The sequence below is a fragment of the Lolium rigidum genome, chromosome 6, assembly GCF_022539505.1.
Source record: "Lolium rigidum isolate FL_2022 chromosome 6, APGP_CSIRO_Lrig_0.1, whole genome shotgun sequence".
Lineage (NCBI taxonomy): Eukaryota > Viridiplantae > Streptophyta > Magnoliopsida > Poales > Poaceae > Lolium > Lolium rigidum.
Window position 1 is genome coordinate 63,807,320 of NC_061513.1, and position 71,042 is coordinate 63,878,361.

General features: G+C 45.2%; 5 protein-coding genes and 1 long non-coding RNA gene across 10 annotated transcripts; 3 read left to right on the plus strand and 3 right to left on the minus strand.

Annotated features, from left to right (window-relative positions):
- Window positions 1–15,320: 15,320 nt before the first annotated feature.
- Window positions 15,321–15,996, minus strand: LOC124665829 (histone H3.3-like). The gene is made up of 2 exons (XM_047203197.1): window positions 15,875–15,996; window positions 15,321–15,783 (listed from the first exon to the last, which is right to left on the minus strand). The coding sequence occupies exons 1-2, from the start codon at window positions 15,944–15,946 to the stop codon at window positions 15,445–15,447; spliced, it is 411 nt and encodes a 136-aa protein (XP_047059153.1). The 5' UTR covers window positions 15,947–15,996; the 3' UTR covers window positions 15,321–15,444.
- An 8,192-nt stretch (window positions 15,997–24,188) lies between these two features.
- LOC124660809 (ribonuclease 2-like) lies at window positions 24,189–27,011 on the minus strand. Its single transcript, XM_047198646.1, has 9 exons — window positions 26,780–27,011; window positions 26,584–26,612; window positions 26,417–26,490; window positions 26,145–26,246; window positions 25,997–26,000; window positions 25,702–25,793; window positions 25,327–25,488; window positions 24,634–24,727; window positions 24,189–24,537 (listed from the first exon to the last, which is right to left on the minus strand). Exons 1-9 carry the CDS (start codon window positions 26,977–26,979, stop codon window positions 24,467–24,469), a joined length of 828 nt encoding a protein of 275 aa, XP_047054602.1. The 5' UTR covers window positions 26,980–27,011; the 3' UTR covers window positions 24,189–24,466.
- Window positions 27,012–30,217: 3,206 nt separating this feature from the next.
- On the minus strand, window positions 30,218–32,708 carry LOC124668225 (ribonuclease 2-like). The gene is made up of 9 exons (XM_047205402.1): window positions 32,503–32,708; window positions 32,376–32,404; window positions 32,039–32,115; window positions 31,795–31,896; window positions 31,663–31,666; window positions 31,329–31,420; window positions 30,847–31,008; window positions 30,657–30,753; window positions 30,218–30,385 (listed from the first exon to the last, which is right to left on the minus strand). Exons 1-9 carry the CDS (start codon window positions 32,706–32,708, stop codon window positions 30,312–30,314), a joined length of 843 nt encoding a protein of 280 aa, XP_047061358.1. The 3' UTR covers window positions 30,218–30,311.
- Window positions 32,709–38,186: 5,478 nt separating this feature from the next.
- LOC124666294 lies at window positions 38,187–42,092 on the plus strand. Of its 5 annotated transcripts, none has more exons than XR_006990853.1 (7): window positions 38,187–38,543; window positions 39,271–39,654; window positions 40,174–40,321; window positions 40,437–40,767; window positions 40,875–40,949; window positions 41,578–41,712; window positions 41,782–42,092. It is a non-coding gene; the product is annotated as an uncharacterized LOC124666294 (long non-coding RNA). The 5 variants fall into 5 exon arrangements; XR_006990851.1 differs by having other exon boundaries at window positions 40,437–40,634; window positions 40,702–40,767; window positions 41,578–42,092; XR_006990854.1 differs by having other exon boundaries at window positions 40,437–40,634; window positions 40,717–40,767; window positions 41,578–42,092.
- Window positions 42,093–45,269: 3,177 nt separating this feature from the next.
- On the plus strand, window positions 45,270–47,133 carry LOC124665658 (pentatricopeptide repeat-containing protein At3g02650, mitochondrial-like). The gene has a single exon (XM_047203052.1). It carries the CDS (start codon window positions 45,271–45,273, stop codon window positions 46,960–46,962), a length of 1,692 nt encoding a protein of 563 aa, XP_047059008.1. The 5' UTR covers window position 45,270; the 3' UTR covers window positions 46,963–47,133.
- Window positions 47,134–53,088: 5,955 nt separating this feature from the next.
- On the plus strand, window positions 53,089–54,195 carry LOC124662713 (probable serine/threonine-protein kinase PBL7). The gene has a single exon (XM_047200519.1). It carries the CDS (start codon window positions 53,089–53,091, stop codon window positions 54,193–54,195), a length of 1,107 nt encoding a protein of 368 aa, XP_047056475.1.
- Window positions 54,196–71,042: the final 16,847 nt, after the last annotated feature.

Below are 71,042 nucleotides of genomic sequence, written 5' to 3' on the forward strand. Positions count from 1 at the left end.
CGCCGGTGGGTTTCGACCGCAACACATTCGGCACGCCCGGTGGGACAATCTTCGACATCAACCGCATCGCCATCTACATCCGAGATGGCTGAAGGCACTCCGGTCAAGTACGAGGATCGGCCGAAGAGCTCAAAAGAAGCATGACGAGATCAAGGCAGTCCTCGAAGCCGACCTCATCGGCTCTTTTCACGAGAACCCGCTCACATGGCATCGGGTGGAAAGGGTTCTCACCTGGCGCGCTCGATGGAGTGGACCTGTCCGCCCCGTCGGAAGAACGCACCGAGTCGGCTGCGTTAGGAGATCAACTTCATGGTGGCTCATTCGCTGCACCGCCACTCTGAGAGCCTGGTGAACACTTTGGAACGTGTCGCTCTGCGCGTGATCCAGGAAATCATGAGCCATCGGTATTCTCCGTTAGGACCAGCTCTGGGGACTTACCAAGGAGAGATGTGATACGTCTCCGACGTATCGATAATTTCTTATGTTCCATGCCATATTATTGATGATACCTACATGTTTTATGCACACTTTATGTCATATTCGTGCATTTTCTGGAACTAACCTATTAACAAGATGCCGAAGTGCCGATTCTGTGTTTTTCGCTGTTTTTGGTTTCGAAATCCTAGTAACGAAATATTCTCGGAATTGGACGAAATCAAGACCCGGGGGCCTATTTTGCCACGAACCTTCCAGAAGACCGAAGAGCATACGAAGTGGGGCCACGAGGTGGCGACACCACAAGGCGGCGCGGCCAAGGAGGGGCCGCGCCGCCCGTGGTGTGGGCCCCTCGTCGGCCCTCCGACTCTGCCCTTCCGCCTACTTAAAGCCTCCGTCGCGAAACCCCCGATGCGAAAAACCACGATACGGAAAACCTTCCGAGACGCCGCCGCCGCCAATCCCATCTCGGGGGATTCGGAGATCTCCTCCGGCACCCTGCCGGAGAGGGGATTCATCTCCCGGAGGACTCTACACCGCCATGGTCGCCTCCGGAGTGATGAGTGAGTAGTTCACCCCTGGACTATGGGTCCATAGCAGTAGCTAGATGGTTGTCTTCTCCTCATTGTGCTTCATTGTTGGATCTTCTGAGCTGCCTAACATGATCAAGATCATCTATCTGTAATACTCTATGTTGTGTTTGTCGGGATCCGATGGATAGAGAATACCATGTTATGTTAATTATCAAGTTATTGCATATGTGTTGTTTATGATCTTGCATGCTCTCCGTTATTAGTAGAGGCTCTGGCCAAGTTGATGCTAGTAACTCCAAGAGGGAGTATTTATGCTCGATAGTGGGTTCATGCCTGCATTGACACCTGGGACAGTGACAGAAAGTTCTAAGGTTGTGTTGTGCTTGTTGCCACTAGGGATAAAACATTGATGCTATGTCCGAGGATGTAGTTATTGATTACATTACGCACCATACTTAATGCAATTGTCTATTGCTTTGCAACTTAATACCGGAGGGGGTTCGGACGATAACCTGAAGGTGGACTTTTTAGGCATAGATGCAGTTGGATGGCGGTCTATGTACTTTGTCGTAATGCCCAATTAAATCTCACTATACTTATCATGACATGTATGTGCATTGTTATTCCCTCTCTATTTGTCAATTGCCCGACTGTAATTTGTTCACCCAACATGCTTTTATCTTATGGGAGAGACACCTCTAGTGAACTGTGGACCCCGGTCCATTGTTTTAATACTGAAATACAAATCTGCTGCAATACTTGTTTTTACTGTTTTCTCTGCAAACAATCATCTTCCACACAATTCGGTTAATCCTTTGTTACAGCAAGCCGGTGAGATTGACAACCTCACTGTTTCGTTGGGGCAAAGTACTTTGGTTGTGTTGTGCGGGTTCCACGTTGGCGCCGGAATCTCCGGTGTTGCGCCGCACTACATCCCGCCGCCATCAACCTTCAACGTGCTTCTTGGCTCCTCCTGGTTCGATAAACCTTGGTTTCTTTCTGAGGGAAAACTTGCTGCTGTGCGCATCATACCTTCCTCTTGGGGTTCCCCAACGAACGTGTGAAATACACGTCATCAAGCATATTTTATGGCGCCGTTGCCGGGGAGATCAAGACACTGTTGCAAGGGGAGTCTCCACTTCCCAATCTCTTTACTTTGTTTTTGTCTTGCTTTATTTTATTTACTACTTTGTTTGCTGCATTATATCAAAACACAAAAAAATTAGTTGCTAGTTTTACTTTATTTACTATCTTGTTTGCTATATCAAAAACACAAAAAAAATTAGTTTACTTGCATTTACTTTATCTAGTTTGCTTTATTTACTACTCGCTAAAATGAGTAATCCTGAAGTTGAAGTTCGTTCATTTAAGCAACAAGGAGGAGAATGTTTAAAAGATGCTTGGTATAGAATTAGTGATGCCCATAATAGGTGCACTAAGAAACACTCCACCACTATCCTACTCGGGAATTTTTATGTTGGTATCTCTAGCTGGAATAGATATGTTCTTGATTGTCTCGCGGGAGGTAACTTCCTAGGTGCTCCCGCTTTAGAAGCTAGTTGCATTATTGAGAGTTTATTTGGAACACCACCTGTTAATGAAATTAAAATTGAAACCTCCCTTGAGGATGTTATGAAAAAATTGGAAACCATAGAGAAAAATTTTAGTGTTGAAACTAAGTTGGAGATGTTACTTGTCAAAACTGATAAACTTGATAAATCCTTAGGAGGAATTGATGAAAGAATTAGTGTCCTAGGAACTTGTGTTGAACATTATAATCAAATTAATAGGATTGGCGAACTTGAAAGAGCTATGGGAACCTTGGGTACAACCTTTTCATCTTTACAGTTTAGAGAGAAAGCTTATGTGGGAAAGGAGCAAAAGTTTATGTATGCCTCTAAAGTGCCTAAACCAAAGAAATATTATTATAGGCCTAAAATTGACAAAGCCCCTAGTACCACTGCAAATGGGGGAGCTTATGATATCAATGCTCCACCCTTTGATAACACTTGAGTTACACTTTCTGCGCCTAGCTGAAAGGCGTTAAAGAAAAGCGCTTATGGGAGACAACCCATGTTTTTACTACAGTATTTTTGTTTTATATTTGAGTCTTGGAAGTTGTTTACTACTGTAGCAACCTCTCCTTATCTTAATTTTGAGTTTTGTTGTGCCAAGTAAAGTCTTTGATAGTAAAGTAAGTACTAGATTTGGATTACTGCGCAGTTCCAGATTTCTTTGCTGTCACGAATCTGGGTCTACCTCCCTGTAGGTAGCTCAGAAAATTAAGCCAATTTACGTGCATGATCCTCAGATACGTACGCAACTTTCATTCAATTTGAGCATTTTCATTTGAGCAAGTCTGGTGGCCTAATAAAATCCATCTTTACGGACTGTTCTGTTTTGACAGATTCTGCCTTTTATTTCGCATTGCCTCTTTCGCTATGTTGGATGAATTTCTTTGATCCATTAATGTCCAGTAGCTTTATGCAATGTCCAGAAGTGTTAAGAATGATTGTGTCACCTCTGAACATGTTAATTTTTATTGTGCACTAACCCTCTAATGAGTTGTTTCGAGTTTGGTGTGGAGGAAGTTTTCAAGGATCAAGAGAGGAGTATGATGCAATATGATCAAGAAGAGTGAAAGCTCTAAGCTTGGGGATGCCCCGGTGGTTCACCCCTGCATATTATAAGAAGACTCAAGCGTCTAAGCTTGGGGATGCCCAAGGCATCCCCTTCTTCATCGACAACATTATCGGGTTCCTCCCCGAAACTATATTTTTATTCCGTCACATCTTATGTGCTTTGCTTGGAGCGTCGGTTTGTTTTTGTTTTTGTTTTTTGTTTTGTTTGAATAAAATGGATCCTAGCATTCACTTTATGGGAGAGAGACACGCTCCGCTGTAGCATATGGACAAGTATGTCCTTAGGCTCTACTCATAGTATTCATGGCGAAGTTTCTTCTTCGTTAAATTGTTATATGGTTGGAATTGGAAAATGCTACATGTAGTAATTCTAAAATGTCTTGGATAATTTGATACTTGGCAATTGTTGTGCTCATGTTTAAGCTCTTGCATCATACACTTTGCACCCATTAATGAAGAAACACTTAGAGCTTGCTAATTTGGTTTGCATATTTGGTTTCTCTAGAGTCTAGATAATATCTAGTATTGAGTTTTGAACAACAAGGAAGACGGTGTAGAGTCTTATGATGTTTACAATATGTCTTTTATGTGAGTTTTGCTGCACCGTTCATCCTTGTGTTTGTTTCAAATAACCTTGCTAGCCTAAACCTTGTATCGAGAGGAAATACTTCTCATGCATCCAAAATCCTTGAGCCAACCACTATGCCATTTGTGTCCACCATACCTACCTACTACATGGTATTTATCCGCCATTCCAAAGTAAATTGCTTGAGTGCTACCTTTAAAATTCCATCATTCACCTTTGCAATATATAGCTCATGGGACAAATAGCTTAAAAACTATTGTGGTATTGAATATGTACTTATGCACTTTATCTCTTATTAAGTTGCTTGTTGTGCGATAACCATGTTTCAGGGGACGCCATCAACTATTCTTTGTTGAATATCATGTGAGTTGCTATGCATGTCCGTCTTGTCCGAAGTAAGAGAGATCTACCACCTTAATGGTTGGAGCATGCATATTGTTAGAGAAGAACATTGGGCCGCTAACTAAAGCCATGAATCATGGTGGAAGTTTCAGTTTTGGACACATATCCTCAATCTCATATGAGAATAATAATTGTTGCCACATGCTTATGCATTAAATAGGAGTCCATTATCTGTTGTCCATGTTGTCCCGGTATGGATGTCTAAGTTGAGAATAATCAAAAGCGAGAAATCCAAAATGCGAGCTTTCTCCTTAGACCTTTGTACGGGCGGCATGGAGGTACCCCATTGTGACACTTGGTTAAAACATGTGCATTGCAAAGATCCGGTAGTCCAAGCTAATTAGGACAAGGTGCGGGCACTATTAGTATACTATGCATGAGGCTTGCAACTTGTAAGATATAATTTACATAACTCATATGCTTTATTACTACCGTTGACAAAATTGTTTCATGTTTTCAAAATAAAAGCTCTAGCACAAATATAGCAATCGATGCTTTCCTCTTTGAAGGACCATTCTTTTTACTTTTATGTTGAGTCGGTTCACCTATCTCTCTCCACCTCAAGAAGCAAACACTTGTGTGAGCTGTGCATTGATTCCTACATACTTGCATATTGCACTTGTTATATTACTCTATGTTGACAATTATCCATGAGATATACATGTTACAAGTTGAAAGCAACCGCTGAAACTTAATCTTCCTTTGTGTTGCTTCAATACCTTTACTTTGATTTATTGCTTTATGAGTTAACTCTTATGCAAGACTTATTAATACTTGTCTTGAAGTACTATTCATGAAAAGTCTTTGCTTTATGATTCACTTGTTTACTCATGTCATTACCATTGTTTTGATCGCTGCATTCATTACATATGTTTACAAATAGTATGATCAAGGTTATGATGGCATGTCACTTCAGAAATTATCTTTGTTATCTTTTTACCTGCTCGGGACGAGCAGAACTAAGCTTGGGGATGCTTGATACGTCTCCGACATATCGATAATTTCTTATGTTCCATGCCATATTATTGATGATACCTACATGTTTTATGCACACTTTATGTCATATTCGTGCATTTTACGGAACTAACCTATTAACAAGATGCCGAAGTGCCGATTCTTTGTTTTCGATGTTTTTGGTTTCAGAAATCCTAGTAACGAAATATTCTCGGAATTGGACGAAATCAAGACCCAGGGGCCTATTTTGCCACGAACCTTCAAGAAGACCGAAGAGCATACGAAGTGGGGCCACGAGGTGGCGACACCACAAGGCGGCGCGGCCAAGGGGGGGCCCGCGCCGCCCTGTGGTGTGGGCCCCTCGTCGGCCCTCCGACTACGCCCTTCCGCCTACTTAAAGCCTCCGTCGCGAAACCCACGATGCGAAAAACCACGATACGGAAAACCTTCCGAGACGCCGCCGCCGCCAATCCCATCTCGGGGGATTATGGAGATCTCCTCCGGCACCCTGCTGGAGAGGGGATTCATCTCCCGGAGGACTCTACACCGCCATGGTCGCCTCCGGAGTGATGAGTGAGTAGTTCACCCCTGGACTATGGGTCCATAGCAGTAGCTAGATGGTTGTCTTCTCCTCATTGTGCTTCATTGTTGGATCTTGTGAGCTGCCTAACATGATCAAGATCATCTATCTGTAATACTCTATGTTGTGTTTGTCGGGATCCGATGGATAGAGAATACCATGTTATGTTAATTATCAAGTTATTGCATATGTGTTGTTTATGATCTTGCATGCTCTCCGTTATTAGTAGAGGCTCGGCCAAGTTGATGCTAGTAACTCCAAGAGGGAGTATTTATGCTCGATAGTGGGTTCATGCCTGCATTGACACACGGACGATGTGAGAAAGTTCTAAGGTTGTGTTGTCTTTGTTGCCACTAGGGATAAAACATTGATGCTATGTCCGAGGATGTAGTTATTGATTACATTACGCACCATACTTAATGCAATTGTACTGTTGCTTTGCAACTTAATACCGGAGGGGGTTCGGACGATAACCTGAAGGTGGACTTTTTAGGCATAGATGCAGTTGGATGGCGGTCTATGTACTTTGTCGTAATGCCCAATTAAATCTCACTATACTTATCATGACATGTATGTGCATTGTTATTCCCTCTCTATTTGTCAATTGCCCGATTGTAATTTGTTCACCCAACATGCTTTTATCTTATGGGAGAGACACCTCTAGTGAACTGTGGACCCCGGTCCATTGTTTTAATACTGAAATACAAATCTGCTGCAATACTTGTTTTTACTGTTTTCTCTGCAAACAATCATCTTCCACACAATTCGGTTAATCCTTTGTTACAGACAAGCCGGTGAGATTGACAACCTCACTCGTTTCGTTGGGGCAAAGTACTTTGGTTGTGTTGTGCGGGTTCCACGTTGGCGCCGGAATCTCCGGTGTTGCGCCGCACTACATCCCGCCGCCATCAACCTTCAACGTGCTTCTTGGCTCCTCCTGGTTCGATAAACCTTGGTTTCTTTCTGAGGGAAAACTTGCTGATGTGCGCATCATACCTTCCTCTTGGGGTTCCCCAACGAACGTGTGAAATACACGCCATCAAGATGCCACTCCAGTCCCGTCCACCGCTGCCGTTCGCGTTGGCAGCACCCGAAGTGCCGAATTCATCGGCATACGTCGTCTACAAGATCGGTGGTGACCCTAGTGACTACCAATTCTTGCATGAGGCGCCTAAGGAGATCCCGCACGGATACACGTGCGCATACGTGCTGGGCTGCGGTAGGCTGGGCGCTCTCAAACCAGGCCGCAACGGCGGGGACTTCCGGAACGGCGGGGAGGAGTTTCGGGAAGAGATCTTGAGAAGCAGACGTGGCTGGCTAAGTACGCCACTCCGACAAACCTCCAGAGCTCAGCTCCTGCAGTTGGCTCAGAGCTGGAAAAGCAAGCATGGCTGGCTAAGTATGCCACCCCGGCGAACCTCCAGAGTTCGACGCCTGCAGCCATCACCGCGGATCAGATTTGTACAATTCTGAAAGACCAGTTCGGCATGATGCCGAAAAGGAGGACAATCGGCTATACCAAGCCGTACCCCAACGAGTACGAATTGATCCTGCTACCACCCAAATATCGGCTCCCTGACTTCACAAAGTTTAGTGGATCAGATGGTTCCAGCTCCATCGAGCATGTGAGCCGATATTTGGCACAGCTGAGGCACGATCTCGGCATCGGACGAGCTGCGTGTGAGGTTCTTCGCACGGTCCCTCACAGGATCGGCTTTTGGGTGGTACACATCGCTGCCACCAAACTCAATCCGGACTTGGAAGCGGTTGGAAGAACGAGTTCCACATACGGTATCACTCGGAGGCTTCCGAGGCTGGTATTGCCGATCTAGCACAAATACGACGAAGCGCGGGAAACGGTGGCGGAATACGTCCGGCGCTTCGGGACCGTTAGGAACCGATGCTATTCGGTTCATGTAAGTGAAAAGAAGCGATCGAGTTGGCGGTGGTGGGTCTCTCATCATCGATCAAGGACGTGGCCTCCCAAGCGAGACTACCCTTCACTAGCGCACATGGTGCGAAAGCGTCGGCATATGAACGGCGCCACCCGGATGTTTACCGGGATAAATTCAAGCGTGCGGTGGTCCTGGTTGAGGCGGATGGAGATGAAGGTGCTTTGCGGGAGATCAAGAGGTAGCAGTGGCTGAATGGACTCGGGGGCAAGCCCCGTGTCCACGTAAGTGGGTTAAGCCACAAGGTCCTCCAAAAGGGTTTGACTTCGACGTGACCAAAGCTGAGCAGATTTTCGACCTCTTACTCAAGGAGAAGCGGCTAAAGTTACCCGAAGGCCACAAGATCCCCACGGTGCAAGAGCTGAACGGAAAGCCATCTCGCAAATGGCATAACACGTTCACCCACGCCACCAACGATTGCGAGGTGTGGCGTCAACAGGTCCAAATGGCGATAGAACAAGGGCGGCTAATTTTCAGCCAGTACGCCATGAAGGTCGACACACACCCCTTCCCCGCCGTTAACATGGTGGAGTATACTTACCATGGAGGGTGCCGGCCAGATTTCTCGTGCAATATCAACATGGTAGGACCTGGGCACCACTCGCGGTAAGGATGGAGATGAGGGCAGGCTGCTCTCATAGCAAGGACACGAGAGGAAGCCGCTCCACGCGATCGGCTCCGTCACGATGGCAAGCGCTACATCACGAGAGGGAGAAGTGAGGAACGTAAGATATCAGCGACCTCTCTCCGATCACCTCCTCAACAAGTATGTGGGTCAATACGACCAACGCCGGCGATACAACGACGATGATGAAAAAGATCGTACGGCTAGGGACGACGGAGACGTCGTCGGCATGATCGCGACGAGGAGCGATATGAGCGCCACGCCAAGGAAAAGTCGAGGGAGCAAGACGACGTGGATAGGCACTGGGACTGCCCCTTCTTCGGACTACTTGCTGGGATTCAGGAATGAGCCGATTGCCTACAATCGGCAACTGCCGAGAATGTAAACAAAAGAAGAAGGATGCAGCTAACGTGTCCGTGTTCAAACGTCTAGGGCCTCTCCCGCCTCGGAACAAGCATGCTGAGTCCGCTCGGGTGGAAGATCTCGAGGAACTAGAGGACGATGATGAAGAAGAAGACAAGTATCATCGGCCAAGGTGGTGCCTCGATGGGCTCGGCCGTTCCCAAAAGCGAAGGGTTCAGCGTCTACGTGGGTTGGAGGAAGGCTGAAAGGTTATACTGCACACGTTGAGGAAGGCGCGGCCTGATCCGGCCGCTAAAATTCAGCGAACCACGGACGAAGAAGGTCGGCCACAAAGGAAAGAGTGGCGCCCCGGACAAAAGAAAGCCGATGATGAGACATCGGCTGGCACAAACATGGTCTTCATCCTTCCAACGGAGTTTAGTGCTCCGAGGATTAGACGAAGCACACTGTGGCACAACTTGACTGCGGCCCACGGCCGGTCATCTTTGAGAAGCCACGAGAGAGAAGCTACATGCATCCGAAGGCCCTGTACTTACGAGGTTACATCAATGGGCAGCCTGTCAACAAGATGTTGGTGGACACCGGAGCGGCAGTTAACATTATGCCATACTCCATGCTACGTCGGTTGGGACGCTCTAGCTCGGATCTGATCAAGACCAATGTGACGCTGAGAGATTTCAACGGCCAAGCATCTGACGCACAAGGTGTTCTGAACGTGGATCTGACCGTAGGAAGGAAAACCGTCCCTACGATGTTCTTTATTGTCGACAGCAAGAGCTCCTATGCTGTCCTACTAGGGAGAGATTGGATCCACGCCAACTGTTGCATTCCATCCACGATGCACCAATGCCTAATACAGTGGGATGGAGATGAAGTAGAAGTCGTCCACGCAGATGATTCGACCGAGATTTCAACGGCTGGCATGAACGTTTGGGAGACATCAGGCCAAGAGCCACTCTCAGGCATCAATTTGGACGACTGCGAGCGCATCGACGTGACAAAGGACGGGGTTAGGCTGGTTTTATCCACCGGCCTGACCGTATAACAAAAGCAACATCGATGGACGAACGTGGCAATGCCGATCCAGGTGATCGGCCCCAAGGATTTATGGAGGAACATTGCAAAAACCTTCATCGAGCAAGCAACGTGGAGGCCGATTCCAGCAATCGGCCAAAATTATCTTCACCATTCATTCTGCCTGGGTTCAACGTCGATCCAATGGGCAATGGGTTTGCGTCGGCTGATGAGATTGGAAGAAATCCACACTGGTCCTAACAGAGCCGACGTTCACATATAGCGCCTTGGCTAACCACAGAGCCGATTTCAGCAGTTCCCTGGCAGAATCGGCTCGAGGGGCACCTAATCGGATGAACATGTGCGATACATGTGCAGTGAAACATTGGGGGCCGATAGAAAAATTGGGGGCCGATAGAAAAATCGGCCCGTTAAAAAAAAAAATTCATAAGGAACAAAGCCGATGCATGGCCATCGACTCTAGCACAAATTTCATGGGATCTACCAGTGGCATGTGTAAAACACAAGGACCTCCAGCTCTGTGTCAGAGGAGTTCTATTTCAACGGAGGAGGGGTGATCGACTCTGGCTGGCTCTGCATGGTAGTTCTCTCAGACATGATCGAGCCCAGGTCCATTTGTCTGAATTGCGTGTCCTCGTCTCTGTTTCGCCTTGACTGAGACTCGGGGGCAGCTGGCCCGGTGGATGCTCTGTTTTGAAAGCCGACCGGGTGGCCATCGGCTAGTCCTGCGTCGCGATTTTCGTCAAGGGTGGTGATCCAGCAGAACTCAAACTCATTGGTCGAAAAGATGAAGGATAGATCATGAGGGCTTGATGCGCTGACATCGGCTTATTGAGTTTTGACCAAGTCCGCGATCACCCCGTGGTCGAAGAGATGAAGGACGGATTATGAGAGACCGATGCGTTGCCATCGGTTCATTGAGCATTGGCTAAGTGATGATCGGCTAAATTAGCATGAAGGAAATCGGCAAAATCAAATTGGGAGAGATTCTTCATTGATAAACAAGATTTCTTACAAAGAAAGAGCCGATTGCTCAAGGAAGGAAGAACAAAAGAAGGGTCTGTTGACCAATCTGCTACTACTAGGCCTACACTAGTAGATCCTATCTACGGGCCGTCGCTGCCCTCGTCATCATCCTCGGAGCTCTCATCGGCACTACTGCCGGTGGGCTCCTCGTCGCTGCTCCCGTAGCCCTCTACGGGAGCTTCATCCTCCTCGTCATCATCGCTGTCGTCGTCGTCCCACCACATGCGGAGGCGTTTCGCCGGCGGGTAGCCCTCGAGGGAGTCGTCGTCGTCTTCCTCCTCCTCTTCTTCGAAGAGGGGCAGCCGTCCCGGGGAACAAGTCATCCTCGCTTTCGATTCCGGTTCCCCATCGGCGAGGAACTCGGAGATCTTCATCCCCGCTGGTCAAGGACTTGTCGTCCTCGGACCGCGACGGAGGAGGCGTGGTCCTCCTGGTCCCATTCTTCTGGCGCGCGTATGTCCTCCGGCGTCTCGCGGGAGGAGGAAGACCAATTGGAAAGAACGGAAGAGGAAGAGGAGGAAGAAGACATGGTGGCGCAGGAGGGTTTTTTGGGTGCTAATGCGAGGAGGATGAGGGAGAAGCAAACTGTTTGGAACGGTTAAATAAAAGGGGATATAGTGGAGATTCAATGCCACATCAGTTTCCGAGGAAGTGGTGCCCAACAGAAAAAAAATTTCGCAGGCCACGCGGAGAAGTGGAAGAGGCAAGGCATCGTGATGAAGGATACTGCGGCAGTTCTGCTCTGCCACGACATGACCCGACGAAAGAAAAGCGTAATGATTTTGGAAATGTCATTTCCAAAACCAGGGGGCATGTGTTATCACCGGAATTTGACCGGGTCGAGAGGTGGGCCGCGATTGGAGATGGGCTTGAAGAATATATATAGAAGGAATACATGAATCGGCCTTGTATACCAAGTTTGGGCTAGTTTGCCCGTGTATCTGTAACATAGTAGGATACGTGTCGTTTAGAAGTTAGAGTTTAACCCGTGCACGGTTAGGTGCATGCCTGAATTAGAAAGTCCCCGGGACTATAAATATGTATCTAGGGTTTATGAAATAAACAACAATCAACGTTCACCACAAACCAATCTCGGCGCATCGCCAACTCCCCCGTCTCGAGGGTTTCTTCCGGGTAAGCACCATGCTGCCTAGATCGCATCTTGCGATCTAGGCAGCATACGTTTATTTGTCGTTCATGCGTTGCTCGTACTGAAGTCTTTTTGATGGCGAGCAACGTAGTTATCATAGATGTTTTAGGGTTAGCATTGTTCCTCGTATCATATGCTATCGTCGTGCAACCCTTAGGCATCTAGCCGCCCTTACGCCTATCTTGGGTGTAAGGGCGGCACCCCGCTTGATCATTGTTTAGTAGATCCGATCCGTTATGGTTGCTCCTTGTTCCTCAAGGATTAGTTTAATATCTGCATTGTTAGGCCTTACAAACGGGTTGAAGGATCCAGTGGCGCGTAGGGTGTAGTTTGCTAGCCCTAGACAGGATGTTCCGAGGATCAACTTCGTGTTGGTTTTTAGGCCTTGTGTAGGGTCGGTTTACGATCACCGTGCATGGCCGCGAGGCTCGATCACGAGTAGGATGTTCCGATTATGCGGTGAAAACCCCAAATCGTAGTAGGTCGTTTTAGCTTTATCTTGATCAAGCAGGACCACCATCCGATCGTACACCTCGTACGCATCATGGGTGGATCGGCTCTTTGAGCCGATTCGGAGGACAACCCGAGAGCCGATCGAGGCTCGTATTTAACGTTTACGTGTACGCCATGCGGAAATTAAGCGAGGCATCATCCAACACCTTCCGGACCAGGTATAGGTCAGGTGGCACGCCCTTGCATCAGCATCGGACGTGTGTGCAGAAGGCTTTGCGGGCCGTCGCTCGGAGGGACCAGGGCCAGCCGCAGTCCTGGGAGATTCCCGGCTCTACGGTGTTGCCCGTCGCTGCCCGCCGGTGGGTTTCTGACCGCAACAAGTGTAGACCTCACTCTTATGGAGCTTTTTCAACCTTGTGTTAATTAAAACACATTGAAGGTAATCACCGCATGGCGGTGTAGACCTCGCAGTTGAGAACGAAATAAATTCATTGCCATCATGCAATCCATAAGTTGTGTGTAAAATTGAAGGGATCATTATGTCATAATGACATAATTTGACCTTAAGGTAACGGTGCATAATCTACAGTTAAGTAGTAGATGCCACATATCAATTACCTTCTAATTGACAAGTATAATCTTGATATAGTTATGCAAGTGTCATACACTTTGCTACCTGATGTTTTCCAAATTTGCAAGCAAATTCCATATTCTACAAGAATAATGGAGCCACCATATTATTACTGATGTAATACACACATCATTTTACATGTGTAAAATGATGTATAATTTATTATTATGTAATTCAGCAGGACACAATGGTTTATCCTGTATATTTGCTCTAAAGTCTCGCAAATAACAGTAACCTAATGGTCAAACTGCTGAAAACGGCAAGATTCCAACGAGACTCGATTGCAATTTCTGTAAGTCTCAACATATGAAAAATCTGGGATAAAACCAGAAATTCCATGGACTTCACAGAATTATTAAAGAACTCAGAGGCTGATTTGTAAAATCAGACAAAGGATAAGAAAATCCTAATCTCCGTTTGGTGCGGTTACCAATTCCCCAAGAGGGAAAACCCGCTGCTGCTTTGGCGAAACGTCAGCCACGCAGGGCGCCATGCTGCCGTCGGCTGTCGCGGTCACGCTACGCCAGGAATCATGGTCGCAGGCAAGCGCAACGACGACCATGAGGCACTGCGAGCCAGGAAGACATCGCTGCTTTTCTGCACGACGAACAGGCTGCCACAGAGAGCGTCGTCGGTTTCGCTTCAACGACTCAGGCGGACGAGTCAGCGGCCAGGAAGAAAACCGTCGCGCTGGTAGACGCCTCCGCGTGTAGGAGCACTGCTGCACCGCGAACGGTTGTTGCCGCCACGATGAGTGCCGCCGCGGGCTGGTGTCCTCCGTTGCGGACGCTGCCGTGTTCTGCTGATCGAAAGAGGAAAAACGTACAGATTAGTTCGAGAGATCGGTCTCGTTTTGGGCCCATTCTACTGGAGATTAAACAACTTAGTCGTACTTTTCGTAATGTCGTGTTTTGTAATACGAATAGGGAGAGTAATAGAATGGCTCATGAGCTCGCGCAATTAGCTAAGAGGGGTGCGGTAGCCGCGGTATTGCGGCTTGAGGCTCCCCCGTGTATTGATGAGCTGCTTGTAAAGGATCATATTGTTTTAAGTTAATAAAACTCCCTGTTCATCGCAAAAAAAAAAAAAAAAACGTACAGATTAGTTCATCTGTTTCAGCGGAAACGAGAAACAATCCATGCGGGCTAATTATTAAACCGATGGCAATTAATTTTGTTTGCCCTGGAGCAACGATGAGTCCTTGCTAATCCATCCAGCGCTCGCCGTCCATCAAGGTAGTTTCTATTCTGGTTGTTCTTGTACATGTGCTTAATTTGATGAAACAACTCTTAGATCATTGATTGACACAAACGGACAAAATTCAAATAGTAAATGTGCTGATTGATTTGTCGTTAGAACGGCTTCATGGATGGCAATGACTTGCGCCGCCGCACAATAATTTTTCTGAAGATCCGATTCTTCTTCCAAACAGCGGCTACGAATGACTTGCTTCGCCGGACATTGTTTCTCAGATTAGGCCAAATGCTCTCGGTAGAGTCTATGTGCTAATAACGTGTTATAGTATAGAATGAAGAGACACAAGGAATGGAGCAAATGATTCTCATGTTTCATTGCAATGTGGGAGATCCACTTATATACAGGCTGAAGGGGCCGGTGTGTTGGGGAGACACCTCTTCCCCAACATACACCTCCTGGGAGGCATCCCTCCCATACACAATTGAAGATAGTGATGAATCCACGACACATCACAATTAACTGATCTAACTAGTTTGAGCGTCCAACCTGTACGACATCTAAACTCTGTATTAGCTGGAACTGACTGCATGCACCGTTTATAATTAAGTAGAAACGTATGCTTCAGCAATATAATTGCGTAAATGTATACATTCAGCCATTGGCTATTTGATTACAAACAGCACACAAATAGACAATAGCCAGAAAATAATCGAATCCTCTGGTATCCTGATATTGAAATGTGGAATAGTAGTTTCATTTACAAATGTCGAGCTTTCCTATATCACGATCTATCTAACACGAACTAATTAAAACCAGAAGCTAATCAAACAGCCAGAACGGCACCCTCATCGCGGACCATGCATGCTAGCTAGGGCTAGAATTAGGCGCGTTCTCCCCGGATGCGGCGGGCGAGCTGGATGTCCTTGGGCATGATGGTGACGCGCTTGGCGTGGATGGCGCACAAGTTGGTGTCCTCGAAAAGTCCGACGAGGTATGCCTCGGCGGCCTCCTGGAGCGCGAGCACGGCGTGGCTCTGGAAGCGGAGGTCCGTCTTGAAGTCCTGCGCGATCTCCCGCACCAGGCGCTGGAACGGAAGCTTGCGGATGAGCAGGTCCGTGCTCTTCTGGTACTTGCGGATCTCCCGGAGCGCCACCGTGCCGGGCCTGTAGCGGTGGGGCTTCTTCACGCCGCCGGTGGTCGGGGCTGACTTCCTCGCCGCCTGAAATTAGAACACGCGAAATTAGCAACCGTCGAAACCGCAACAGCTAGCGTGCAGAAAGATAGGGAGGGGAGAGGGGACGAGGACGAACAATGGAGGCGAGCTGCTTCCGGGGCGCCTTGCCGCCGGTGGACTTGCGGGCGGTCTGCTTCGTACGCGCCATCTCGACTTCGAACTTCCGAAGATTTGGCTGTGTTGTGTGGAACTCGAAACTGAAGGCGATGGATTGAATTGTGAGGAGAAACGAGGAGGTGGTGTGGGTATTTATAGGTGCCGGCTGCGCGCGAGAGGCGGTTCGCTGATTGCCGTTTGGGAAGAGGTTACCGATTACGATTAGATCTGATGGCTGGAGTTTGCGTGCAGGAAAGCACACGATCCTCGTGCTCGTCTCTGGTTGGTCGGAAAGCGACGAGGTACGGCCACCGTTATTGCAGGTACGAGGTACGGATCGGTGACGTGGCGTGCATTTGCTCTGGCAGTTTGGGCTGCATACGGGCCGAAGCCCGCGTCAAATAAAAAAAAACTAGGCGACTAGGGTGTAGAGCACCTCCGGCGATCTCCTGATATCTCCGGCGTGAGGGTGTCTTTCCTTGCGATCGGATCCATCTATCCCATCCTCGCGAGTGTGTTGCTCAGGATGATCAAGTGGTCGTCTCCAAGGCTTGGTCCTCTCCCACAACTACCCGGCCTCGACAGTTTCAGTCGATTTAGGGTTTGAGATTGGATAGGCATGGCAGCGGTGATGGAGAAGGGGGAAGCTAGTGGCAAGGTGGAGCAGGCCGGGTCCAAGCCAACCTCAGACCTGAAAGGTGAGGACATTGATGGCATGTTCATGGCGAAGAATGAGATGGAGTCGCTGAAGGAAGGTTCGAAGTGGATGGCGGTGATGCGCATATTGACTACCCGACTTTTCAGTGTGACGTATCGGAAGAAAACAATGAGGTTGCCTAGGGATTGAAAAACTTACGGAGTAGGGGCCATGGTTGTCTCGTGAGCATGGCCTGCTTATTCAGAAGTACGACGGAAGTAGCAATGATGAAACGGTTAAATTGAACCGCATTCATGCATGTACAAAGATCCACGATGTGTCGCAGCTATACCGCAAGACGGCACTGATCATTAGGTTGGATACGAGCATCGGTGAGGTCGTTGCGGTGGACATGAACAACCTAGGGCTGGACAGAGGTGATTTTGTGTGAACCATGGTGTGGCTGGATGTTCAAAAAATTCTTACTCGCTTTGTATCCATTGAACATGAAAGGGCGAGGAAGTGATCATTCGGGTTAAATATGAGAAGATAACACAGTTCTGCGCGGTTTGTGGTTTCATAGGGCACAAGCAGGAAGTGTGCAGAACAGGCGAACATGCACCGGGAGCAATCGGATATGGTAAATAGCTCCTTTCTCTATGTAACAAAGAGAAATTGCATGGTGGCACAACAAACCGGTCAGCTGGTCGAGAATAGCAGGGTCTAAGGCAGGATAAGTTGGACGGAAGAGGCACTAGTAGAAAAAGAGGCTTTGGTTTTTGGCTCTAAAGAGCATTAGTACCGGACCGGTTACGAACCCAGACTAAAGGGTGCATTAGCACCGGTTCGAGAGGCCACAGTTTTAGCATCGGTTCGTGCGGAACCTTTAGCACCGGTTCGTGCCACGAACCGGTGCTAAAGAGTTGACGTCTGGCGCGAACCCTTCAGCACCGGTTCGTAGCACAAACCGATGCTAAACGTTTTTCTGCTCGCCACGCACCTCCACACACACACACCCCACGGATTGCCTTTTTTAACTCCGTAAAATAGAAAAGAAAATGATAGAAAATTCAAAAAACAAAATCTTTTGAGATTCTTGTATGTTACGCAACCTACTATTACGGAAAATTAATAAATTTGAATTTTGTTTTTTTTGCATAAAAAGTTTTGAAAAAGGTAAAATGGCATTAACTTTTGTATACAATGTCGAAAAAAACGTATAATATATTAAAATGATCGTGGGAAAAAGTTACATCCGAATTCATCCGGGATTACCCGGTTAGCCAATTTTTAGATTCTCAAAATTCCAAATTAAAATATGAAAGTAGGAAGATTTTAGTTTTTGCTAGAAATTTAGTATTATATTTATTTATTTATTTATTTGAAAATTAAAATTAATAATTGCATCCTACATAAATATTACTATTACTTTTAGCAAATTATAAGATTTTCAAATTTTCAGGTTTTAGGTTTGGAAAAAAATTAAAAAATTGAAATAATACAAATTAAGAAGTTAATGTTTATTTATTTATTCAAAATTATTATTACATTATTACTTTTGTTTATTAAAATAATTATTTGAAATTCAAACAATAAAGAAATATGACATCGACCAACATGTTAATAGGATTGATATGATACCAATATCACATACATGCGCACGAAGCACTTGCAAGCAGGATGGAAAGGAACTTGGAAGTTAATCGTGCTAGTACTGGAGTAGTGGAAGGATGGGTGACCGAGCGGGAAGTTTGACCATGAGTAAGTAATTTGAGTAGAGATAAGTGTAGTTAGAGACTAAACTTGTGAAAAACGTAAAATATTAGAAATTCTGAAAAAAAAAGAGGGAGTGGAAAATAATTTGAAAAAAAGATCGCACCGGTAGCGGGGTTCTACCGCGGCAGCGTTCCTGCCGCGGCAGACCCTTTAGCACCGGTTCGTACTCGCTCGAGCGCTCGGTAGCCGCCACATGGTGCCCCTGAACCGGTGCTAAAGGGGGGCCTTTAGCACTGGTTGCCCAACCGGTAAATAAGCCCATTTTCAACCGGTGCTAAAGCCCACCGTTTTCCACTAGTGAGGTGCAGGACGATCGGGCCAAGGAGCTGGTCGGGTCCCTCGTGATTGAGGACATGTAGGGAAGGACTGATGACGCGTGAGAACTGTAAATGCGCGTCTACTGATGCTCGACTGAGGGAAGGCACTCCCACTAAGAATGTGGCAAATGAGACAAGTACAAAGGCATCACTGATGTTGTAATGGAGTTTGTAGGTTCGAGTGTACATGTAGAAAAGGCAAGGGCAAGTAAGAAATTGTAGTTCGATGAGGGTGGGAGTGAGAAGACCTATGCAAAAAAAAAAAGGGAGGGCACTCCCCTCCGCGTCCCTCTGCTAGGGAGCAGTGGTCGTAGTGGTGCCATTGATACTTTCTGGAATAATTCAATAAAGTTCCAAGTGTTACCCTACTGCTAGTACCATATTGATACTATTGTTATTGAAGAGGGGACGCATCCCTGGCGTCTCACGGTTGTTTACAGGGAGGCCCAGGTAAACCAGCGTCACAAGTGGGATATGCTCAAATTTATATGGTTGTCAAACAACTTACCGTGCCTCTGCATTGATGACTTCATCGAGGTTCTCCATAGGGAAGAGCATAAGGGTGTTAATGAATGGAGTTGGAGCCAAATTGTTGGGTTAAGCGGTCTGTGTGACTCTGGTTATAGAGGTGTACCATGGAATTTTGAGAAGAAAGTCACAAGCGGATATTTCTTCCGTGTGAGATTGGATCGTGTGCTAGCGTCACCAAACCTGGTGTGCACGGTTCCTAGAAGCGCAGGTGTCACATCTAGCAGGATACACGATCAGTGGCCACCTGCCTATACTATTTAGGTGTGTTCCTCGCAAACAATACTAGCACTACGGCGACCCCCCCTTTAGGTACGAAGTTATGTGGGAAACCCACGATGAGTTCTTAGACAAGCTAGCAGACGCATGGAGCACAACAAGGAGTTGTAACATGAGCGAGATGAAGGATAACTTGGAGGCTGCCTTGAGCAGCTTGTCGAGTTGGGGGAAAGATACATTTGGTGGGGTGCAGCTTCGAATACGAGCGCTAAAGAATGAGCTCTCTGTCCCGCGGAGTCAGCGGGGACGTATTGAATCTTCGTATGCCGAGATCAAGACAGTAGAACGCCTTGTGGAGGTGCTACACGGTGAGGAGATTATGTGAGGTGCTACACGGTGAGGAGATTATGTGAAGATAACGGTCCCGGATCCAGTGGCTCTCGGAAGAAGGGGCAAAAATACCCGGTTTTCCATTTACGAGAAAGTTAGCGCAAAAAGGAGACTAGGGACTTAGGGAGGAGCTAGCAATAATGGACGGTACTACCACATCCATGGAAAGTGAGATGGAAAATTTGGCTAATGGTTTGTATCAGCTGTTGTACACGTCCGAAGGTGTATCGAACATGGATGGGTTCTACGGCATGTACCCACGCAGGTCGATCCAAAGATGAACAAGCGGCTTGATCCTCCCTTTCAAGAATCGGACGTCAAGAAGGCGTTCTTTGAGATGTACCCCACTAAGTCACCGGCCCTACACATTTCTTCCAACGGAAATGGGAAGTATGCGGAGAGGAAGTGACTGAAGCACTCATGCATGTACTAAGGGGACAAGATGATCCACGGAGCATCGACAAAACCTTTATTGTCTTGTTCCCAAAGGTGGCGAGTCCGTTTGAGCTGGGACAGTTCTGCCCCATCAGCCTATGTAGCGTGATCTGTAAGATTGCATCTAATATAATATTAAACATATTGAAAGTGGTCCTACCGAAGATCATTTATGCGGATACCAACAATATCATCACAACATATGAGTGCCTTCTTTTCATGAAGCTTACAGAAGGTGAAGAAACACAATTGTTGTGCGCTAAAGCTCGATATGAGCAAGGCAAATTTTTTTTGAAAGTGGTATTGTATTAATTAATCAACAGAGTTTTGATTACAATCATTCCAAGCCGATCTCGACACGCAGGTCGGGACCGCACTTAGTAAAACACCACTACTCAACTCTCTACGACTCATCTGACATATAGAATGAGCCACCATATTGCAGTTCCTATCAACCTTCACTAGAGAGACTTGGCGATCAGGAGGCTTTTTCAATCTAAATTCCTTTGCAACAATGCCTAGATCAGTCCTGTTAAGGTTTTCATTGCTAAAGGCTTCCAACACAGCAGAACAATCAGTTTCGATGATCAGGTTCTCCGAGGAATATTGTAGAGAAATCTCCAGTCCTTGTAGACAAGCAATTCCTTCTCCCATAGCTGCCGACCTACAGTGTGGAATGACACCCCATGCCGAGCGGATAATCGCACCATTAAGGTCTCGTAAGACCGCACCCGGTGACCTTTCTTCTCGGTTTCTAGGAAGCTTGCATCAACATTACATTTCATCCACCCCTCCTGGGGTTTTTCCCAACTGGGTTTCTTCCTTTCACTATCTTTGATGCTTAAATCCTTTTGAGTTTGGCATACAGGAGCTTTGCCTTTCCTGTCTACCATGGGCTTCTAGCAGAAATACCCTGCATAATGTCTAAATAATTATGTAAGAATCTTATAGAATTATCTACAGAAGCATCATCCTTATCAAAAATGATGTTGTTACTATGGTGCCAAGACCTCCACCAAATAAACATCATTTTACTTCTCATATCTTTAGGCTGTCCAAAAGAACAAGCACCCAATCTTGGCCAGTTTCGCCAAGTTCTTCTTCAGCCCTGCCTTAGAGCCCTTGCCTTTGTGCACCGCATAGTTGCATGATAACTTGTTTCATCTTCAACTCCACATATGGAACACGTAGGGAGCACCCTTGGCAGCCTGCGACTCCTGTTAACTCTGGACGGCAAGGCTGTTAGTAGCTAACTTCCATGTAAATATTTTTACCTTTGGGGGAACATTTGAATTCCATATGGTTTTCCAAAGGCCTCTGTCTCCATTTAAATTTGTACTGGAGCTTGGAGGGTTTGGATTTATCAAATCCAATGCCAGGTTATAGGCACTACGCACTGAGAACACTCCATGTTTTTCAAGTGTCCAGGATACAAAATCCTCAGTGTCAAAACTTGGAAGACGGATTTTAAGGATCTCTTCAGCATCAAATGGGTGGAAGACAGATCTGACTACATCTTCCTTCCAGGTGTGGCTATTATGGTTTATGAGCTCTGCCACTCTTCGGATTCTTGAATTGTTTAAATTATTTGTAACTTTCATGTCTCCTCTCGGAACCCAGTTATCCCTCCATATTCTAATTTTCTTGCCATCACCAATTCGCCAGATAAAGCCTTTCTTCAATAACTCAAGGCTGTGCATAGTTCCTTGCCACCCTAGAGAGGTATTCTGGACGAATGCAGTGTCAGTTAACTCCCCAAATGGGTAGTATTTTGCTTTTAGCAATCTAGCACAAAGACTATCATGAAATGCAATTAATCTCCAGGCTTGTCTTGCTAATAGAGCCTGGTTGAAAAGGCGCAGATCCCGAAACCCCATACCACCCTGGCTTTTTCTCTTTGTGACTTTTTCCCAGCACATCCAATGCACTTTTCTTTTCTCCTTTTCATCACCCCACCAGAAATCTCTTGTTAGCTTCATTAGTTCATCACAGAGCCCTTCAGAGAACTTAAAAATGCTCATAGGATAAGTCGGGATGGCTTGAATTACAGACTTTATCAAAGTCTCCTTTGCACCACTAGACGCATATTTTTTAGCATAGTCAGAGAATTTCTTTTTTAACTTCTCTTTAACTGGTTGAAACCATCTTTCATACGTCCGTCAGGTACCGGAAGTCCGAGGTACTTCTCTTCAAAGCCAACCGATTGTATAGCAAGAATAGTAGCTACCACTTGTCTGTCCTCTTCATTGCATTTATTTCCTAGTAGCACAGAGCATTTCTCTGGGCTGAGCAGTTGTCCAGTTGCCTTTTCATAATTATTTAGTACTGTTTTGATTTTACCTGCTTGATCATCATTGGCTTCAAAGAAGAGAACATCATCAGCAAAAAGAAGATGCGAAATGCCCGGGCTTCGCCGACAAACTTTTAATTCTCTTATTTGACCTGCATTAATCTCTTTTTGAAGTAAATGAGATAGACCATCAGCCACAAATAAAAATAGATAAGGAGAAAGCGGATCTCCCTGTCTAAGGCCTCTAGAGGGAGTAAACTTTTCAAGGAGCTCCCCACTAAAGCGGACTGAATAGGTCACAGTTCTTACACATGCCATAATCCATTTAATCCACTGGCTTGCAAAACCAAGTTTGTTCAGCACTCCTTCTAGAAAAGTCCAATCCACTTTGTCATATGCTTTGGCTAAGTCAAGCTTGTAAGCACAAAATTTTCCTTTTCTATCATTGCTGTTCTGTAGGGAATGGATACATTTAAACGCAATTAGAGCGTTATCAGTGATCATTCTTCTTGGTATGAAAGCGCTCTGGTTAGGCGCAATTATATCTTGCAGCATAGGCCTTAATCTGTTAACCATACATTTTGATATAACCTTGTAAATGACATTACACAAGCTAATTGGTCTGGAGTCTCGGAGGCACACGGGATTCTTCTTTTTTGGAATAAGAACAATAACTGTATCATTTATACCTTCGGGCAAATTACCGGTGCGGAAAAATTCCTTTACTGAAGTTGTTATATCCTCTTTGAAAACACCCTAGTGACGCTGAAAAAATCTGGCGGGAAAACCATCTTTTCCGGGTGCCTTTAACGGACCGATTTGAAACAGTGCAGTGCCAATCTCCTCATCAGAAAACTCCATACACAACTTCTGATTCATGTCATATGAGATCTGTGGCATCACATCATCTAGGATGATTTCTGGTTGTAACGCTCGGTCAGCCTTGTACAGATCCTTGAAGAAAGATGTTGTCATCGACTCCATCTCCTCTTTGTCTTCTGTCATGGTTCCATTCACTTTTTGCAGCTTTTCAATCTTATTCTTTCTCGCTCTCCAGGAAGCTTTTTTGTGAAAAAAATTGTGTTCCTATCACCTTCCTTCAGCCAGTTAATTCTTGAACGTTGTTTCCAGTAAGTCTCCTCTTGTTCTAAAAGAATATCCAATTCTCTCTCCACAGTCCACACTCTTCTTTTTTTGTTGCTCGTGATCTAGATTTCTCATATTGATAGATTCTAGCTTCTTTCTGAGCTTTTCAATCCTTTTAGATACGGTAGGATATGAGCAAGGCATTTGATCATGTGGACTGGCAATATATAGAGGCTATTACGCTAAAGCTTGCATTCAGCAGCTCATGGGTGGCACTGGTTATACGAGTAATGTCCACCGTATCCTTCTCTATACTTTTTATGGAGTACCACATGAGGAGTTTCCTGTCTAGTGGCATCCGAAAAGGAGACCCCATCTCACTGTACATAATAAGTGTCGTGATTTAAGTTTAAATATCTGTGCTACAAACATTTGTTATACAACTGTTACAGCAGAGAGATTCAGTTCATTCATGAAAGTGTTGTCTAATCTTAATTAGTTGAACGTACAGCTTGCATGACGTCTAAACCCTGGGCTATTATAGACTGCTTGCAACATAATCCATTCATAACTAGAAACATTTAGAACAATGACAGGCTTTCCTTCAGCAATCCAATGAACGACGAAGGGACTTGCCCCAGCTTCAGAATAATGTAAATGTATACATTCGGTCATTGGCTATTTGATTTCCATGAGTACAGAAATAGAAAATAACCAGAACATAATCGAATAATCTGTTCTCAGATGGTAATGTGGAATTGTCTTATTTACAAATGGTTGCAGACCAGGAACACCTTTCACCAGCATCTGCGGCTATGTCTTCAAAGCAGCCAAGAGTCCAGAAGATATCTGCTTCATCATGGCCATAGAATGCACGGTTGCTGTAATGGTGTCTTAGGATGTATAAAAATACATCTCACTGTTGCTGGCTTCTGGGAGAACCGCCAAGGTTGAATTTATGAATGCTACAGATATACAGAGGACAGGATTAGCATGGGCGCCAAGGGTTGACGACACAGAAGTGACCTTAAGAAAATTCCATGTGAGGGATTACAACTTACCATTGGGATCATATGTTGGCAGGGAGATGTTTTTAGGGCAACTTGATTTCAACAAGTTTTTGGACAATGCAGAAGTAGTGAGGCAATCACGAGGCTGGAACAAAATTGAGGTGAGCATTGTTGTACAACAAAAATGACATCTGAAGTGAAGAGCATGTGAATCATGAAGAAATCTGTATTCTGACAAACAAATACTTGCAGGTGTTGCAACTGTGGGAACAAACTCAAGTAGGTTAACTAGTTCTGAGAATTAGCCAATAGTGGAACTTATGCAACACCTGTTTTCACATACCGTAGGGGGGGGGGGAGCAATTTTGAGTTCAGGTATGGAGAAACACAAGCCAAGGAGCATAAAGATACAGATTAAAAATTTCCTGCACGACTATGAAATTGCATTCTGATAAATTTTGGTTCACCTTTTTTTTAATCAGCATTTAGCAACATGCTTCAAATTTTAGCAAACGTAACTAGAGCTATCATTCCCATGGGAAAACAAGATTTAAAAACATGGTGCTCTTGGTAATGAGCTGTATCACATTAATAGTTCTTGCAAGGCAAAAAAAAAAAAAAAATCTATCCAGCCTGTGTGTCGGACATAATTCAAAATAGCTGTGATAACATTATTCTCAATCAATGAAGCTCTCTCTTCCCGCAATTAAAATTAAAACTGAGACCTGTCTAAGGAGAGCTCACCTTCAAATCTTTGGTGAAGCACAACCTTAGTTCTTCAACCGAGCCCTTCTTGCAAATGATCTGTGGTGAGCCTCCAAAAGCATTTTTGATGGTACTGATGACATCAGTCAGTGCATATTGTTCACCATTTGAGATCAGGATACCTCCAGTCGCCAGCATTTCCTGCGATTTTAATCCAATTTAACAGCGGACAAGAGACAAATTTCTGTGGCGCGGTTTTGCAGGAGTGGAAGTCATAAAAACTAGTCGTTCTAAGTTTGTTTTCTTCTTCCGCAAACCAGGCTAATTTGCATTTAGAAAAGGGTTCATGTGCTTTAGCATACGAAGGAAACCAATAACACGATACAACTGCCGAGCCAAAGGCCAGATGCTTACTGTAACGTTATATTTGAAGTAGAGGTCAAGGGCAGTAGAGAAGTACTGCAGTTCATCCTCAACAACAGGGGACGAGCACGTTCCATGCTTCTCTGTAAAAATCAGGAAAAACAAACCGATACTTAGCAACGGAAAGGAGCCAGGACTTCATTTTCTGCATCATCATGTGCTTGCAGATGTCTGTGCACACGAATCAAAACTAGAGTAACTCTCGCTTATAACAAGAGTTTGTTTCACTATTTCGCAAAAAAAAAAGGGTTTGTTTCATTAGGCCAAGTGAACTGAAGAGCATTACCCCACTAAAGGATGATCCGCGAGTAATCGATCGAGCAGCACATGACAATGCCGTTATGCAAAACAACGAAACATCACAAGAGGTTAGTGTCAGTTCAAAGCAAGTAGCGGTAATTCGAGAGTCCAAGCCGGTAGTTGTGACAGTATACCTCATGAGCCCAGAAGGGAACCTTGCCGCTGAAGCAGGTGGAGGAGGTCGAGCAGTACAGGGAGGGCCAGTACAGGTCCATCACCGGCTTCAGAGACAATATCTACAGCAAATCAACGAAGACACGTATCAATCAACAAGGTTGGCACAAAGTCAATGGAAGATCAGGACGATCTTGTCCTGTCTCCTATGCAGAGTCAACTGTTCCAGGGTTGGATTAAGCTACAGCGGGAATGGATCAGTGAGCTCTGTGAGGATAGGCTAGGCTGGCACCTTGTCCGCGTCGTAGTTGGTTTCGCGGCAGCACGACGGCCAGGTCCCGTCGTCGTAGTCCGGCCACAGCCCGTCTGTCACACGAGCAAAAATTCAGGCACGCCAGTGATGAATTAATTTTACTACTGGAACCACGAAATTAAGCATGATGGTCGTCGACCACTTACGGATCGTGAACGTCTGGAGCGGCTCCGGCCTGCACAGGGGAACAAGGGAAGCGAGCGGCGTGAGCAAGAGAGCGGATAAACCAAGAATCGAATCGAAACGAATCTCGGGAGCGCCAGAAACCCCACCCGAACCCGAGCCAGCGATGGTGGGGAGAGAGGGAGGGAGAAGAAGAGGGGCGGGCGGGCGAGCACGTACCGGCAGCAGCCGTTGATGGCGCAGCAGTAGCGGGTGGAGGGGCAGATGGTGCCCGGCCACTGCAGCGCGAACGCGAAGTAGTCGAACTCGCGCTGCTCCTTCCCCAGGGACGCGCGGGCGAGGCCCGTGCCGAGCAGATCGGCGGCGACCAGCGCCCAGGCCACCAGCAGGCACGCCGCGCGCGCCTTCGTCGTCGCCATTGCCCCCGCCGCGGTGTCGCGCTCTCCCCCTTTTCCTCTGGGCTGGGTGAGTCGTACTATCGCAACTGGACTCTACAGTTCAATGAAGGCGCACGGCTCCGGGTGGTTTAATGGGTGCGGTTAGGGACGATCTCGTGTCACGGGCAGGTGGGTCCGTGCCGTCTTTTTGTTTTTTACATTTTCCTTTTTGAATTAAAATGTGTTGGCCACTATAGTTTCTTTTTCGGAATATGCTTGCCTAAGTAGTATAGTTAGGTACCGTTCAAAAATCAGAATGAGACAACCGAGCTAGGGAGCATCTACATGGCGACCCACGGAGCAACTCTAGCACACCCGTTCGTCCCGGAACCGGGAAATAACCGTCAATATGCGGTACCAAGCGTATATCATGTCCGTCCCTAAACTGAAAAAACGCGGGACGCCAAAATCTTTTTGCAGCAATACCCCATCGCGGCGTGCGGTGTTCCATATACAAATATTCAGTTCGCTGCATCGTTGGCGCTAGGGAAATTTCAGCCAGTTGGCATTCTTCCGTGGCACGAGCCATCCAAATTTCGGAGAATCTTCTGCGGGTGGAGCGGGCGCCCGGCGGCTCATGGCGCGCGGCGACGAGCAGCGCGCGCGCAGCAGGCGACGGTAGCCGATGGTGGAGGGTAAAAGGCCTATGCTCTGGAGGGCAAGAGGCCGAGTCTTTGGAGGGCAAAAGGCCTATGCTGGAGGGCAAAAGGCCTAGGCCGGACGGCGGTGGAAGGAGAGTCAAAGAGGCCACCGTGAATTTGACCTGGAAGATTTCATGGCTCCCTCTAGGGTCCAACATCACCACAACGCCTTGGAGCGCTGTCGGGCGCAGTGGGAGCGCAAGGTGTGTGGCCCATGCCGAGGCCCTCCAATCCACACCAGTGTGGAGGGCGGCGGCCAGTAGGATGCGCAACTCTAGCCCCGGCCATGGTAGGGCGCATGACATCGAATAGATACGGTGGTCTTAGATTAGGCTAAACCCTATATAAAGACGGTTCCTCAGTACTTTTCTGAGTCAATGACTTGTGAGCCCCATGTGAACACGCGCAAATATCCGAGGCGGTCCACGGTGTACCTCATATTTACAGCTCGAATTTGCGCTGAGAATGCATCGGTCTACATGTCTTATTCCCGCGTTTACGTCTCCCATTGGCGCGGATCAAAATAGATAATCTAGATCCGTTTGGGTCGGCCACCAAATATGCCCTAAAGAAGAAATATTATACTTGTAAATTTGTCCTCACATTTGCAACATCATTTTTAGCAAGGGGTGCAAATCCAAAAATTGTGTTGCCATAAATCAACGAGTCCAATCCTTTGCAACTTTGTTCAAAAAAAAAAAAATCCTTTGCAACTTACACTTGCAAATTTACCCTTTCTTCTTTCTTTTCGCCAAATTTTCTGGGCCGGATGTCTGGAAATTTTGTAGAGATCGAGTACCACACGCACCACCTGCCCAAATTGCAAGTTCTTTTCAAGATAAGAGCCCTACCGGATGCACCAACCGATCGGGACCGCTGACTATCTTACCCCGGCATGTGTGGATCTGATACTCTGATCTGATGCTCTCGAATCTCGATTAGTTTCGGCATATCCTTTGCCGTCATCGGCACCGACGAAAGAGACAAGCTAGCTAGAGTCGTCGTCTCGTCATCAGAAGTTCACGACAAGCACGCAATCGTCGTATATGCATCAGGATCGAAGTTCGAAGGTAGCACGTGTTTCGATCCGGTTCATCCCAAAAAAAAAAAAAAAAGCAGGCTAGTATATTAAGCATGGAAAAAAATAGCGCGCTATTTCTAGCTAATAAGCACGCTTATAAGCGTTTTTAGACATATCCACGCTACATCATTTCAGTGCTATAAGCGTCTTATAAGTATATTAAGACGCTATATAGACGCTAATAAGCATATTTTTCTACTGACGCTATTTATTTTATACATAGCTATTTTTTTTCCTTGGTATTAAGGGAAGAGAGCGCGCTCGGCTCGGCTCGATCTCTCGTGCCTTTGATAATGCTGCCGTGTCGTTTTCACAAGCACAACGTCTACTCGTGATTAATTACACTTTTTAATTACATTTTCTTATAAACATAATATATATAAATATCGATAGATACCAATTATATCTCGTTTCTACAACAGCGCAGTACCCTAATATCAGTACGGAGACACACAACCAAAAAAGAAAATGAACTAAGAAAACAAAAGTGTCGCTACGGTATTCCAGCCCTAGCAACGATAAGCGAACTAGATCGAACCCTAGGATGATGCCATGGGGGGTCGAGCCGTCGCAGACACCACCACACGCACTGCCTCAGCCTCCACTGCACCTCGTTGTCGTGCGCCGGCGGGCGCCACACTGGACGAGTGCCATCGCCCCACGACCTGGACTCCACCCGTGCCGCCTTGTCCACCCTCCCGCGTGAGGGAAGATTGACGGTCGCGCCATCATGTCCTTCATCTTCGACAACTAGGCGTGGCCGCCTCCGTCGGCGCCGGCAGCGGCCGGCGAGGAGGAGAAGGCCTTGGTCGCTAGGGTTTGTGGGGGGCCTCTGGAGCCGCCCTTGCGCAAGCGGCCCGAGAGGGTTTCTTATCGGCAACAGATGTCTCTAATCTCCTTTAACTAACTCAAATTTAGTATAACTTTATATTAAATCTAAGCCAATTAAAAGAGATCGGAGCGGGTACATCTTACAAGTTACCACTGTGACGTCCAGTTTTTGTGCAGATCACCTACATTTTGCAAGAGAATGTGCATTAGAATTGTAGAGGTAGGGCAGGAACTAACAGTAAGCGGAAACGAGACATTGCCCGGATGGTAGACATGTGCTGATACCTGCCCTACTCGCGAGATTCCGACTTCGAATGCTAGCACCCACTCTCTCGCTGTACGCACCTAAATATCTTCTATTAAACTGCTTGAAGTTTCTTTTAGTGCGTCGTGTCGTCATCGTCGGGTCTGCTAGAGACTACGTAGAACGATAACACGCTGATGAAGTCTGTTGGTGACAGTTAGCTAGTGTCACGACCTCGAGTTCAAATTCAAACAAGATCGAATAGAGAAGGGAATATGGTATGGGAAAGCAAGCAGGAGGTGGATTTCAGAGGTAGAGGATGAGAGACAGGTAACAACGTTTCCATTCGATGCCTTTGACATTACAAGTTCAGGGTCTTATAGATTGACCCGACACTCACTCGGCCCAAGGCCAACCCCTTACTTGGCCCACGGCCCACTAGCTAGTTTACATGTCGCACCGAAGCTGTTCAGTTGTTGTCGACAACAGTCAACAGGTGATGCTTCAGTTGTGACAGCTAGCTCTGACCGTACGCACGCGGCTCTTTGTTCGCTCGGTTCCTCAGTCCTCCCTCTGTGGCGTTCGCCATCACTGTGCATAATTGCAGTCAGTAACTTTTTTTTAGAAAATACTACTACCTTTGTTCATAAAAGGACTTTACAACCTTGTCTAAAATCAGATATATCATGTATCTATCAATTTTTGTCTAAATTTAAATATATCTAGACATTTTTTAGTGTACACATACCTTTGAATTTAGACAAGTCCTACATCTTTTTATGGATGGATGGAATGTTTCAATAGGCGATGATGGGCTGATCGCAGCTAACAGTAGCGGATCAAGAAGCGATCTTAACATTACCAGACTGTTTGTAGGACGGGAGGGTGACGTAGCGAGGGCAATGGCTCCTCCTGCTGCTCGACCACGCGTCGTCAGTCTCCGACCCGCAATCCCGGGGCTGCACAAGATGACATATCCATGCTTCACAACTACAGCAGAAAGTTTGCAGTTGCGGAACTACAGAGGACGTCGTCGGCATTGTGGTAGGTACCTGGTAGTCCTTGTGGAAGCAAAGCCTGAGCTCCTGGACGGAGCCGTTCTTGCAGACGATATGCGGCAGCCTCCCGAAGGCGTGGTCGATGGCGGCCACGATGTGCCCTACCTCGTATTTCCTGCCATTCCGTGGGTAGATGTGCGCTTTCCTCAGGGCTTTCTGCAGAGAGCAGACTGCGTTAGGGTTTCTATGGATCAAGTCACAGCATTACAAAGCAGAGAAATAGGAAAAACAGATGAATTTTGTAGAAATGCAGGTAAGAACAGATGATTGCAAAATAGAGGAATATTGTAGGAACAGTCATTTGGATGGAACACGAAGGAAAACGCAGGAAAAATGTCTTGATCCTAGGCAAACGAGTTTTAAAAGGAGGTTAGACTGCATGTTCAAATTTGTCAAATCACAGGATTACAAACCATAGCAATAGGGAAAAAAAACATGCTGAAACCTCAGATACTTGCTCTGTACTCCTAACTTACGGTGACATTGTATTTGCTGTAGAGGTAGAGTGCGGTGGAGAAGTAGTCGTACTCGTCCTGTATTTCAGGGTAAGCACACGTTCCATGAGTCTCTGCAACGGCGAACAAAGAGAGACTTCGAATGTAAGATAGAGAAGATTAGGATTAGCAGAACTGTATTTTTCTTCTGTCAGTAAATTCAGAAACCAATCGCGCGCGTGGTACACGTGATAAACTATCTCAAACCAACCAAAAAAAAGTAAATTCTTAAACCAATCGCGTGGTACGGTACACGTGATAAGCTATCTCAAACCAACAACAAAAAAGTAAATTCAGAAACCACATACGTACGTACCCCACTGACGAATGCAGTCCAGCGAAACATCAGCACATGCACAGCAGAAACAAAAGAGAAAGCTTTGTGTCGTGAGCGAGCCGTCTGTTTCCTTGATCAGATGTCAATCGATATGCCAATTCACCAACTAACCTCATGCACCCAGAACGGGCCCCTTCCGCCGAAGCAGGTGGACGAATCGCCGCAGTACAGGGACGGCCAGTACCTCTCCAGTATCGGCCTCAACATCGCGATCTGCGGTAGCCAAAACCAAAGCACAACTAGTTTAAGCACATTGACATAATGTGCTTGTAAAACTAATAGAATGTCATTCTGAACTAGGGGTGGGATAATAATTGGACCGCATTGGCATAATTGCAAACAAGTAAATTCATACCTTGTTCATGTTAAATGGAGTGGTTTGTCTGCAGCATGAAGGCCACCCACCGTAGCTGTACTGTGGCCACAGCCCATCTGTCCCCAACAAACAAGAATGAAATTATATTGCAATTGGATGCTGTTTCCCGACCTAAATTCTCTGTATCTGGCAAAAACTAATATCTTGTGCGATCCTCATGTGAAACATTCTGTTTCTGAACTCTAAACATCGCCCAAAGATCAACTGATCAAATGCATTTCAGCATGGGCAGAGCTCGAGTAAATAAGCAAAGCAGATTGGTGGCTGCATCTTCATCAGCATCTCAAATCAAACCAAGTATTGTACTAATACTTACGGATTGTGAACCAGTTCAGAGGGCTTGATCTGCAGAGCGCAAAAGGGAAACGAAATGAGCTTGCTGAAGCAACTTCCTCACGGACAATGAGCTAGAGAGGGGGATGGAATCTGGAATGGGCACCTACCGGCAGCAGCCGTTGGAGCTGCAGCAGTGGTTGGTTTGCCGGCAGACGCTGCCCGGCCACTGCAGCGCCAGCACGTAGTAGTCGAACCCGGACATCCGCCGCTTCCTCCCCGCCGTCGCTGGCGATGACGCCGTCGCGAGCAGCACGGCAAGGCAGAGGAAGGAGAGCGACAGGAGGAGCCGCCTCCCGCGCCTCGTCGTCTCCATCACTGCTCTGCTGCCGAGCCTTCAGTTATTGGCTTCAGGACTCCGGATCTATCTACGTGCTATCGACCACCATGAGCTACCACATGAAACTGCAATTTATGGTTGGCTCCTCGAGGAGTAGCTTGCGGTACATGCCAGGTTACATATGATTGGCTGGCTGAATTTGATCAATTAGCTTGACGTCGTATCGAGTAATACGCCCCCCACGTCTTTGGGTTTCTTCCTCTGCCCAAGCTTGCTTCCGTGGAGGGTACAAGTCGACGCTAGTCACAAATTAACGTGTTTTGGGTTGCCAAGGTATACCATGGTACCATTTAAAAAAAAGATATACCATGGTAGCAGCAGCAAGTCACAGGCGTTGATCCTCTCGGTCCCTTTTTTTCAGTTCAAGAGGGTGCATCGAGTCACGTTAATTGTTCAAACAGGCTGGTCCCTATTAACATTAGTTTATTTTTTTTCTATTTTGTGGTTATGTGTATCGGTACTACCATTAGGATATTGCGTTGTTATAGATGCTGGGTGTATTTGGTATCTCTTGATATTAATATATTTCTTTTATCGAAAAAATACTTCGAACGCTTAAGTCCTAAGTTATTTTTCACGAGCAAAGTTGTGTTTTAACTTTGTTCTAACCGTGCGTCTTTTTGGTTCTCGTGTCTAAGGTCTTCTTTCATGTGTCGACGGTTTGCGGTTGTAGCGGGTTAAAAGAGTTTGTTTGTCTATCTAGGTGACCAGGGAGATGCACGGTGCTGTAACATTTTTCGTCATATTTCTCTTAATTAACTAGAGAATCATATTCTTCTTACGTTTGCCAACGTTTTTTAAAAAGTATGTGTGTCCTTCTGTTTTAGCATTCAACAATGTGAACCTTTATGTCTTATATTGAAAAATGGAACATAATTCTTATATCAACAACTTGGCAATATATGAAGTGCATCCACGAGTTTGTATAACTTATTTTGTTGAACATCAAAATATAGTGGCCGACATTGGCCTATTGCTAGATCATATGTATTGAACTCTTTCCATTCAAATGAAATACTACCTCCATTTCAAGGAATAAGGCGCACACGTATTTCAAGACGAACTTTGATATAAAAATTGAGGAACAAAATCTTATTGTATTATATGTAATTAGTATTGTTGGATTCGTACTGAAAAACACTTTTTAATGATACTAATTTCATACAAACAATCTTTATCTATTTGAAGTAATTCTTAGTTAAACAAAAAAACCCGTAAAACAAGCTTGCCTTATTCCTTGAAATGGAGGCAGTACACTATTAATATGGTTCATTTGTTTATCAAAGTTTTAAGGCATGTTTGGTTTGTCGCACCCAAACATATAGTATAACCTAAATTGCACCATTTTAGTTTAGACATAAGGGAGGCCCCCCCCCCCCCCCCCCCTACAACAACGCATGGATTTGTATCTAAATGATCATATTGGCATTGCTACCACATTTACAATGGATTTGGTATGCCATGCCCCTCCCCCCAAATGGTGTTTATATGTACCATGACTACCGACGGACCCTCTTGGGGACCAACCAGAAACCAGCCCATGGCCCAGTCTTCCAAAACTGGAAAACAAAATTTGTGAGGCTTTTTTACCCATCAGGTTCACCAAAGGATTAAATTTGCAATATTTGGCCTATTAGCTTAATTTGGCCCAGTTTATCCCAGATGGCCCTTCCTTCAGTGGCAGTCATGGTCTGCAACTACCATGAACCATACTTTGGTTTAGGCCATAATTTTTGTGTGTCATTATCAAATGCTAGTACCACTTCGGGTTACCTAGTTAAATATAAAATTATCCTATTTTGCTTACAATAATGACTAGAATAGGTGTGGAAGTTGAGACTGAAGTACTTCTCGGTTCTCATTTAGTCTACACTCTAGAGAGAATGAAATAAACTAGTGTTGCAGTTATTAGTACTACTTAGATATGTGAGCAGCCAATACAAGGTACATTGAAAATAGTAACATCCAATAAAGAGAGAAAAACCACTTTGTTTTCAGTGTTGTCTACACTACTTAAAAAGGAGGAACATGTTCCTTATTCTGCCACCATTTGGTCGTCACGAGCGATACGTCCACTCCTTTCGTCGTCCTCCCACCCAGATGGGCCAAAGCCCAACAAGCCGTTCGTCTCTAACCTACAGTCTGATCTCTCGCTTTGTCTCTCCTCGAACCCCGCTCGTCACCCAGTCTTCTCACGCGGCCGACGCCTTCACCGGCGGAGGAGATGTCAACGGCCTCATGCGGAGGAGGGTCCTAGCGTCCCCAGCCCGCCGACCTCTCCCATCTCGCCTTAGTATTTGATCCGCGACGTCTGCGTGGAAGAGGACGAGGTGATGGGGACGCCTGGCTGGTGGCGGCGGCGAGGCCCTACAAAGGTCGATGGCCAAGATTCATGCCCATGCTCCTGGTGGGCACCGCGGCTGTAAAAGAGGGTACGATCCAATCTAACCTGTATGGCTCTCTACGATCAATCTAACCTGTATGGCTCTCTACGATCCTGTTCTATTTTGAACCTCTTCAGATTGGTTTATTGAGCGAAGGACGGAAGGCCACAATTTTGTTTGATTTGGTCGCTGGTGGCTATTGCATCCACGCAGCATGCACTGAACTCAGTATACTTGGATTTCATGGCCCAAATTATTGTTCTTATGTGTAGGACGTCGATACTACTCTGCAATTTGGCCGAATTGGATACAATTTCCTGATGGCATGTGAGGAGTCGGTGTTGTCCGTGCAGCATCTGAGCGCTCTCCCAATTAGCAGTGAGTGGTTATAATTCAATTGATGTGCTTCTTGCACTGCATTGTCCAGTTTTCTTGTTGCCATTGGCGCTCTGCCACAGCCCCACCCAGCGACCACTGGGCTGATGTGTTGTGCATGGATATTTTCACCGTTGATGCATCTTTCAGGTTAATAAGATAGTTAATGTTGTACTGAATCGAGGTTTGACTTGCTTTTTTTTAAATAGTCATTCTTTCATATGATGAAGAAATATTTGGGAATATCATTTATTTATGGACTTCTTTACCATCAACTATTTTCTCTCCGAGTTATCAAACCTCCACTGCATTGAATGGGTATAGCCTATACATATGGTTAATTGGTGAATTTTATGTGAAGTGCAATATTGTAACTTCAGTGCTTTCTGTTCAGTTAAGCTTGGTTGCTACTTTAAGTTCTGCTCACTTGTATGCAAGATGTAAACGTTGTGCTAATGTGGCTCAGAGGTTTTTTGAAATTGAGGAGGATTTTTGGCATGCAAGAGTTTACAACCAATCAGGAACTAAGAAATAATTCAAGAAGCCATTAAGAGCTCGTGAGCCTGTCTACGCCCACTGACTACCTTATTTGCTAAGCATCTGTCAACTACCCGGTCTGCATGTGTTTCTACTAACGACTCACATTATCCTGATAAACTTGAGAACTTCTTTGTGTATCCAGTACTGTTGACTGAATCCATTCATTGGATTTTAGCGGTGTAACTTTGTATAAACAGTATCCATGATTTGTGTTTAGGAGTGGAGACTCAAAGATAGTTGGAAATCTCATTGCTTTGTGTTTTATGCAGTAAGACAGTATCTCCTGCACTAATCTTTAATTACTTTGCAATTTGTATTTAGGAATGGAGACTCAAAGATGGATGGAAAAGGAGACGGAAGGTATCCTTGCGTGTAGGGTTTGCCAGCTATTGTTCTTTTTTTACACTTAACAGATTAGTCAGAAAAACTATTTCAAAAAAATGCAATACATATTGGAAGAAAGTATATTTCCTTCTTTCAAAAAATGCAATACATTAGTCGCTAAAACTATTACCGCAGACCGGGTAGTAAGACAAAATCTCTTGCGGTAATCTGTAATTACTTTGTATGAACAGTATCCATGATTCTTGTTTAGGAATGGAGACTCAAAGATGGATGGAAATCTCATTGCTTTGTGTTTTATGCAGAAAAGAGTATCTCCTGCAGTAATCTTTAAATACTTTGCGATTTGTGTTTAGGAATGGAGACTCAAAGATGGACGGAAAAGGAGCAGAAGGTATCTTGCGTGTAGGGTTTGCCAGTGTTCATTTTTTTCACACTTAATAGCTTAGTCAGCAAAACTATTTCAAAAAAATGCAATACATATTGGAAGCAAGTATCTTTCTTTCTATGATTTTTATTGTCTTATATTAGTATTCAACACCTTTTCTGCTGTATTTAGTACCGACGCCGGGGACACCCTGTGGTGGCGGCATCCGAACCTGCGACCCCTCTGCCCCTAGATGCACCGACCAACAACTAGACGCCACAGATGCTTCTTCTGCCCAGCTCCAGCCACCGAAGGTAAATTCTCCACTGTAAATTTAGATGATAATCTGTGATGTTAAATGTGGCCTTTCAACACCTTTGGCTGGGAGAAAATTTGGTCCATGACTCGTGGATGTTAATGTCAAGTATGGATGAGTTGTACATATTGAGCGAGTGCCGGTGAAGAGAGACCTCCAACTATGTCCCTCACCCACCGATTATTCTGCAAAGCTGCTGCCAGTGTGATGTTGAATTTTTACCACTTCTTGTACTGCCTTTCCTCCGAGTCAGGGTGAGGCGGCCACTGATTCTTAGAAACCTCGGCTTCCATCCTTTCATCTTGCTAGAGTATTTGTCTATGAGAGGCCAAAGATCAGCATGGCGGAGACAACCCGTGGAGAGGGGCAGACCTAAATATGTGACAGGGAAATCTTTCCTAGAACATCCGATACGGTTAGCCACTTCCTGCTTGGTGTCGTCATTGGAACGAATACAAGTGCATGTTCACTTTTAGTCTAGAGGCAACCGAAAAAAGCTCAAGTATTGCTGTCATGGTCTCCATGTCGCTCACACAAGGCTTGAAAAAAGGGACAGCGTCATCTGCATTCCCATCGACGAACCTATTCCTTATTCTGCCCGCTACCAATACGTAAGATTTTGGTCGTCTCAATACGTCACACCCTTCCCTTCGACGATCCCACCAGTTTAGAGGACCATCACCAAACAAGAAAAAAAGGAAGAAGGGCCCGACATCCTAAGCCCTAGCAGGACGGAACCCCTGGCCACATGAGCGCAATAGCGCAAGATCCATCCGCCGTCTGTCCAAGGCAAGGAGGAGCAGGACAATTCCTCGGCGCGGGAGGATACGAAAGCCATGAGGTGGGCGTTGCTGAACCTCATCCACCGCTACCACCTCGAGGAAATTGATCTAGCAGCTCTCCGCCGCCGACCCCGTTGGTTCTCCCACGATCCCCGCCACCCACCGTCCATGGCGGAGCAGGAGAAGGACGGTGCCTGGGTGCACAAGATCCCTCCGACCCGCCGCCAAGATCCCTCCGAGTCCACGTCGACCTGATCTGGTACTCACATCACCCAGATTTGTCCCGATTTACCATGCCTGCTTGTAGGTTTTTGTTTGATGTTTACGGTGTCACTTTTGCATCAAGGAATTACGGCCGCACAAGTGTCAGGTTTCCTGTCATATTTCAAATATATGTTCCCAATGACTTTATCAGCAGTACCGGTGTGGCATGCTATAGGCGAAGTATTAGGACTTCAGAAAAATCTTTGTAATTGATCTGATTTTCTCTACGGTCCAGAAATTTGATCTTGATTATGTATATTTTTTGACACCAGAATTTGGCCTTCAGAATATTGCAGCTAGCAACAAACAGTAATATATTGAGCTGTGTTTGCAGCCAATTTTGCCTGCCACAGCCTGCAAGTGTGCAAAGTATCCTTGCGATGCCTTCATTCTATACGCAATTCACAGAACGGCTGGACTTAGGAGCGGCACGCCTATCAAGTTAGTTTATATGTATCTTTTAACCAAAAAAATAAACCAAGCAAAATATATGAATGTTTCGCCTTTTTATCTTTCTTAAGAATAAAATCCCAACTGCAAGTTGGTCTATAATGTTCTGTGATTGCTTTTTCAAATATGATTTTGTATACAACAAATATATGTCGGCATACTTTTCTTGATAATTTCTATCAGATATGTAGCTATCTTGCTAGCTTTTCTCAAATCAAATTTGCTTTGTGATAATATTAGAGAATGGCATTTGGTGTTTATTGTTGCAAGTTGCAAAAAGTGCTGAAACTATTAGATCAACTTATACATATTCGGAAGACTTTTCCCACTGCTAAAGAAATACCCATCTGAATTGCATGTTAAATGTTCATGGTAATGCCCAAGTATTGATGTCTAGGATGCTTTAGTTGTTCTTATTTCACATCTAATAGGGCGAGGTAGTTAAAATTAATGCATGTATAACAGGTCAAAGAGACTGGTCTGTTTGTATGCTTGTAAAACAGTGACAGAACTTGCATAATATGGCTATTCACCATATTTCATTGTAGCATGAGCTGATCAGCGATAACGAGTGCTGCAAGTAAATGATTGACCAGTCTTGCTTAGTTTAGTTTAGTAGAGTTGTTTCTCTTTCTAGCCATCTCAGGCACCATATTTCAGTTATTAAGATGCAATTCGAAACTGAAGATAAGTGGCTCATGATTCTGTTGATTCGCAGATCAAGGCGGGGCTATGGGTGACCCTGCGGGTGCCAGAGATGCGGAGAATAAGGAGCTGGCCTACACGGTACTAAGTGATGGTGGTACGTCCATTGCACGCATTTGGTTCGTCCGATATTCCGCGATCAGTCCCACGCGCCTCCACGGCCGGCCCTGATCGCGGCCTCGACCTCCATGGGATCTCCACCGAGTGCTGCCCCGACATGCTGCTCTGTACAATAATGCCCACGCTCCCGTCGGCCAGGCATGCCGTCCCAGGGCTGGTCATCACCGTTTCCTGACTCTGTTTCTCCAGGTCTATGGTCGCCATCGTTGGAGGTCTATGGTTGTCCAGTCCATGCTACAGAAGTATAGCTCCATCCATCCTAGGGTGCTCCAATAAGGTCGGGTTTCCATTGCGCGATTTTGTGAGATGTTCAAGCTTTTATGGATATTTTGTTGATCTGTGAGATGCAGGATTTTTTACAAATTTTGTTGCATATTTTTAGTATGGTTGTGCAATACGCTAATTATAAATGGTGATGCATTCTACACCCAAACGTGTTGAATAGTTGTTGGTATCTGATAATGGATGGAATCAAAGTTCATTTATTTGTTTCAAATTGATCGCTCTATTTTGGCTTTCTTCAGATGATGCCTTCAATTGTTCGTTCCCTACACACAATTAGTCCATTGTCCAGGCCATGCATCCTTTTCTTATATTATACAAATGGAAAATATGCAAGAAAATTATTCCATATAGTTTAGTGCATTTATGGATTTTGATTTAAAATATGCCGCTTATAAAGTTGGGTTCATTCACTATTAATGAAATAATACCGAACTTAACACTTGCAATACCTAACCCTCCAACCTGTGTTATGCTGTAGTTATTATGTTTAATCTTTATATTTTATACACAGGGTACACAAGGCCACTTGTTGGATTCTTTGTGTCGAAGACACTTGGTTACTACAGTGCTGGGAGTCTAGGACAAAAGTGGAGCATGGCATCAATCTTGTCGAGCCGGTCTCAGCAGGGCCTCCTCTCTCGCCGCTTCCTTCCAGAAACGTGTGTGATGCCCCATATCTTTCTCAGTATTTTTCTATGATCGCTTTTTGAAATATGATTTTGTATACAGCAAGGTTATGTTAGCATACTTTTTGAAATATGATTTTGTATGCAGCAAGGATAGTTATTTTGCAACTTCTTCTTTCAGTCCATTTGATGCGTGCAGTGAGAATAAATGCCAATGGTTGTCAGGTTATTGTGGTACGGTATTTGGAAGAGCAAACTGCAGTGATGAACTACTTACTTTTGATATGGTAGAGAGGACTGGAGTTGAGAAAACCTCTGTAGTCTGTACTCTCATCCTAGATTTCAGGTCAGTATTGCCTAATTGAATAGTTCTTTTTGGTTGGAACAGGGATTTATTTTGACAATCATTGTAGTCTCTCCTGCTCCAGGGCTACGGAGCAGAATACAACAAGGAGAGTTATGCTACTAAACTATACTCGGTTCGTTGTTCCTTTGGTTAAAATGCCAAGTTCAGTAATTTATTGCCTAATTACTTGGAAATTTTACCCCAACTGACATGGTGCTAATATTGCTATCTATGTTGCAGTTATTCTGCTGGCTGTACATCCATCTATTGGGGGATGCTACTTAGCTTCACATTTTTGTGCACCTGACATGCTTGGTAAAATGCCTGAACCGTTGGGACTAAGTCAAACTTTGAATAAACCATTGATTTATTTTTGTGTTCTCAATTCTAAAAATGTATCACTTTAGGCACTCAGTATTGTTACCTGGAAAATATACACTCAGATATGTCCTAATTGCATATCTGAATATGGCCAACATTCTTGTGAATAGTAAAATTTGCTGCATCACTAGCAACTCTCTTATCCAGGGCAATGATGCTTTTAAAGTGATTCATTTGCAAAATTAAACCATCCCACTGACCTTTTATATGTCAATGGTGTATCTGGCTTGCATAATTTCTGCTAGCTCTGTATTCACTTGATGCCATTTGGCAAAAAGAAATATCATGTCTTGCCTGTACCCCGTACGTTGTAGCAAACATTTGCGCATGTAAGAAGTCTTAGTTTTACTAACAAGACTGCTGCACACTAAGTACTACTACTAAGGATCAATGTAAAATTTTCAACTCTATATTAGTTGTAGTAGTACAAACTGTCCAAGCTTTTACGGTTATTTATGTAATTATGCTGTTTTAAACTTGCACTGAGAAATTTTATGCCTATGTTTATAAATACCCTTAGGAGAATTGATTGTAGAATAAAATTTAGTTGTTTTTTTTGCAGAACTAATTGGATGGAATGAGCTGTCTTGCAATACCATTTTTATCACAAATGATGAAGTTCATTGTATCAAAGTCTTCAATTTGACTAAGTGTTGATTTGGACTTGAAAGTTGATGGCCATGCTCACTTACGTCCAGTAAGTTGTAATATGCATTGTGGCTGATTTGTTGTTCACTTTTTTTTTCCTATTATAACTGAAACCCAGGTCGCTGCCAGACATGTCGTGAAGAAATTCCACCATTGGACATGAGCTCAGTTTTCCTTCTTAGTAGCCACTGATTGAGGTTTACAGTTATGCCAGTGCATGATTTTATAATTTCAATGTTGTTTTAATGTTGGGAAATGTAGAATACTTTGCGGGGATTTATGTAGATTGGATAGTCCTTCAGATCGGTGTTACATAATTAGTATGTATTTTATAGGTGATGGTCATCCATGAAGATCTAAGTGCTTTACTTAAGAAATACACTCAGTTCATCTTTGTAGTTTGTACTTTGTGTATAGCATCTGGCTATAAGCTGGCATTTGCACAATCTAGCAAAGAAGATACTCTACAAGAAATATACACTTACATTATGTTTACATATAGGGTAGGCAAAAAAATTGAGAATCCATAGCAACGCTCAGGCAAAAAAACATGTTCGCGAAATGTAATGAAGAGATCCCACAATAATTTTACATTGAGAGATACACCGAAGTAAAGTGGGTCGACGATGAAACATAGTGATCAAGCAGCGGCGTACTGGTGAAGTCTGAGCCAAGGGGTGGTTGAAATGGGAAGAATAAAGGAACATGTTGATACTTTGTTTAAATTTATTGGGTGTGAAAAAACATACATGAGAGAGGAAAGAAGACTATACTTTCTCACAAGATGGGAGGTATACAAACATAGGAATAAATAAAGGACAACTGCAAAAAGTATCACTTGAATTTGTAACAACATTGTCGAGACAGTTCACACATTTGTTAAAATAGCTTAACTTTAGCATTATATACTTTTATTTGTTTTACAATTTAATTATGCATTATGTTTCAAGAAATCATCAATTATGCTTCTATTTTGTTGTTATGGTGTACGTTGGTTATGAAAGGGGGAGGTTGCTAGAGGACGACAAATGTGTTTCCCTCTGCATGACCGGGAATTGCACGCGTATTGTGTGGCAATGCATAAATATATTTGCAAAATGGGGAGAAAATAGATGCACCACCGACTTGCGGACGGAGTTTTTTTGTATCCCAGCCATTATTGAAGATTTGCTAAGCCCCTTCTGTATGTTTGGCATAAAAGACTACAATCAAAGTGTTGTTTGGACTAAAATCAGAAAATAAGTATTCCTCCTTTTTTTTTGAGAGAAAATAAGTATTCCTCCTGCGTTTGCATCATCCACGTTTTGTGAGACAATAATATACTCCCTCCGTTTCAATCTATAGTGCCTATAGATTTTTTGCATTTGTTTCATAATATAAGAGTAGATCTGTGTTTATTTGCAAAGAACCCCTTCCACCGAGATGAGTTGAATAGCTGGAAATAAGGAAACGAACTAATCACGTGCATAAAATCTGGGAACCTCCTATATCTCTCCTATTTCTGATATCGTGGTTGGACTCTTTTGGGGTTTTGTGTTAAAAAATGACTTGAGCTAATTACCGTGCAGAAAATCTATAGGCACTATAGATTGAAACGGAGGAAGTATAAAAAAAGGTTGTTGTGTTCACGGTTATAACGGCACAGAACACATGTGTGGAGCTTACCGCGGAAGAGTAATAAGAAAACCTAGAATTTGAAACCATGCCGATGTAAAACAATAATGTCTTGTTATTACGTTTGGTATTATCATGCAATAGTACATTATGATATCCCTGATTTGTTTTAAATTTTCATAGTGAGTTATGAATTATATATGTGCATTGGGAAATAAAATTTTAAGACCCGTAGCAACGCACGGGCATTTGTACTAGTTGTTGACTAAAAGCTAGAATGTAGTTTTCATACAAGTGAAATGCATGATTATTAGCTAAGTTGGGTTTGGTTCATTTCTTTATCAAATTTCAAGGCATGTTTTGGTTAGTCGGATATTGCCTACCAAGCATCTGTCTAGCCAAAGCTTTTGTTAAGCTTATGTTTGCCTGGCCAACATCAACTAGAAAAGTGAGATGGAGTTTGCAAAAGGTATTTAAATTTCCTAAGCTAGCAACCAACCACACAAAGACAAAACTATTGACTAAAATAAAAAAAAGTTAGTCAGCATGTGTTGTCGCCAACATCCAAACATATATAAACTAAATTCCATTATATGTTTTGACTTAGAGATGAATGAGGGCCATGGTCCTCCATTCTCCCAAGTGGTTTTGTGGTGTCGCATAAAATAAATCATACATGAGTTGCAGGAATGGTTTAAAAGCAAAATGTTTGGAAAAATGGGTGAAAACTCTTTTCAAGCGCTCGAGGTCATCCATTTAACTAGTACTAGTGGCTGTGGCGCTCCATGGGGCGCCTCCTAGCCGGTCAGTTGCAAGCCAATCTCAGCATCATGATTTCATAGATTGGTCATCTAGTCTTTTTATACTCTCGAGTTAGTTTATACAAGCTTTAAGCGCTCTTGCTTGGTCCTACAAGGACAATGTTTCAACACATGCCGCTCTTGCTTTTAGCGCCTCGTAGCCAGTGGTTGATGAACAACATTGGCAGGGAAATGTGCGTGTGTGTAGGGATCCTCAAGTTTAGGTTGCTAAGTGTCTTTACATGTGGTCACTAATTAAGGTATACGAAATCTATTTTTGGCCATGTACCTTTTGATATGACTACATGCTCATGTAGCAGTTTTGGAGATCTGGTCGGTTACACCATATTGTGTCCTACATCACATGTATCACCCTTACCCACTTCTAACCTCAAACTAAATAAAGAGTTCACCTCAGAGCTTGATCATGAGAGTTGTTATGAGTCTTTTACAAGTCTTCTAATAGTCGGAAAAGTGTGCAAGTAATACACTTGCTTGTTCTTTGAGTTTCTTGCACCTCTTCTTGCTTTCATGAATGATACAAGTCTTACAGAAGTCTTAAAAACATACGTGCATCGAGTTGGCGTCCGTTAGATTTGCTAGATTTTATAGGTACATGGAGAGAAATCTGGTTTTGCATATACTAATCAAAATCTGAGGAAAAATAACTTGGGAGATAAGTTCATTTGAAAAATACAAGAACCAATCAAAAGTACTATTGTGGATATCGTTGACATGTAATATATATGTCGTGTTGAGTTGAATAGAGCGAAGCAGATTGTTGCAAAGCCTATTGAGTTGAATAGGAGGCACCTAAAAATGCTCAAACCATCCTTTTGGATCTTAAAGCATGCATAATTAAAGTCTTGTATTGCAATTTGCAAACAATATTCTCAGTACTAATACATTTTTTCAAGTTTTGAAACTACTGCTATTTCATATAAAGCAAAACCCGTTTTCTTTCTTTTTGAATTGATTTTTTTTTGAGATTTTTTGAACTGATGAATAACAACATATTTTGGGCAAACTCAACTTTTAAAGTGAAAATTTTACGAGTGGCCCAATAGCCCATTAAGGCCTTAAACCCTAATGCGAAACCTTCACTCTCTCTCCGTCACTCCCCATCACCCCCACGCAAAAGAACCACCGCCACACCTCGCTGACGCCGCCGCCGCCGCCGCCGGACGACGACGATGTGGCGTTCGCGAGCTCGTGCTCTCCTCCTCCTCCGCTCCTCCATCCCCAAATCTCCGCCGCAGGCAAACCCACTTCGAATCTTGACCCGTGCCCCACCCCCACGCCTTCTCTCCCGTTTCCTCTCCTCCTCTCCCGAGGCCCTCCCGGACGCCGCCACCTCCTCCTCGGAAGCCTTGCCGGATGCCTACCCATACCCCTCGCCCGACGCCGTATCCGCGTCGGCTGATCCCACCGAGGACGGCGAGGAGAACCTGGCCGCGCTCTGGGAGGAGGATGCGGACGACGCCGACGACATCTTCGTCTCCACCCCCTCCTCCGGCGCCGCCGACGCCGAAGCCAGCGACGAGGAGGTCGCGCGCGTCCGCGCCCTCGTGGAGTCCACCCCGGGGGACCAGATCCCCTCCGCCATCGCCGACATGGTCGTTGACTTCACCGAGCCGCTCCTAGCCGCCGTGCTCCTCTCTGCCGAGAACTGCTCCGGTAAAAAGCTTCTCCTTTTGTTCAAGTCTGCCGGGAAGAACAACCCCGATGTCAAGAGCCTTGCCAATCTTGATATCATCGCTGGCAAGCTTGCTGATTCCAGTGAGATCGACAAGATGGACGCGTACATGCTCTGGGATCTGGTTAAGGAAATGGGCAGTGTGCCAGGATCAGTGAACACTCAGATTCTGAACAGAGTGATATCAATGTTCTGGAAGCTCGAGAAGTCGAAGGCAGCGCTAGAGGTGCTTGAGAAGTTCAGCGAGTTTGGCTGTACTCCGGATGGTGACAGCTATTATCTGGTGATTCAAGCGGCCGGGAAGAAGTCCATGGTTGGTGCTGCGTGGGGTGTTTGTGAGAAGATGGTTGCCTCTGGGTGCTTCCCTGATGGGAAGAAGACCGGTGAGATCGTGACCTTCTTTTGCAAGGGGAAGAAGGTGATGGATGCGCATTCTGTATACCTAGCAGCCAAGGAGAAGAAGGTTCAGATTCCAACATCGGCCCTGGATTTCCTTGTTGGTGCTTTGGCGAGGGATGATGAGACCATCAGTACGGCTCTGGAGCTGCTTGAGGAATACAAGGGGAAGTCTCTTAAGCATGCAGGCAAGTCCTTTGCTGCTGTTATACACGGTTTGTGTAGGATGAAAAATGTCAAGGATGCGAAGAAATTGCTGATGAGGATGGTGAATCTTGGCCCAGCTCCTGGTAGTGCAGTGTTCAACTTTGTTATCACGGGATTGTCTAAAGAGGGAGAAATGGAGGAAGCAAAGGGTTTGATAAGAGTGATGGAGAGCCGAGGACTGCGCCCTGATATTTATACATACAGTGTGATCATGAGTGGCTACACTAAAGGAGGCATGATTGATGAAGCCCATTCTCTACTCCGCGAAGCCAAGAAGATCCACCCAAAACTAAGCAGGGTTACGTATCACATACTAATTCGTGGTTACTGCAAGATGGAGCAGTTTGAGAAGGCCCTGGAATGCCTAAAAGAGATGAAGGAAGATGGATTGCTGCCAAATATGGATGAGTATAACAAACTTATCCAGTCAATATGTCTCAGGGCTATGGACTGGAGAACAGCTGAGAAGCTCCTGGAGGAAATAGAGGGTAGTGGATTACGCCTTAAGGGTATTACAAGGAGCCTCGTAGTAGCAGTGAAGGAATTAGAAATGGAAGAGGCGTCAAAAGACAGCCAAGAAGCTTAGTTTCTTTAGAATACACTTGAGTGACACAGCCACTAATCACTTTTGGCTCATTGCCCCTTTTTGTTCTCCGCATCTATGGTGAGGTTATGAAAACACCATCTTTTGTATGTGTCTGTTTGTTGTTTGTTCCTAAAATAATTTTGCATTTACATTATAAATGCTGGACCAACAGGGATGCGTATGTATTTTTGGTCTAGAATTTCTCCTTCTGTGGAATTGAGAATTTTTGCATGCCATTTTCGATCCAATCTCCTGCCTTGCCAATAGAGGATGCAGAGAAGCTAGAAAGAAAATGTCAATGCGGCAGCAGGTACTAGTTGATTGTGTATTACATGAATAGAAGAGCATGCATATATGCTATGATCATGTACAATGTTAGAATGTCAGCGGTATATTATTAATTTGTAATTCATTTACTCCCTCCTATCCAAATTAATTGACTCTACTTTGTCTAGACACGGATCGTGTTTTAGCTCTCGATACATGTGTATCTAAACAAATTTGAGTCAATTAATTTGGATCGGAGGGAGTACTTGTTGGCATTGATTGGTATCTGATTTAAGGACATTTATCACTAATTTGTTCTGCTTATGGAGTACTTTACTGGGAATGTGCTTGATAATGTATAGCAGATAAATCAGTCCTCCTACGCAGTTATTTTTTTCAGTCTGTGTGCATTATTTGGAGCATAATATCAATTGCATGACTAGAAAATAGTTTATGTGACGAGTTTTGTGTACTAGACGGTTCAGTTTTTCTTTTGCTTCCTAATTTGTCCATGATGTGTTGAAAATACAGAGCAGTGTCTACCCAGCTTTGTATCTTGTGTCAGTACTGCATTGACCTAGTTCCGTGATATGGTTGCATTGCTGTACATAGACCAAGCTTTTGTTCCCAGCAGCTAGCGGTAAATGGTTAACGAAATCCCGTATTGGTCTTGTATAGTCTTTGGTTCACTCCTAATTAGGAGTAGATGCCTTTTAGAGTGACTCTTGAAAACCAGAAGCTTCTGTAGGTTTTTTTTTTTGGGTCTAGAACACACAATGCAGGACTACTTCATACTCATAGAAAAGAAAGTATCGTGCCTTGATCTTAAACTGCAATAGAACTTGTGATTGCTCACTCTCTTGCTCTCATCGATCACTTTGCGCCAAGAAATAAATCCTGTTCTCGTGCAGTTGGCTTTTGCAAAATTGTCTCTTGCTCCAGTAGGTCTATTTCATATCATATCGTTATGTCGTGGTCAGTTGTTAGTAAGTCAGATAATTCTGTTGCACACTGACACTACAATCTTAATTTGCTGCTGCTAGCTTGCTACTGCTGGTGTTGTGTTGTCACCTGATACACCCTGATGGTGGAGGCGTTCACAGCCACACATGGAGTATATATTGGTCATTTTGAAAATAAGACATCGGGATACGTTTTTTCACATGTTTTTCATGTAAGCATCTTCAGCACGCGCACACTCATGGGCATTGTGTCGAATACAAGCTTGTATGCACCCGGTGGGGTGGTCGTCCGTTTAAAATTATTACTTAGGGCCTGATTGGTGCGCAGGGTTTAGTCGCAAACATGGCTCCGTGGATGCTTTTCGGGAAAATGCAACCTCTAATTTACTTTGTCTCTAATTTACTTTGTGCAAGTTGTTTGGTTGTAAACAATTTTTACTCCGCATCAGTTGTGAAGCTGTGAAGCAAAGTTCCTTGTGTTTGGTTGCCCACAAATCACGTTTCAGCAAATGCAACGGCTACACTTCTTAATAATGAGCTTACCAACCGAATATGCCCACAAGGTGTTGGACGAAATAGGAAATAATAGGACAACAGCTATGATCACATAGATCACATAATCTGTAATACTAGCATACGGTGGAGTTGCACCACGAGGTCACGAGCAGTAGCTCATGATGCAACTTAAGTTCACCACCAACCGAGGGGTTACATAAATATCATCTCGTAAAATATACAAACGTGTCATTAGTGCAGATCAACCATAGCTACTTCCAAAATATACATCATGGATGCGATGTTCATCATTAGTAGAACAACCAAGACAACAAACATCCAATGCTCCGGCTCCTCACAGGTAATACTTCGTCAGGAATGCGTTGAACTAGGTCATCCTACCATCATGGGTCATTACGAGATACCGGGTCGCCTATGCCTTGTGGCTTAGAGCATGGTGGACCGCTGCGAGAGTGGGCGGATCAGTTGGAACATGACCGGTATAGATCTTCTTCATCTGAGCATGGTTCTTTATGGGCTTGTTGATGAGCTCCACGTCCCTAGGGTCAGTCTGCGATGATGGGGTTAATTAGTTCTTCCTTGTGTGCAAGCTAACAACATCCATCGTAATTGACTTAGTGAATGAAGTGCAAGAGAAGTTGCAACGGCTAACCTTGATGTAGGTATAGTATGCATCATTGTCCATCATGATAGCTGATGTCTTCTCCACCCAACACACACCCCTCCATCTTCTTCAGCTTGCATACATGAACCCACCTTTGCTCTTCAGTGCGTCGGATGGTTTTAGACCTAAGCGACACCAACCTCACGGCTAGTGTACTTCTGAATAGCCTCAACAATCGCTTTCAGGTCACGGTTCCTGAACAACGACACTCCGGCCTTCTCTTCCGTGACCAACTCACACACCCTATTCAACACGAAGGTGGACAGAGCGGCATGCCATATCATGTTCTTGTTCTTACTGATAGGGCAGTACCTATCAAGCACTCGGATGTACCGGAGTGGCACAACATGCATGACAGACTTGGGCGACAAATCAGGGGAGGTCGCGTCCTATACGGATAATTAAAGTAGCAAAGTGCAAGAACATTGGTAAACAAGTTATATCTTTCACACATAGAAGCTCTCATGACAACATTATGCAACAATGGGAAGCAAACAAGCATGGTAGCAAGGTTCAGTGAAGTTCCAAACACGTTGTGCGTACACATATTGACCAGAACACAGTAGTAATCTTCTGTGCATGCTGCCATGTATAAGTGCATAGCTGGTACAAGGAGTAGTTGTACACATCGTAGAACCAATCCTCGTACCAACTATCGTACTTATACGTGGACGATGTAGCTTAGAAGATCGCATACACAATTGTTCAACGAAATAACTCCCACTAGAAATATTAGGAACGCACTCCAGGCTTACAGATCCAAGCAAGAACTAAACTAAACTACTCTACGGTTGCAGATCGAAGCAAGAACATACATATCAAAGCTTAAACTTAGCAAAAGTACTCTACAAGTATAGATCGAAGAAACAAACTAAGCAAAGTAACTAGGTCTTGTAGATCGAAGCAACAAGTAAGCAAAACAAGTAGATCGAACCAAAAACTCTCTATCCCTACACATACCCTGAGCCTTAGTGTAGATCTAAGCTAGAGTTAGTAGGTACTCACATGATCTGGCAGTCAGACCCGGCGGAGGAAGACGAGGACATGTCGGCCATGCATCGGAGGAAGAACTGCCGCAACGGAGGTCCACCGGCTTGAGAAGAGCACGTCCCTTACCTTGGTCGCCGACGAACAGCTATGGACGGAGAGCTTGAACATGGGAAAATGGTGGTGTGGCTTTGGGCGGTGAGGAAGGGAGGTGTAAATAGGGGGGGGGGGGTAGAGGAGGGAGGTGACCAAATTTCTCCCGTCGGATTTTCCTCGGCGCGCGCTCCTGCCATCCCGCCCTCGCATCAACGTGGCATAATTTGGCTCCAGCGAGCACGAGATGAGGCTGCATCGCAAGCAACAGACGAATCGAGCGTTCCTCCTCATACAGCTTTTCAGGTGCTTTAAAGTTCGTGCGATGCACGTAACCATTCTCCCGTGGGCATCCAAACAACCATTTTCGTATCCACGCATGCGAGAAAATACATTGTTGGCAACCAAACATGCTCTAAGTTGCATATCTAGTTGTGTCCCCCAAAACGATTTGGGCCAGACATCTGACCACTCCTAGCCGGGAGCCCCAAAGGCCGATCTGGTCTGGCACAACACAATAGAGTGTTCGGCGTCCCGAGCTTGTCCCTGCTATATAGGGGTTGTTGCGGGGGTGCCAGACTCAATTAAAAACGACGTGGGTACCCACCTGCCAGCGACCAAAGCCGACGCCGTTGCCTCGAGCCTTTATTTCGTGACGCTTCTTACCTCCCACCCCATCCACCGCCTCTCAAATCACTGTCATTTCGATGGAATATCTCGCCTGCATGGAACCCAGAGTGACGCCACTGCCTAGCCATCCATTGGCACGATGGGTTGTTCACCGAATCGCCTTCGAACGCGGTGGCCTCTCCGTGCGTCCACCTCGCACTGAAGGAGTTCGGCCGTTTGTTTAGTAAGCGCCGCTGGTCGTGGTTCTTGCCTCCCTTGCTAGCGATGATTGCTAAGGATTTTGTTTTTCTCGTAGACATGGATAGCGACGATGAGATGATCCAACAAATCATTGATGACAAGCAAGACTTCGACACCGACGCTTGAAAGAACTTGTCAATCATCGTCTGCCTAACAAATGCTTGATGACGCCGAGCAGAGGATGAAGGGGCTGTGTCGTGGAGGTTCAAAGCCTCGAAGAAAGAAGTCCAAGCCGCAGCAGAGGTTGGAGGGACATATCATGCTCTACAACGACTACTCTGACGACGAGGCAACACAAGCCGACAATTTTCGGAAGCGATATTGGATGGGCAAGGACGTGTTCATGGAAATTATTCATGATGTGAGAGAGTACGGTGACTACTTCAAGCTGAAGCACGACACATCAAGGAAGCACGACACAACGATTGGATGCACTTGTCATGAAAGAATTGTCTATTTGATTGCCAAGGGTTGTACGAAACTGCAGTGTGGTACTAGAAGATATGACAGATTATGATCTATGGATTTGGTATTCTTTCTTTGGCAAGATTGGATCATACAATGATATTAACGTGACACAACACTCTTCGTGGTTGGCGAAACTTGTGGAAGGTCATGCTCCACCATGCATGTAACTATGAGATCAATGGCACCTCATATACCAAGGGCTACTATCTAGCTGAAGACATCTATTCCAAATGGGCGATATTTTTCAAAACAATCCGGACTTTGGCATAGTTAGAAGAGTTGCCACTTTGCTGAGCGCCAAGAGAGTTGCAGGAAGGATGTCGAGCATGAATTTGGTGTGCTTCCATCTTGATTTGCTATTGTTCGGGGTCTGCTCTTACTTTGTCTCAAGACCAAATTGGGAGGTGATGCATGTGATCATGCACAACATGATCACCGAGAGTGATTGGAAGACTCGAGATAGGCACCTTGGTCCCTGTAAGTGTGAGAGCCCTCTTGCGGACGTTGATCAGCAGGTGCTTGCATCTTTTGTTGATTTAATCGTCATGCAGGCAGAAATCCGTGACTCGAACACTCATTACCAACTGCAAGATCATCTCGTAGAACATATGTGGAGGCTTAAATAAGAGTCATCAATTTTGCCAATGCCTTGATCTAGTTTGACCTCTATTTGTTTGGTTTTTTGTTTACTCTATTTTCATTCGAAACAATATTGTAAAACATGTTTATTTGTGTTTCGTGTATTTAGACTGGTTGTGTGCTCAAATGCTAGAATTTGTAATTTTGGGGCGGGGGGGGGGGGGGGGGGGGCAGCTGGGAACATACGCGCCCCAAGCGCGGCCCCACACAGCGATGTCCCGCAAACGCTCAATCCGGCGCTTTTGCCGGATGCGGTTATGGGGACGCGACTGTAGATGCACGGACTCCGTTCATAAATATATTTAAAATGGTTTATATCTCGGAACGGAATAACAGTTGCATACACGTGTGAGAGTATGAGGTGCTAATTAGTTGCACGCATGTGAGAAATAGGAAGCGCCACGGGAAGGAAATTGTGTGACTACTACTCCATATATAGATGGACTAAATCGGCAAGATCACAACAAACAGTCGTGCTAAAAGGTGCAGTTCCAGGTCACATATGCCTATTCCTCCAATCCTCCTCCCATTTTTCTTTTGGCAACTCGTCATTCAGAGAGGATAGACGACGACGAGAGAAGAGATCGGCTCTCATCTCGCCTTACACATTTGTGTATGATGAACCACTGCTCTTGTTGGAGCATCCACCGCCAACGTCGCATGCGCTGCGCCGGCGACGCGTCCGGCCGGTGCAGTCCCTCTCCCTCCAGCTACGCTGCGCAGACCTCCATGAGCATCCGCCGCCACCGCGATGGTAGCAGCAGCAGCACACACAAGGAGGCTTCCAACCGCGGCGCCTGCAAGTTCACGTTGCAGCAGTTGTCCGCGGCTACGGACGGCTTCTCCGACTCCAACCTCATCGGAGAGGGAGGCTTCGGCAGGGTCTACAAGGGCCACCTCCACCTTGACGATGACTCCGGCACGCCGACGTCGGTGGCCGTCAAGCAACTGTGTCGTGGTCGTGGCGGCATGCAGGGGAGCCGGGAATTCGCGATCGAGTGTGGGATGCTGATGGCGCTCCGCCACGCCAACATCGTAACCCTCATAGGCTACTGCGCCGAGGGCCACGAGCGCCTGCTTGTCTACCCATTCCTCCCCCGTCGCAGCCTCGACTCCCATCTCTTCCTCACTGTCTCCCTCCCCGGCGATGATGGGCGCCGCCGCCAACCATTGGACTGGAACACGCGCGTCAAGATTGCGCGCGGCACCGCCAGGGCGCTGCGGTACCTGCACGACTCGGTAACGCCACCGGTCATCTACCGGGACCTCAAGGCCGCCAACATTCTCCTCGCCGACGACTTCACGCCCAGGCTATCTGACCTCGGCCTCGCCAAGCTTGGCCCGGCCGGCGACGACACCCACGTCTCCACGCGTGTCATGGGCACCCACGGCTACTGCGCGCCCGACTACGCCGCCTCCGGCAAGCTCACCGTCAAGTCCGACGTCTTCAGCTTCGGCGTCGTGTTGCTGGAGATCATCACGGGCCGAAGGGCGTTCGATGCAGCACGGGAGGAGGAGCAGCGACTACTACTGGTGTGGGCCAAGCCATGCCTCGCCGACGTGCGGAAGGGGTACAACAAGCTGGCCGACCCAACGCTAAGGGGTCGGTACCCTCGCAAGGCGCTCTACCAGCTCGCCGTTGTTGCATCCCTCTGCCTCCACGACAAGCCCAACCTCCGGCCCACCATGTCTGAGGTCACCCGGGCGATCGACCATGTTGTCTCCCAGCCTTGGCACGAACCCGCAGTTGTTGTAGATCAAGAATAGCATCGTCAATGTTTTTTTTTGTCAGATACTAGAAATAACACAAAACAGTCACTCCGGCCAAATTGCCAATACTAGTATGTTATATGTATATGTATGCAAAGGATAGTACATGTTAAATTATAATACTGAAAAGCAATGGAAATGATACTAAAAAATATTCAGTCGATTTTGATCCAACATCTGACCACCACTAATACTGACATTGATTGTCGGAATATATTACAGGTAATATTTATATACAATAAGGTAAATCAATATCGAATCGTATAAAAAATCCTTGATATCGGAGTAAATAAGAGGTGTCAAATGTTTCGGTGTTTTTGGCTATCCCCGCCTGCTCGAAAATAGCTGTTGTTCGATGGTGAGCCCGAGAGGACATGTGTAGCCATCAGGACGGTGCCCCTATCCCTATCTCCTTGGCCCCACTCCTAATGTGCGTCATCTTGCGAGTTTCCCCCGTGAACCTTTCTTCATGTTCGTGTGTCCTACCCCTGCGTCAGTGGACGTTGCCGCCCGCCCCCGCTTGGGCTCTCGCGTCATAGACATTGGGTGAATTCGCACTCGGTGAGAGCGTTCCAGAGCATGTGCGAGTTCCTCTTCTCCCGCGGAGTTGGGCCTATCGAGGTCATCTCTAAAGATCATGGTTATACGTGGATCCTCGCGGTAGGATCATGTCGTGGACCCGTTCGTGCAAGAGAACAGCTCTCACATACAATGCTTATAGACGTGAATCCGTCTCTACGCCATACCTCCCGTATGCATGTGCTGATGTCGATTAACGCTTGCATCTCCGGAGAGGGTGCGCCGCACCTCAGTCACTCCTCTAGACGACCTCGGTGGAGAGGCCGCGCGTCGTATGGCTTTGCGCCAGGTCTCGCCCATCCCACCAGAAATAGTTCGCACCTCCCTCATCTTTCAATGTTCTTACTCCACCTACCACTCACGTGTCACATCCTTACATGGCGTCCTCTCCTCTCCCCACTACCCCCTCCGTCAGCAAATATCGTCCTCCTACGCCGAGGATGTAATTGGAGGGTGTTGTTTCCTCACAACTCGAGGCGCGCGTGAGCTTATATGTTTTTTCAGTGGTCATGGACTCACGGTAGAAGTTGTGATTGATCATCCTTGTACAATATTCTCATGCTCTAAGATCATTAAACTTCATTAATCATCTGTGACAAGATCGAAATTATGTATTCTCATGCAGTTTGCTGTTCAAAAATGGTCCCTTACTCCACTTGATTGCTCTCTCCATTTCTTAGCATATCTATCAATCTATATGTTGTGTTCAGTTGTCATCAGTTACTCAATCATTTCTATTGCACACTGTTAGGGGTGAAAACAGAATGGAATATTTTTTACCGACCGACCGACTGGAGGCTTACGGAAGGCAAAAACGGATTCGGTCGGATAGTTGATGAATACGGTCTCGGATACGGCTAGTAGTAAACGGATAGGAAAAATGATAGGGTTTTACTAATATCCGTCTGTATCCGAAGATATACCATATTTCACGGTCATATCCGACCAATATCTAGTAAAGTATCTGGCAACTAATAAGTCAAATCATAGGTTCACCAATATATAAAACTGCAGCCCAGCCCACAACTGGCGACCTTGTTATATATACCCTAACATACCCTAACATCGTAAGCCTACCCTCGTATAATTTGACTCCCTAGCCCGTACCCCTCTCCGCCAGCTCCTTCTAATGTCGTAGCCCTAGCTGTTGGCGCTGGTAGCATCTATTTCCAATTTGTAGAAGAATTTGTAAAAACTAATTTTGCTCCAATAGTAAGTTCTACTTTTACTTTCAAACAGAGATCGGCGAAAATGTTTATCCGCAACCAAACCGTATTCGCACCATATTCGGTTTGTATTCGTAATCGATAGGCTCCGATTCCGTATCCTTATCCGCATACTATCCGCTTCGAATCTGAATCCGAAAAAAATATGGATAAGAATATGGTTTCACTACTATTCGACCGTATCCACTCCTACACACTGTGATGCTATAATATTTGCTGTTGCTGTGCTGTCAACTGATGCTCACAAGCTGCACACTCACGATTGTACAACCACTCATGGAAAAACACATATTAGCGCGATAATGATATAATTGCTTTGCACCGGGAAAGGAGTTAGGCTTTGGTTTGACAAATAGTACAAGGTCTCGGACGTCGTTTCCAAGATAAGTTAAACCACTGCAGAAATAAACAGTGGCCGTCCATAGTGATGGTGGTCAGAATCTGATCCATGTTCGAACAACTGACATACATTTGTATTTTTCATTGGGCTTTTTGCTTTGTCCCTTCGTAGATAAATTAAGTATTGATTAAAGTTCAATTTGCCGGCCACTCACATTTTTTGAAAACACGGTAAAGACAGATGGATGGTGGTAGACGGTTGGCATGTTTTTATACTTGAAGTGATACTCTCGTTATGTGTTCTTCATAATGGTTGGTCCGACGCAGTTTGAAATCAAGTACACTTTCTACCGAGTTTCAGCATTAGCATCTCTGCTTAGTGCTACAGCTTTCATTGAAGAGAACAGAACAATACTCACTACGCTGAGATCAAACCTTGTTACTAAGGTTTTACCATTCCAAAAAGTGTCTTTGGGTCCCGAGCTCGAGTGATCACTTCAGTTTAAAAAAATTAAAAATCATATTTACAAGTTCTAAAATGAAGAAAGTATTGAGCATAGTCAATGATGTATCCAACAAACATGGTAGATTGCAACTCTAAATTCTTTGTATTATGTGAAAGTGCATGGAGCCCATATGTGTGGTGATAAGGGGTGGCCCGATCTTCTCAGTAAGCAGCGGTGGTGATGATGATCACGGGATGATAGCAGCGGAGAGACACTACGATGTAGTGTATGATAACTTGTATGACGCAACGAGATCTCTCGATTGGTCCCTGTCGCCAATGCAACAGCTCTCAACCCTGCAAGATATTCGCAACTCCACACACTTGCGCACGTAGCCGCCGACCACGAAGCGGTAAGTTGCAACCGTCTAATTCCCAATGGAACAGCGAGATCACACAAGACTTAAACAGGATCTACACAATATCCAAGCAATATGGTGTAGGGAATTCAATAGTTTTGCAGAGCAAACAACTAAGAACTAGGGTTTATCTTAAACGTGGTCTAAAGCAACTAGGGGGCGTCCTGGGCACTTATATAGGTGTCGGGACGAGTTCTGGTCGAAAAGATACAAAAATAACCGACCCAGAATAGATCTGGTCGAGACAGACTCGGACTGGTCCGGTCTGGGATCCGGTCGACCGGGCTGTGGACCGGACGGTCCGGTCTGTGGTCCGGTCAACCGGGCTGTGGACCGGGCGGTCCGGTCGGGGGTCCGGTCAACCGGTCGGAAACCGGGAAAACTGCGAAGTTTCCGGTTTCGCCCCGGTACGATAAATTTCCTCCGGTTGGTGGCCGGTTTACGACCGGTCGACCGGACCAGGGACCGGGCTGGCCGGTCTGGGGGCCGGTCTGACCGGGTTCCGGACCGGCCTGGACTTCTTCTTCTCCTCTCGCGCATTCCTCCCGCTCCTCCCTCGCGCGTCCATGAGATATCTTCATGTCCAGCTCCATGTCCGGCTTCACGGCCTTCTTGACGTCCGTCTTCACGTCCGAGCTCGCTCCTCTCCTCGTGCGATGCATGTCTCCTCTTGATACCCGATGATACATAAGTAATAGGACTTAGGCAGTATAAAGTTCTCATCAATCAAAGTACCGTTTAGAAACAAGTTCACTCGTTGTTTAAGTAGCTTCGCACGAGCTCTTGTAATTGGTCCAATCCGAACTTCATTGGACTTGAGCTTCACGAACAGGTTCATCTTCATTTGTTAATGACGGAGGTAGTAGTGAGGTAGGGATGTCCTCATCATCTCCCCCCTTCAAAAGGCGTCGACCCCGACGCTCCAAGGTCTTCTCCGTCATATGGTGTCAAATCAGCAACATTGAAAGAATTACCGACACCAAACTCATCAAGCTGGAAGATCTATCGAGTATGCATTATCATTGATCTTGGCAAGCACTTTGTAAGGACCAGCACCACGAGGCTTCAACTTAGACTTCCGCAGCTTCGGGAACCTATCCTTGCGAAAATGTACCCAGACCATATCACCAGGCTGGAACAACATCTCTTTGCGCTTCTTGTTCATCCTTGCAGCATTTCTCTTGCCTTTCTTCTCGATCAACTCTTTAGTCTTCACATGGATCTTACGCACAAAATCTGCCCTCTTGGATGCCTCCATATTAACTCTCTCATGTATGGGTAAAGGCAACAAGTCAAGTGGAGTAATGGGTTTGAAACCATACACCACCTCAAAAGGACACAGCTCCGTGGTAGAATGTACCGCCCTGTTGTAAGCAAACTCCACATGCGGCAAACACTCTTCCCACTCCTTCGAGGTTCTTCTTGATCATGGATCTCAACAGTTGTGACAAGGTTCGATTTACCACCTCAGCTTTGACCATCGGTTTGAGGATGACAAGTAGTACTCGAACAGTAGCTTTGTCCCCAGCTTTCCCCAAAGTGTCTTCCAGAAGTAGCTCATGAACTTCACATCACGATCAGAAACAATAGTCTTCGGGACTCCATGTAGTCGAACAATCTCCCCGAAAAACAGGTTAGCAATATGCGACGCATCGTCGCTTTTGTGGCGAGCAATAAAGTGTGACATCTTAGAAAATCTGTCCACTACCACAAATATAGAATCATGGCCCCTTTTAGTACGCGGCAAACCCAACACAAAATCCATACTAATATCTTCCCAAGGTGTAGTAGGTGCCGGTAACGGAGTATACAAACCGTGAGGCTTCAGCTTGGACTTGGACTTGTTGCAAGTAATGCACCTCTTCATATACCCGTCCACGTCCCGCCTCATCTTTGGCCAATAAAAATGATCAGCGAGCATGAGTAGCGTCTTCTCACGCCCAAAGTGACCCATCAAACCTCCAAGCATGTGATTCCCGCAATAAGAGCAAACGCACGTGACGATTCCGGAACACATAGTTTGTTAGCTCTAAACAAGAACCCATCATGTATGTGATATTTTTCCCATGCTTTACCAAGAGCACATAAGCGATATGGTTCAGACAAAATCATGATCGAGAGCATACAAATCACATAGTATCTCTAAACCAGGAATTTTAACATCAAGTTGAGTTAATAGCATATTCTTCCTAGATAGAGCATCGAGCAACAATATTATCTTTTCCCTTCTTATGTTTAATGATGTATGGAAAAGACTCAATGAACTCAACCCACTTAGCTAAACGCTTATGCAAAGTAGATTGGGCTTTCGGTATTTTAAAGCTTCATGATCGGAATGTATGATAAATTCTTTTGGCCACAAATAATGTTGCCAAACCTCAAGAACTCTAATTAAAGCATACAATTCTTTATCATATATAGGATAGTTCAACTTAGCACCGGATAATTTCTCGAGAAAAATATGCAATTGGGCGACCCTCTTGCATCAACACACCACCAATTCCAATACCACTAGCATCACATTCAATCTCAAATTGTTTATTGAAATCAGGAAGTGCAAGCAACGGTGCGGAAGTTAACAATCGTTTCGAGTTCATCAAAAGCATGATCTTGGGCAACGCCCACTCAAAGACAACACCCTTTTTAGTCAATTCATTCAAAGGTGCAGCAATAGTAGAAAAATTGGGCACAAAACGGCGATAAAACCCAGCTAGACCATGAAAACTTCTAACTTGACTCACATTCATGGGAGTAGGCCAATTTTGAATAGCTTCAATTTTAGACACATCTACTTCTACTCCATGCTTAGAGACAACATAACCCGTAAATATGACCTTATCTTTGCAAAATGTGCACTTCTCAAGATTACCATAGAGTTTATTATCACGCAACACTTGCAAAACATGTCGAATATGTATAGTATGATCAGATTCATTGCGGCTGTAGATTAATATGTCATCAAAGTATACAACCACAAATTTGCCAATAAATTCACGCAAAACATGGTTCATTAGTCTCATGAAAGTGCTAGGTGCATTAGTTAACCCAAAAGGCATTACTAACCACTCATATAAACCAAATTTTGTTTTAAAGGCTGTTTTCCACTCATCCCCTTCTTTCATCCTAATTTGATGATAACCACTACGCAAATCAATCTTAGAGAACACAGCAGCACCACTCAATTCATCTAGCATATCCTCTAAACGGGGAATAGGATGACGATATCGAATAGTAATGTTGTTTATAGCTCTACAATCTACGCACATACGCCAAGTACCATCTTTCTTAGGAACTAGAATAACAGGAACAGCACAAGGACTAAGACTTATGCGGATATAACCTTTGTCGAGTAGCGCTTGTACTTGCTTCTGTATCTCCTTCGTCTCTTCGGGATTAGTGCGATATGGCGCCCTATTGGGCAGCGATGCTCCGGAATCAAGTCAATTTGATGCTCAATACCTCGCAATGGTGGTAGTCCTGCGGGTACCTCCTCCGGAAACACGTCGCCGAATTCCTGCAAAACACTAGAAACACCAAGAGAAAGAGGGGTCATGTCGTTAGAAACCAAAACCGTACCCCTGTACAAAAGCACAAGAGGCATGGCCGTAGAATCCTCACTAAATTCTCTCATGTCTTCTTTGGTGGCTAATGAGACTAAGGAATTCACTCTCTCACTTTTCGTTATATCACTCACGGCATTACAATTCTCTCGCCTATCTATGGATGCATCCTCCAAATTCACTTCAATCTTCTGACGAGACTCATTGACAATCCGTTGTGGTGACATAGGCCGTAAGTTAATTTTCTTGCCCTTGTACTCCAAGTGATATGTATTGGCTCGGCCATTGTGTTGCACTGAACGGTCATAGAGCCAAGGCCGACCCAATAAGAGGTGACAAACCGTCATAGGAACCACATCAAAATCAATGCAATCCTTATACGGTCCAATCTCAAACTCAACACGCACCATATGGTTTACCTTCATCTCACCATTGTCGCTCAACCACCGAATATAATATGGATGCGGGTGCGGTAGGTACTTCAACTTCAGCTTGGTGCATAACTCCTTGCTTGCTAAATTGCGGCAACTCCCGCCATCAATAATGACCTTGCAAGCCTTGTCGGGACCAACCAAAGCTTTGGTTTGGAACAAATTGCAACGCTGAGTAGATGCACTAGGCAACACATTAAGAGCACGCTGCGCGACACAACAATGGTACGAGCATCAGAAGGATATGCATCTTCACCATCAGTGTCATAGTCATCATTGTCTGGAGCATTTGGATCAACATCATCTCCGGTCTCATACTCATTGTCCTCATTGATAAACATGACTTTGCGGTTAGGACAATCTCTCTTGAAGTGACCCTTGCCACCACATGTATGGCAAAGCATATCGCGGTTGCGCGTTGTAGACACACCGTAACCACTCGTACTTGCCGCAGATTCGGACTTCTTTGCATTAGATACATTGGAGACCGGTTTACTAGGCGGAGTAGAGTAAGGGACGGAGCGCGTCGACGGTGCCGGCGCCGTAGAGGGCGCGCGGGGTGTAAAACGTCCAGCTCCCGTAGCACGTCCTTTAACCTTTGCTTCTTCAGCCAACTGTGATTCAGCTTCTCTTGCATGATGTAACAATTGATTCATATCGGTGTAGGTGTAATGACGAACAATGCCTTTAACGTCATACTTCAATCCATTGAGAAAACGCTGCATTGTCATCTCTAGAGACTCACGGACACGACCACGCTGCATAAGCATCTCCATCTCCATATAGTATTCATCAACAGTCTTCACACCTTGCCTCAATAGTGTTAGCTTATCAAATATATTCCGCATGTAATTTGTAGGCACAAAACGAGAAGTCATAACCTCCTTCATGGCACGCCATGTACGGATAGGTTGTGCACCATCTTCGTCGCGGTTACGAATCAAAGAATCCCACCAACGTAATGCATAACCATCAAATTCGGAAGAAGCAAGCTTGATCTTCTTATCTTCGCAGTAGTTGGGATGTAAACTCCATAACTTCTCAATCTTGAGCTCCCAAGTGAGATATTCTTCAACATCAGCTCCTCCTTCAAACTTGGGTATGGAAAACTTGGGCTTACCCAATCCATCTTCTTCATCTTGCCCACGACCATTACGGCCAAGTGGAGCCCAACCACGCGGACGATGACCACGAGGCGCACCACGAGCATTGTGTACGTCATCTTCAAGCTCGGGGTCTTCATCATCGTCTTGTTGTTGTTGTGCGGTCAAATTCTCAATAGCGAGGCGCATATCGGCAAGATTGCGCTCGTATATCGCTCATTTGATCAGCCAAACCGATGACGGTGACATTAGTAGCATCCAACGTCTGTTTGATCTCGTCAACTCGTACCCTTAAGCTCATCATCCTTAGTGCGGAATTCACGTCGCATCTCGTTACGAAGAGCTTCATACTCCCTCCATGTGATGATATATGCCGAATTCTTGTTTTCCCGATTAACAATCTTAGTATCACTAGCGAGACATGATTAGTAGGTTAGTGCACTAAATCAAAAATATATGGTGGTACTCTCATAACTCACTCAAAACTGATAAGAAAAGGAAATCTTACCGTTCCAAAGTAAATTAGTGTTGCTTACCACTTGTAGTAACAACTAGTGCACGGATGTAGAGAAGCGAATATCAAGGGTATAAGAACAATCACACGACAAAGCAGGATATATGTGGGGCTGTAGGTAGGCTACCTATTTGCACCAATAACAAGCTCTAGCGCTGACCGTAGACAACCAATGATACTCACACAAGGCGATATAATGGGGCAATGCAACTATATGTGGAAAAGGTTGCAATGCACAAGAGAGACGCTAGCAAAGCTCAACGAGACAGGCACAAGATTGCTCAACTACAGGTGCAGTAAAGAAAACTTAGGCCTTTCACTTGATTCAACTAGCACGACACTTTTCTTTTTGTATTTTTCTTTTTGTATAACACACGCAGCTATGTAGCTCTTTTTTGCTTCTTTTCAATTTTCTCTTTTTTTTTTTATGACTCAACTCCTTGATAACACGGCCAACAAGATATGCCAAGCACCAAAACCCTAATGAGCAGCCTCGTCGAGCGGTAAAACTAGTCTCTTCGGGGAAGTTCCTAGTCACGTATATCGAAAGGCTGTAGCTATGGTTTGGACAAACACACTGTATGCTATGTGGACTCGGAGTAAACAAAAACTGACTCTAGATGACAAACTAGATGAAAAGAAAACACAAACCCTAACAATTCTACTAGAAGAAAGAAAAAGGTACGCAAAAACAACTACGAAAAGCAACTAAAACTCGAAATTAGTGCAATCTAAGGCTATGGCAAACCCTAACCCTAACTTTTTATGGCTTTTTCTGGGATAGGACAACACTCACAACTCAACTATGGGGTGGATTGTGGATAGCTTACCGAGGAAAACCGGAAATCCGATACCAAGATGATAAGGGGTGGCCCGATCTTCTCGATAAGCAGCGGTGGTGATGATGATCACGGGATGATAGCGGCGGAGAGACACTACGATGTAGTGTATGATAACTTGTATGACGCAACGAGATCTCTCGATTGGTCCCCGTCGCCAATGCAACAGCTCTCAACCCTGCAAGATATTCGCAACTCCACACACTTGCGCACGTAGCCGCCGACCACGAAGCGGTAAGTTGCAACCGTCTAATTCCCAATGGAACAGCAGATCACACAAGACTTAAACAGGGTCTACACAATATCCAAGCAATATGGTGTAGGGAATTCAATAGTTTTGCAAAGCAAACAACTAAGAACTAGGGTTTATCTTAAACGTGGTCTAAAGCAGCTAGGGGGCGTCCCGGGCACTTATATAGGTGTCCGGGACGAGTTCTGGTCGAAAAGATACAAAAATAACCGACCCGAATAGATCCGGTCGAGACGGACTCGGACCGGTCCGGTCCGGGATCCGGTCGACCGGGCCGTGGACCGGACGGTCCGGCTCGTGGTCCGGTCAACCGGGCTGTGGACCGGGCGGTCCGGTCGGGGTCCGGTCAACCGGTCGGAAACCGGGAAAACCGCGAAGTTTCCGGTTTCGCCCCGTACGATAAATTTCCTCCGGTTGGTGGCCGGTTTACGACCGGTCGACCGGACCAGTGGACCGGGCTGGCCGGTCCGGGGGCCGGTCCGACCGGGTTCCGGACCGGCCTGGACTTCTTCTTCTCCTCTCGCGCATTCCTCCCGCTCCTCCCTCGCGCGTCCATGAGATATCTTCATGTCCAGCTCCATGTCCGACTTCACGGCCTTCTTGACGTCCGTCTTCACGTCCAGCTGCTCCTCTCCTCGTGCGATGCATGTCTCCTCTTGATACCCGATGATACATAAGTAATAGGACTTAGGCAGTATAAAGTTCTCATCAATCAAAGTACCGTTTAGAAACAAGTTCACATGTTGTTTAAGTAGCTTCGCACGAGCTCTTGTAATTGGTCCAATCCAAACTTCATTGGACTTGAGCTTCACAGCAGGTTCATCTTCATTTGTTAATGACGGAGGTAGTAGTGAGGTAGGGATGTCCTCATCATGTGGTTTTGGTAATTAATGATAATTTTATGGACTAATGTTGGCTTTAAGGTTGCAATAAGAAGTAAATGAAGAAAATTAAGTGTCAAGTATGTCTTGAAGATGAAGATGAAGTGTACCCTCAAGTGCATCTTCAAGACATTAATATAAGGACAAAAGAAGAAATGATGTCCATGTGTGCACGTTCAAGATGAGCATCTAGAAGAGATAATATGCTTAAACCTTGCCATCCAGATGATTATCATAGATATGTGAAGACATGAGTTGAGTCTATGGCAAGTGTGTCTTGAAGAATAAGATGGAGTGGTAGCCCATGTATAAGGCTGGACGTACGGGCCGAGCTTTTGGCTCGGCCCGAGCTTTTCTCGGCTCGGCCCGAGTTGAGCTCGGCCCGCGTAAGACACAGCCCGAGCCGAGCCCACTTTTCTGGACCGCCACGGGCTTTTGGCTCGCCAGGCTCGGCTCGGTCCAGCCCGTTGGCTCGCCAATTTTTTTTTGCAAATACACGGGAAGGCGAAGGGAGAGCGAGTGGGCTGATTTCTGGCCCCTGAGCAGAACGAACGAAGGGGTAGGTCACGAACTGCTCCTCAATCCTCACATCCCTTCGTTCTCCAAGCACAGAGCCGCACATAGCCTCCCGCGCCGCCACCGGCGAGGAAGAAGGTCAGCGCCCGCGCCGAATTCAGCGAGGAAGAGAACCTGCCGTCCGTCGTCCTTGCCATCGCCCCCGACGTCCGCCGTCCTTGCCGTAGCCATCCAACGCGCCCCCGGCCACGCTCAAGCTCCCCCAAGCCAATATGGCAGACACTCGGAAGCTCCCCCATGCCACGGCCTCCTTGGTCACGGTTCTTAGCACACTGATTTCATCCCCAAGTCCTCTTGGTCACCACAGCATCGATGATCCACCAACAGCGCATCCAGGATTTCACAATCTTCATCCCTTGCCACTTGGGCCCACTTGCCAGTGACTCAGGACGTTTGGCTCGCGAGCCAGCCCGAGCCAGCTCGAGTTTTCGCATAGCTCGAGCCGAGCCCATTTTTCCAACTCGGGAGAGAAACGAGCCAGCCCGAGCCGAGCTGCTTTAGAGCGAGCTAAAGACTGGCTCGCACCAAGCCGAGCCCGAGCTGGCTCGTGTCCACCCTTACCCATGTATACCTTCAAGACATCAACATGATGAAGAAATGAAGTGCAAGTTCAAGATGAGCATCTAAAAAATATCAGATGCTTGAAGCTTACCATTCTTATGGTGATCATAGATATGTGAAGTCATGCCAAAGAAGAGGCTCTCTCATAGGAGTATGGTGGAGCAATTTGCAAACCTTCAACAAGCAAGTGTAATCAAGAAAGATATTCCATCTTGAGGTGAACAAGATAATCATCATCAACCTCAAGTGGAATATACGCAAGACAACTATTTGTTCTTGATAGGGTTTCTTTCTTACCGATCTCGTGGTGTAGTTGAGAGATCGGTTTATAGGATAGATGGTCATACTATTAAGAGGGATCTCGAGTGAGTAACTCGATCGTATAATTCGGAGAGAGCTCAAATTCTCTATATCCTTGCATCATATTTCTTGGTTGTTATTGTAAGGGTTTCGTAGAAGAAAACAAAAAATTCCAACTAGTAGTTCCCAACTATCTAGATCTATCTAAGTGTAATGATGTAACCGAGAATGTTTCGGTGACATACCCTTGTAGACTGAAAGCGGTTAACATTCCTCTAGAATATGGATGATGTGTCTGTACTCGTTGCCGACCTCAAGGTCGAGTGGAAGTCCTCCCGTATGACACCAAGTGTTGCAAGTGGCAACACCTCATAGTTTCGCACATGTGCAATGCTCAATGAATCTCACTGCTCTGATTCAGCGAAGTTGCGGAAGTAGATCCCAGCAACGCTCCCGCGTCATAGGTGGGGTTGTCTCCCTCCCTGCGCATTTCTTCGGGGAACCACGCGGAGAGAAAAACCAGAGAGGCTTCTGTTGGAGATATGCCCAAGAGGCAATAATAAATTAGTTATTGTTATATCTTATTGTTCATGATAAATGTTTACATTTCATGCTATAATTGTATTAACCGAAACATTGATACATGTGTGTTATGTAAACAACAAGGAGTCCCTAGTAAGCCTCTTGTATAACTAGCTTGTTGATTAATGGATGATCATGGTTTCGTGATCATGAACATTGGATGTTATTAATAACAAGGTTATGTCATTAGGTGAATGACATAATGGACACACACCCAAAAGAGCGTAGCATAAGATCAAGTCATTAAGTTCAATTTGCTATAAGCTTTCGATACATAGTTGCCTAAGTCCTTCGACCATGAGATCATGTAAATCACTTACACCGGAAGGGTACTTTGATTACATCAAACGCCATTGCGTAAATGGGTGGTTATAAAGATGGGATTAAGTATTCGGAAAGTGTGAGTTGAGGCATATGGATCAATAGTGGAATTTGTCCATCCCGATGACGGATAGATATACTCCGGGCCCTCTCGGTGGAATGTCATCTCGATTAGCTTGCAAGCATATGAATGGTTCATAAGAGATCACATACCACGGTACGAGTAAAGAGTACTTGTCGGTAACGAGGTTGAACAAGGTATGGAGATACCAATGATCGAACCTCGGACAAGTAAAATATCGCGAGACAAAGGGAATTGGCATCGTATGTAATTGGTTCAATCGATCACTAAGTCATCGTTGAATATGTGGGAGCCATTATGGATCTCCAGATCCCGCTATTGGTTATTGCTCGGAGAGGAGTCTCGACCATGTCTGCATTGTTCACGAACCGTAGGGTGACGCGCTTAAGGTTCGATGTCGCATAGGTAGATTCGGAATATGAGATGGAGACCGAATGTTGTTCGGAGTCTCGGATGGGATCCAAGACATCACGAGGAGGACCGGAATTGTTCCGGAAGAATTCTCGCTGTTTTGTATTTCAAGAAAAGTTGTTCTGGAAACATTCTCGGAATTGGACGAAATAAAAACAGAAGTTCTTATTTTTCTGTCACGCAGACGAAGTCCAAAGGGGAGAAGGAGAAGAGCCAGGGGTGGGCCACACAACAGGCCGGCGCGGCCCCCCGTGCCGCGCCGTGGTGTTGTGTGGGCCCACCAGCGCCGACACTAGATGGGTTTCGTGAAACCCTAACCCTAGTTCCCGACTATATATAGTGGGATAGTTTGGCCGGCCAAAGCTGCTCCGTTCGCAACCCTAATTTGCCACCTCTCCTCCCTCCCGGCTTCTCCTGCTCCGGCTTAGGCGAAGCCCTGCAGGAATTCTTCTCCACCACCACCACCATGCCGTTGTGCTGCTGGGATTCCGTGGAGATCTACCACACCTCCGCTGCCCGCTGGAACGGGGAGAGGAAGGAGCTTCATCGACACCGTACGCGCGACCGAGTACGGAAGTGCTGCCGGATTGCAGCACTGGGGATGATCGTCTACATCAACAACGAGATCTAATCTCGTAGGCTTAGGAAATCTTCGAGGGTTAGTCTCATATCAATCTCGTTGCTTCGATCTTGTAGATCAGATCTTGGGTGTTCCATAGATTAGATCTTGGATTTATTCGTCTTGCGGTAGGAAAATTTTTGTTTTCTATGCTACGAACCCCATCAGTGGTATCAGAGCCATGTTTATGCATAGATCTCGTTGCACGAGTAGAACACAATGGTTTTGTGGGCGTTGATGCTCTTGTTGCTTTAGTTTGTGTACTTTGCATCTTGCGGGATGGTGGGATGAAGCGGCCCGGGCTAACTTTACATGACCGCGTCTCATGAGACTTGCTCCACGCTTGACATGCAACTTGTATTGCATAAGTGGCTTTGCGGGTGTCTCGTCTCTCCCACCATAGTGAAGATCCAATTTACTCTTTCTATTGACAACACTAGTATCACCGTTGTGGTTCATGTTCGTAGGTAGATTGGATCTTACTCGAAAACCCTAAACCACGTAAAATATGCAAACCAAATTAGAGGCGTCTAACTTGTTTTTGCAGTGGTTTGGTGATGTGATATGGCCATGATGTGATGATGATTATATTTGATGTATGAGATGTTCATTATTGTATTATGGCAACCGGAAGGAGCCTAATGGTTGTCTTTAAATTTGTTAAGACCTGCGTATCTATTCATCATGGAATAGCTTTATTTCAAGTAGTTGTTATAGTAGCTATAAGTGATGGACAACCATGAAGCGGTGCCATGGACCTTGGTGCAATGCTGGTGATGATGGAGATCATGCTCATGTGCTTGGAGATGGAGATCAAAAGCACAAGAAGAAAGGCCATATCATATCACATATTATGAATTGCATGTGATGTTAATCCTTTATGCATCTTATCTTGCTTAGATCGCGACGGTAGCATTATAAGATGATCCCTCACATTAATATCAAGATAATAAAGTGTTCTCCCCTCGTATGCACCGTTGCTACAGTTCGTCGTTTTGAAGCATCTCGTGATGATCGGAAGTGATAGATTCTACGTTCACATACAACGGGTGTAAGCCATGTTTGCACACGCGGAATACTTGGGTTTGCTTGGCGAGCCTAGCATGTACAGACATGGCCTCGGGACACGGAAACCGAAAGGTTGAACACGAGTCATATGGATGATATGATCAACATGTTGATGTTCACCATTGAAGCTACATCATCTCACGTGATGATCGGTTTTGGTGTAGTGGATTTGGATCGTGTACCACTTAACAACCATGAGGGATGTTGTATTAAGTGGGAGTTTATTAGTAATTAGATTAAAACATGAACTAAATTATCATGAACATAGTCTGAATAGTATTTTGAATTAAAGTTTGTAGAATTGGCATCCGTTTTCTACCATGCGCTAGTCTTGTAATTGAGATAGAAATACTGTTAAGTCTGACAAGTAACTTTACGGACTGGTACCGTATTGTTAAAGAATCAAGATATGATTAAGTCCTAATGCAAACTTTTAGTAAACCTCACATTGATGATTCAAAGAGCATTGGTTTCAATTAGTACAAAATCATCTCGTCTCCGTGAAACTTGAAGTTCAAATCCGTTTGAAAAGTAAGGAGCTGAAAATTTTGTTTTCAGAAATAAGCGAGGTATGAGATATATGTGATATCTAAGACCTTATTGCAAGATGATAGAATATAATCTGGTGAGACTACATAAACTCATAAGTTTTATGGGAATGTACGAAGGTTGAAGACGCCAGGCGTCCCAATCCTCCAACTAAGTTGGGCACTAACGATATTCGCATATCCATGAAGTAATCGTCCTTAGTATGCACCGTTGCTAAGACTCGTCGTTTCGAAGCATCACGTGATGATCGGGTGTGATAGATTCTACGTGTGCATACAACGAGTGCAAGCCGATTTGCACATGCGAATATCGAGGTTAAACTTTACGAGCCTAGCATGTACAGACATGGTCTCGGAAAGTCGTCATGATATGATGGATAAAATTATGAGTGAAATTGTTCATCATATTACAAAGTTACTAATAGTAAAGTCTGGAACACTTGTCATTTGATGATCAACTTCAAAGTAAGAACCTCAAGGTTATTGGTGTTTGACCAATGGACCTAGAAGTTATTGAAGGTGAAGTGTTTTCTGAGAATGGGGAAAGCTAAAAGAGAAACCACAAAAGATATTTTGGCAAAAAGAAGGAAAAAGACTAGAAAGTCTAGCTCAGATGTATATAGATGATATACAAGTTATGGATGTATTCCTTGTTTGGTCACATAATAGAATTCTTGGGTATTTGTACCAGATTGGTTGGTATGAGATGTCATACAATACAACGCAATACAAGAATACGATGGCCTAAGTGATCGATAAGGAATATGGTAATAATGCACGTCTGGAACATAATAAAGTGTTATTATGTTTGTCGTTGGCATTCTACCTAGCCCTTAGAGTTTATAATAAAGAACTTAATAAATTGTTATTTTGCTCTAGTCAAATAAAAAAAACAATGAGTTGTTCAAATTATGACATTGCTCCATGTACGATGGATAAGTTATTATAAATCTTAATGGTGAAACACACATACATAACACTGACGCTAAAATGCTATAAGGCAAATGATTTGAATTCCACTCATTAGTGGAACCATCATTTAGGTCATGTTAGAAAGGAACGCATGAAGGAACTCCATTTGAATGGAATTTTGAAGTCATATGATTTTTGAATCATTTGGCGCTTGCAAATCTCTTCTAAAAGGAAATGACTTAAATACCGTTCATAGGCCAAGAGTTGAACGGGCAACT

What these genes read in the sequence shown, in the direction of transcription:
- LOC124665829 (XM_047203197.1), bottom strand. Translation starts at nt 15,946, where the DNA reads ATGGCGCGTACGAAGCAGACCGCCCGCAAGTCCACCGGCGGCAAGGCG. An exon ending in GGAAGCAGCTCGCCTCCATT is followed by an intron (nt 15,784 to 15,874) that starts GTTCGTCCTCGT and finishes TTCTAATTTCAG; the next exon opens with GCGGCGAGGAAGTCAGCCCC.
- LOC124660809 (XM_047198646.1), bottom strand. Translation starts at nt 26,979, where the DNA reads ATGGCGACGACGAAGGCGCGCGCGGCGTGCCTGCTGGTGGCCTGGGCG. An exon ending in GCCATCAACGGCTGCTGCCG is followed by an intron (nt 26,613 to 26,779) that starts GTACGTGCTCGC and finishes TCCCCTGTGCAG; the next exon opens with GCCGGAGCCGCTCCAGACGT. An exon ending in GCTCCAGACGTTCACGATCC is followed by an intron (nt 26,491 to 26,583) that starts GTAAGTGGTCGA and finishes CTCGTGTGACAG; the next exon opens with ACGGGCTGTGGCCGGACTAC.
- LOC124668225 (XM_047205402.1), bottom strand. Translation starts at nt 32,708, where the DNA reads ATGGAGACGACGAGGCGCGGGAGGCGGCTCCTCCTGTCGCTCTCCTTC. An exon ending in AGCTCCAACGGCTGCTGCCG is followed by an intron (nt 32,405 to 32,502) that starts GTAGGTGCCCAT and finishes TGCGCTCTGCAG; the next exon opens with ATCAAGCCCTCTGAACTGGT. An exon ending in CCCGTCCTACAAACAGTCTG is followed by an intron (nt 30,386 to 30,656) that starts GTAATGTTAAGA and finishes AATTATGCACAG; the next exon opens with TGATGGCGAACGCCACAGAG.
- LOC124665658 (XM_047203052.1), top strand. Translation starts at nt 45,271, where the DNA reads ATGTGGCGTTCGCGAGCTCGTGCTCTCCTCCTCCTCCGCTCCTCCATC.
- LOC124662713 (XM_047200519.1), top strand. Translation starts at nt 53,089, where the DNA reads ATGCGCTGCGCCGGCGACGCGTCCGGCCGGTGCAGTCCCTCTCCCTCC.